The sequence below is a fragment of the Lycium ferocissimum genome, chromosome 10 (assembly GCF_029784015.1).
Source record: "Lycium ferocissimum isolate CSIRO_LF1 chromosome 10, AGI_CSIRO_Lferr_CH_V1, whole genome shotgun sequence".
In the NCBI taxonomy this organism is placed as follows: Eukaryota; Viridiplantae; Streptophyta; class Magnoliopsida; order Solanales; family Solanaceae; genus Lycium; species Lycium ferocissimum.
The window spans coordinates 45,369,756-45,441,844 of record NC_081351.1 but is presented as its reverse complement, the minus strand read 5'-3'; the positions used below and the strand labels follow the sequence as shown (position 1 = coordinate 45,441,844).

Sequence of the window (72,089 nt, the reverse complement as noted above, 5' to 3'; positions counted from 1 at the left end):
AATATATAACCGAAACCGAACATTAACCACATAACTATTGAATTTGACGAGAAGTTGTGTATTACCAGAACCCATGGCTGAATTCTGATGACATGGAATATGCCTTTAATACTCATTGAGCGCAAAAGTTTCCCCTCAGATGCATTCGGAAGAGCAAATCTTTTTGGGAAGAAGTGATGGGCTTTCTGGTTGTTACCAAATCTTTGCATCATAGATACTTAAAAGAGAGGGATATTTAATGGTAGCCATGGATATGCGGGTGTGAAGGAGTAATGAGGCAAGATAGAGCAAAATAAACCGTGGGAGAAAGAAGAGGGAGAGACCGACTGCGTTTGAGAAAAGTAAAAGAGGCGTGTTTTTTCTTAGGAAGGGAGGTGTCTTTTTAGGTTTTTAGAATCATTAAAGAGAGAAATTAGGAGGAAAATCCAAAAAAACCAAGAAAAAGATAAATATCAATCTTTGTTTTTTAAGAAGCGCCACATGAGTAATTCTTTATTTTCTTTATATAGATATAGATATAAGCTATAAGATATGACTATACACTGGTTTTAGTTGGGATGGTGATGATAAAATCAATTGTAAAAAGTTCCTTTTTTTTTTCTTCTTCACACCATATAAAATAACCAATACGTAAGGAACATTTTTTTTTTTTTTTTTTTTTTTTTTTTAACCTCTCCTCGAGGGCTCTTCCATTTATTCATATCTCCAAAATACATCACAGAGGAGAAAATCTCCCTGTACCTATCTTTGTATGGACAGTCCCCATACTACGTTTGATAGGTTTTCCTTTAAGCTTACAAAAAATTGGTGTCATAGAAGAGTGACTACTCTTCTTCTATATTGTGTATCTATATAAAGCCAATAATGGCACGGTGCTAAATACCATTGTGCAAAAGAGTTTGGATTACACTTCACTTAGGAAAGGCAAAGATGCACAAAAAAGGAATGTGTCGAAGGGAAGCGTTATCAAAAGGAAGATCTTACTAGCCACAATGCCCATTTTAGGACCACAAAAGTACTTTTCAATAGCTGATTATACCATTTAGCTTTTCATTTTTTAAAAGAGTCTGGCTAGACAATTTTTATCCCTACTGTCAGCCAGAATTGAATGAATGATATCCCATTCGCCGACAAAAATGATAGTAAGAAAAAAATTAATGAGATATACAAGATTTCGATTAACTTTTAAATTCAAAAAATATTGGTCCAAATCAAGAATTACTATTTAGTCAATATATAAAACTAATTAAGAGTCAAATTTTGTTTGGATTAAAACATCTAACTGTATACTTTATTAGTTCAACGTTCGTTGGAAGCTATTTCATCCAATATCCAAGCTCATGCCTTTCTACCCATTAGATGTCATGACGTGTCAAAACATGACTAATAAGATCATGTCATGTTTTCAAAATGTGGTATGTCAAGTAAAAATAATAACCTATCAAAGCCTTCAAAATGTTTAAGTGACACATTTGGATCAATTAGATACCATTTTGTTACCACTTCATTTTGATCGGTTAGATGATTCAAGGAAGCTAATCAAATCAGTGTGAAAGAGTTTGTTTGCAACATCGCCTCCTCTTATGTGCGACAGCGAGTGTGTGTGTGTATACTATTTGTTTGCGATTATAATAGAAATTTGTATCATGGCGATTCTAGAATAAATTACGAATAGTAATAAAAATTCGACATTGAATTATCAAGCTCTTGGATCAAAGTTCAAGATGATAATTGAAACCAAACTAGTGAGCCATTGGACAAGACTAACTGCATTGGATTCAAGATTACACTCTCAAGCCTTCTATTTAATTCAAGAGCAAGCTATCAAACAACTTATGTAAAACGAGAACTAGATATATTTTTGGATATGCAAATGAATACGTCGGAAATTTAGCACGCACGTCCATAACATTTTAGCCTGGATGGTGCTTATTCCAGATTATATGTTTCGTTTTAAGAAACGATAGCGTATGACTAACCACCAAGTGAGACGCACATATACAAGTTCAGGAAAGTATAGTCCCAGAAAAATTAAGAACATCTAACTAAAATTTTTAGATAATGGTTGGAATAACAAAAATTAATTCCAAGCTCTTAAGAAAACCATTATAAATGTAATATTAGTTAGATATTGCATATTTCAAATACATAGTTATTGAGACTAGTAAATGTATTTCATCACCTAAGAAGGGAAAATGGAACAACACAAGAAGGAAAGGATAAAAATGAGTGCAACATTAGCATATCATGTGATCAGGACATTAAAGAGTGAAAAAATGGGAAAACCTCCCGGAAATTCAAACATAATAATGAATTAAAAGGAAATTTAATTTTCACCTTAAATGAAAATAAACCATGACACGTGGTAGCTAGTGAAGATTTTAGCACATGTCAACAGATAACATTAGTAGTTGCTAGCTATCACCATTCACCTGCAAGGCTGCACCCACAAACTGCTTTAATCTCTCTGAGATTTTTGCAGCTCCGTATCCTGATGACATTGCACATTCTCCCACCTAACCATTACCAACCAAACATATCTACATCATATATTAGAAATTTAGAATCCACAAACTAATTATCCTAAGTAGATTAGTATTTAGATTCTATGAATTTTGAATTAAAAGAGTGAGTTTTGAATGGTATATCTTATTATCTTTAGGATTAATTTCATTAATGATCACTCAACTTTCAGTTTATTGCACTAAATTAATTACAACTATTTCAATTGTGATTCTTAGGTAGAGAAATAATTTTTAATTACAAATAACAGTTCATAACTTTATGTGATACTTGAGCAAAACTTAGTGATTTTTCTGCAATAAAATAAACACTAAACTATGACCCTCATAAAATAGACAGGCGGGTAAAGTATAGGTGTGTTATAACAAATTCGGACATAGTTTAGGGTCAGCCATTTTCCCTATATAAAACCAATCCTTGTTTTTATATGTACTCTCTGTTCAAATTTAAGTATCTTAATTAGTTTGACTAAACACAAAGTTTAAAGAATAAAATGAAACTTTTGAATTTTGTGTTCCTAAATTAAAGATGTGTGTAGTGTATTAAAATATCATTTGAATCTTATGATTTTAAACTTATCATATAAGATGTTTGAGAAAGAGACACTTTTCAAAACTCACCCAAAAAGAAAGTAAGATACTTATCCATCGGTGAAGCTACATAAAATATGAATCTCGGCGGGGAACAAAAACGAAAATAAGGTACTTATCGATTCGGTATATATTTAGAGCAACGTGTTTATGTACATATAAATATTGAACTCCTAAATAAATACAAAAGACTAGCTCAAGTGACTGAAAATCCTCTGCTGAATACACTAACCCATTGTTGAATCAAAGAAAAAAAAACAAGGAAAGAGGGATGCAAAGAGAGCCAATAGATGCTAGTACCTTTGAGTGTATGGAATGGAAGATGGTGTCACCAACGACAGTATAACTAGCATTTATAACTTGTACGCCTTCTTCATGAAGCATACGGATAATATCATTGAACATAAACTGATTATCCAAACCAGTAATTAGAGCAACCTCTAGAGCTGAATTCACATGATTGATTTCAACATGTGGCAGTGATACCCCTTCCATTCTTTCACTGCAAAAATTTGAGCTAGGAATTTCACCTCTTTTTAAGCTCTCTTTCCTCTCTCTCATTCTTTCCAAATCGATCTGCAGTTTCTTGATGTAGTTTGCTGCTTCTTGATTGATCTGGCAGTGACAAGAATCCCTGGAGAGCCCACATAATCATCATAAATGTGTAACTAATGAAACAAGAATATGCATATGTAAAATAACTCTCTCTCTCATTGAACTTGAAAATGTGTAAATAATGAATCCCCTCCCCTTCAAGAATCCCCTTTCCCCTACCCGCTATGTAATAAAAAAAAGATTTAAAAAAAAAAAAAAGTTTGAAAATAATGCATACTAGTAATAACTACTGTTATAGTGCAGTTTCACATTTTTGTTTGTGATGACTCACGCCCCCTCTAAAAGAGAGAAATTCTTCTAGATCTCAGTATATATATTATGTCTGAACATACGCCAAGTCAGAGGGATCGGATTATGGGAAGATGAGGTAGATGAAGAGGATAAGATCTGAAAATGTGCATATATAAAATAGAGTTAACAAACATGTGGAGAAAAATAAAATCAAATTAGAAGGGGAAAAGATCAACCGTAGAATTCTTCTGATCATGATGCACAAGAGAATTGAGCTTCAAGTAGAGATCTTTCATTTGATTTCTTCTGTTTTTCTCAATTGTCTTTCTGTCAGCTCTACTTGAAAATGAGGAGCTAAGGTTGTGACCCAGCTGCTCCATCTATATACCTCTCCAACTAACTTGGAAAATACTACAAGATCTCTTAGTCCTACTATACTAAGACTATCAATTTGTGGAGCTCTGAAACATTGAGGAGTCAAAAGTTGAGGATGAATTAAATGAAAGCAAAGGACTAGGCTACAAACATGATTATATGTGTTTGTTATGAAGGTCTAAGAAACGTTTTTTTCATGTTTGGTTGAATAAAATATGTTTTCTAGGAAAATAATTTTATTAAAATGAGGAAGATGGTTTTAGGGTTGAAAATAGGAAAACAAGTCTCACAGTGATATTCCATGTTGATTGTCTCCCTCCTACCCCCAATTCCATCCCCACTTCTCTCCCACCCCTGCAATTTCACCCAGAGGCGTATCTAGCCTACAAGATAGGGGTTCAACTGAACCCCAAACTCTCGACGCGGAGCCTAAATTTATGTGTAAAAAATTATTAAAATTTCAATAAACAGTAGATATGAACCCCTAACTTTAAAAATATAATGGGTTCAATGCTAAAAATCTTAAGATAGAACGCATAAAATTTAAATCCTGGATCCGCCTCTAATTTCATCCCCACCCGACTCACTCTTCGCAAGCCTAGCTCAAGGCCAAAGCCACTAAGGCAATGGCTTTGGGCCCCCAAATTTTTTTATTAAGTTTTATGGCTAATTTGTTTAAAAATTTCTTGTTACTTATAGTATTTTTATGTAATTTCTAAATATGTAAATTATTTTTCAAAAAACTTAAAGATTGTATGTCCGAATTCACGATAAAAATAAGGAAGTTTGACTCTCAAAATTCAAATTGTGTCACATAAATTGAGACAGATGGAGTGGAGTACACAATTTTGATATAAAAAAAAAAGAATTTTTTTGTCACGTGATTTATTAGCTATATTGTCAGTTGAATTTTTTTAGAATAGATTGATTTGAAAAAAATTAAACAACTTTGCATTGTTCTTGACGATTATAAAAGAGTAATTAATGATTTCGCATCTAAAAAAGCTAGTAAAATAGACTTTAAGTAAAAATATATATCACAATGGCCTCTTTCTGAAGTTTGACTTTATGTCCCCTATCTTGTTGAGATGGCCCTGACTCCTCTGATCCCACTCCCCTCCAAAGGCGGAGCTTATGGATTTTAAATTTTAGAATGATGACTTTAAGTGATAATAATTGAGTTTTAAATTTAAATATTTATAAATATTTTTTTTTTTAAATCCGCCGTAGGTGGCGTCTCCCTTATATTGATATAATCATATAGTACAGCAAAGAGGCAAGGGGAGCTTAGCTACCACCCTTCCTGGGGTTAAACGGGGTTACAAAAAATCCCCCAGAACCCGAAAATCAGCAGCAAAAGAATCATATGCCCCCTTCCTATGAGAACAAAGAAAATAGAGATGAAGGAGGCATATGTAGCAAAAAAATTAGCACTATACAAAAGAAACATAGCAGCTTCTAAATTGTATCTTCACATGCTTGCGTCTGAACGATGGCATTTGGATTAAATCAAGTCTGAAGGGGCCCAAAGCCTTCTTTGGGAGGTTATTACAGTTGTAGACAATCATATCCTGTCCCCTTGTGCTCACTTTAGCCATGGCATTCGCAACTTGATTCCCTTCCCTAAAACAGTGTTGTGTCACCATATTTATCTGAGAAATAATTTTTCTAGTCTCCTTAATAATATGGTATAGTTGCCAAGGGACAGAACAGGCATAATTCAGCATATCTACGACAACCTTAGAATCACACTGTAAAATGACATTTTGCAACCCATTCTCCTTGCACCATTGAAGCCCAAAGAGGGCAGTCTTTGCCTCTGCATGGTTGTGGCTGCCCATATCTAAACACTTTGCAAAAGCCATATACATGTGGCCAGCGGAGTCCCTGATAACACCACCTGCCCCTAGTGTGACCATCACTCTGTTTGCTCCCATCCGTATTTAATTTTACCCAATTCAGTTCAGGCCTCTCCCATTTAATAATGGTACATTTGATCTCATCTTGAGAGTTCATAAGAGTATTGCAAATCTCTGGCCAGCTAGAGTTCCAGTTGATATTCAAATCATATTTAGACTGGATGCATTTGAGATGATAGAGAATTTGATAAACAATTCTGGAAATATACATCTTTTTCTCACCGAATTTAGCGGCACACCTAGATTTCCACAACTCCCAAATAATGATCATTGGTAAGACTGTTAGAATTTCCTTGTGAACAGAGCTAACATGCTTGGCACTCCACCATTTCAACAACATAGCAATAATAGAAACATCCTCCCAAATGATCCCGAGTGGAGCCCCAAAAAATTTCCAAATTCTTAATACGAATACATGACTATCTTGAGCAAAAGTTGGATTCGCGGAACGCGTACTCAGGCTTCTAGTTCCGTCCCTGCTCCCAACTCACTCCCTCTACCCCCACTGGCCCCACCTCCACCCTCATTATGTTTGTTCAAACTATATAAAAATGCTTTTGAGATAATACTTCTTATTAGCTTATCAAATTTTAAAAAACAAGAAAATTACTTATTTTCGAGAAAAAATATTTTTGTACCTACCAAAGATTATTATGATATGAAAAAGATGATAGAATGGTTGGTAGAGCTGCCCTATTCTCTGTGGTCCCAGATAGGACTAATTCTTTACCATTCTGCATAATAAATGGGAATCCAGGCCTCCGAAAAACTCATGTGCGAATATTGGCCTGATTAATATTGGTTCATATATGATTTTTCATGCGTTTTAAAAAAAATTAAGTTTTACTTCAGATTCACGGAAAAATCCCTTTTATTGTGTGTAAAAGCTACTATGTTATATATTGCACGAGTAATTAAAGACTTATAAGTCAACTGAGAAAAAATAACAGGCCAATTAAATCCCTTTGCTAAGCACGAAATTTGGTTTAAATAATTTTGATTAGCAAGCATTATTTCTTTTTATGAACTTTGATTACACTTTTTCCTTTTAAATTTTTTAAAAATAGGATTTGTTTGTTTTCTATTTAAATATGTTATATATATAATGTCATTTCCGCCCCTTTTCTTGAAAGGGTAAGACACAGGTACTTGGTTCGCTCTATTTATTTATCTCCCATGAATCGTATGTTTGTAACAATAGGGACAATTTTTTTTCAATTCTAATCGATTAGGCGTAATGTGCCGATTCTTTTGAGTAATATATCTGGAAATACCTCTTGATATAGTTAAATATTGAACGACGAACTTTTCACCTTTACTTTAATGGTGGTTACAAGTTGCCCCCACAACAACTTTTAATTGACCTGTAAAAATCTAAAATATTGTGCTCGTTTCGCATTCTGGGTGACTTTTGCCCCACAATCGTCTTACGAGCACCTTGTGAGATCCCTTGCGTAATTATTGGTGAAATAAGCAACATGCAACAAAGTTGGAATTTTGGGACACATAAATTAAAAGGAGTTTTTGGTATTAAGCTAAGATCTCAAGGCATATCAGAGATTTGAAGTTTATGGATTTTGGGGACATCTTGCTTGCAACCGGAGCTACAACTCATTAATGCCGGTTCGCAGTTTATTAAATGTACATTTTTAGTAGATTTTTCAGTACATATATAAAGTTTGAGCCAAAGTTATTGGAGTTCGCGGAACTAGAATTTTTATTAAGAGATGTCATAATATAAAAAAATAAATATACGACGAAATTAAGGGAGTTCAACACATAGTATATATACATAAAAAAATTCTTTTTACATATTTATACAGTGTAATTTTTGAGCGAAAGGGTGTCGGTTGACATCCCTTGGATGCATGTGGCTCCGCCACTTCTGCTCAACCCGTACCATATAATATACATCCGCCTCTGGTGGCCCTGGAGTTATTAAAAATTGTATCCTTGCCAAAACGATGAAAGAACAACGAGGACATACTGGACGCCAAACATTATTTCTTCTATTCATGTGTTTGATCTTACATACTTCAATCTGTGTCAAAATTTATTTTCTTATACAGAAAGCAAATCCCAATCATAAATCAAGCCCTAAAAAAAACTGCAGGAAAAAATTAAAACAGTTGGTACGTCCATACGTATTCATCAAACGGAAGAAGAAAGAATACAACAAGTACTACCAAAAATATCATCACTGAGTCAAGTGATGACTTCAAATATCTATATATTTTTTCACGTGATGTATATTGCTCTACACATTGCAGGTCAGAGACGTACTACTTGTTTGTTTTCCTCATTCCTTAAAAAGTATCATTAAAAGCGATATTTTAACGCAGGTCCACTATGGGTGCTTGACTTGAAAAGAGTATGGACAACTTTGTGGTCACCATGTGTATATTGTGGAAGCTTTAATTTTCTTTACGCGACTGACACCCTCATTGATGTCCAAACTTTAATTTGTACAGCGTCCTTGTGTGAAAGCAATGAAAAAGGAAATACTAGTCTGAGTAAACTTGAGTAAACTTGCGCACATCTTGATAAATTTTATAGATTCTGCTATCTTTGTACTAGCAGAAGTATCGGGTGATTGTGTCCACCAACTTGGATTAATGGAAATAATTCACCTAATGTTTTTGCCTCTACTTAATTATATCAGAACCTAAGATCCTCATGGTTGTTATTGTCATACCCTTGAGCGCCAGCATATAATAAATATACACTAAATGTATAACTAGCGTATAATATTCACATACTGATTATGCAAAATTATACAATAACTAGTAAAATTACCCGCGCTTCGCGCGGTAATTAAAATATTAGATTTTTTTTAAAAAGGCCAATAGGCTAATAATGGATTTAGATACTGCCTTCCATTGATATGAGAAAAAGTAAACGTTGAAAAGATAACATGAGTTTGGATTAAATCGTAAACCAGATTAACCTTAAAAAACAACAATTGAACCAAAATCCGAATTTGGTATATTTAGAGCATATACTTCTAAATCACAGATGGTTAATGATTTAAGTATTACTAATGAAGCTTATTTAGAATTTTATCTAATTAAAAAATATTTAGGGAGTGTCAAAATAAATAATTAATAAGATAAAGGAAAGTTTAGTAGAAACCCAATTTTTTAATATCCTTTACGACAACAAGACAAGCTAAATATTTCTTGAATACATGATTTTCTCCTCCCTTGAAATTTTAAAAACAAAAATGAAAAAGGTAATCAAAGTATAGAAAAAAATAAAAGAAGAAAGAAATTGCCTTCTTCAACCGTTGAACCGGTTGGTAAACTGAAAGTTTTCTATTATAGTTTTAGTTTTCATTTTCATTTTTCTTCTATTTCTTTTTTCATCCCTTCCCTAATATTTTAGTTTCCTATATTCAGTCTTCCCTCCTTTCATCCTCTTCTTTCCTTCTATTACTGTAACTTTGAAAAAATAGAAAAAGTTATCCTTTTTAACTAACCAAGTTGATTGAAAATAAAACCACGTTAATAGGCAAACACCAATATAAATCCTCTTTTTTCTTCAATTAGATTATCTTGCCACTTTACTCTTCTCATTACCGCCCTATAAATTCAACACATAACTAACTTCTCAAAAAGAAAAGAAAAAAAGAGTTAACGAAATACACAATGAAAGAGAGCCTAAAAGAAATACTGAAGAATCAAGTGAAAAATAGTACTCGTCTACGAAAGGGATCGCTCTGTTGCTCTAATCATCATCTGGCATCGGCTATACTCCATCAAATTCTTTTCTCTTAATCAAACACACCTTGTAGCTTGTTCAGAACTTTTTTCATTGCTTAGCGGTAATTATCAACAACATATGCAAAGCAATAATGAAGAAGAAAATGGGATAGCAGTGAATTGGAAGATTGCATGTTGCCATTTTATCTATTGTTGCAACTGTTTCGATGCCTATAGAATATAATTCTTTGTTACAACAATTATTGCCCCATTATGCTCATTATGAAAGTAGCTACGTACATCATTTCTTTTGGAAGGGATGATTATTTATTTAACATGAGAAATTAGAAGAAAAGGCAAACAATTGAGAAAAGCAAAATGCAACATGTTGGTCATAAAGAGGTGCATCATCATATATAGTATTAATTTGTTTCTTGTTATTATAAATTGATCTTTCTAATGTTTTGTTTCAGATTGGCACGTCCTTAGTTAACATAGGTAATTAACGGCGTTTTGACGATACTCTAAAATTTGATTATTAATTTAACAGATAGATGAATCGAAAACCGACCGATAACCACTAAATAATAACAAACGATATATCGGTTTGATAGTGATTTAATACATCTAAAACCGATGACCGATATCGATATGAAGTGTTCCACTGCTATTATGAGCGTAAGTTTCACCTTTTGTAAACAAACACAACAAAACATTAAAAATTTGAATGATTACAACATTTTGTTTCTCGTGTTAAAAAATGGAAGGCATAGATGAAAATGAAAGAAATAGAAAGCCTCGTACTAACCCCAGTCCTCCATTGCAAAAGGAGTGGATATTTCACGTTGTTCCCACTGCTTAAGGTGGTGGAACTCTTGGCAAAAGGCCCAGCGACAGTTATTGTAGGGTAATAAATAATAGTAGTAATGATGAATTGAACAATGAGGTGTAATTATGTAAGATTAGGAAAAGACGCGACTGTTGAATTTTTTTTTGAAGAAGTGGCTTTTGGTTCTTACCAAAAAGATGTGACTTTTTTTGTAATACATATAATAAATAGGAAATATGAGAGAAAAGCCAAAAATCCGAGGAAAAAGACACTACTAAAAAAACAGCATTTCCCGACCTCAAAAAACCGACCTCATTTGAGGTCGGAAAAAAACCGACCTCATGAGGTCGGTAAAGTTGTAATATTTATTTTTTAATTTTTTTTAAAAATAAACCGACCTCATGAGGTCGGTAATATTATACCAAAATTTTAAAAAATAACTTACCAACCTCACTAGGTCGGAAATTAATTTAATGCTAAATATTATAATTTGATTTTTAATTTAAAAGAATACCGACCTCGTGAGGTCGGTATTCTTTTAAATTAAAAATAAAATTATTAAATATACCGACCTCATGAGGTCGGTATAATTAAGCATAAAAGTAAAACAGATCACCCTAAATAAACATTTCTCTCTCTTTCCTCTCATCTTTTCTCTCCCCTTTTCTCTCTAACCCTAACCTAATGACGTCTCATTCTTGCCGATCACGTCGTCGCCGCCGCCCCTACCCGGGCCCGCGGTTGCCGCTCACTTTCACCGTCGACGGCGAACCATTGGAGGTATGCTTTTTTTTTTCTTGGCTAAGAAATGACATTGAAAAAAGAGTTTGCCTAATATTGTTTCGATTTACAAAGTGAATTCTCGTACTTAGAATTAGAGTTATAAGGAATTCCTCAGTATTACTGTTGGATACTATTAATTAACTATGCGATTGCGTATTTGGTTTGAATGTGATAAGTTTTCCGTATGACTTAAGACTTTTATCAATAGTGTGTTTCAACAGTTTGAATGCCTTGTGAATGTTCCTTGCGATGACCGATTTGACAATATAGTTCTTGCTTATCTTTTTGTATAAAATAAGGAATAAATGCCTAAAGCTATGAAGAATATATTCCCCACTATGTGACAAGGTGGGAATAGGTGAAGAGTTGCTTGTAGAGATAGTTGGAGAAACATTCCTTCCGTAATTCATTACTTTTTCTTCTCCTCCTCCTCCGCGGCTTCCATAGTTGCTTGACACATTTGAACTTGTAGAAGGTAAAGAGGTTTAAATTTGGGGTGATTGAGTTTTTTTCCTTCTTCTTCTCCATAGTTGCTTGACAAGCTGTATTGAGTTTTGAATTTATAGAAGCTATAAAATCAAAGAGCCAAGCTGTGCAGTAGGGGAGATTGATAAATCGGATTAGTGAAAAATAGTTGTAATACCGCTTTTCACGTTTACTCCAGAGTTGCTTTTTGGGCAGATCTTTTGCAATTTTTGTGTGGTTCAATAAAAGGTGCAGCTCTTTATTTGAGCCGGTCTGTTGACACCCAATTTCGTCCCTCCATTATTCCAATTTCACGCCGAACATGCTCTATTTTTCTCGTAATAGCCAAACAAGCACTTTCTACTTTTTGGTCAATTTGTTCTTTTCTTAGACTAAAATTTGTCTTTGTAGGTACTTGTTCACCGTATTATCCGAGCATCTGTCGGACCTTGTTGACAAGGTAAAACATTGAGCTATTAATCATGTCAAAATCCTTGTTTTTCAGCCCAAGAAAGGAAGGCTTCAGTATTTTTTGTTGTTGTTGTTGTTGTATCATGTATGCACTATTTTAATACACATGCACATTTTCTCATTGATTCCAAATGACTCTCTTTTCAGTGTCCTTATAATAAGAAGTAGAGGGTATTGTAATGGACTCTAAAATATATGGCTATAAATACCTCAATACCATACTGAAGTTTACTAAATTACCCTAAGGTATAATGGAGTATGGATTACCAAGAAATGTAGAGGAACTAAATGTTCTTAACCTTGTACATTATCATACGCAAAATATTGATTCTTTATCATGCCCTAGTATTCTCGTTTATCTCTTCATAATCGCTTTCCGATCTCTTTCGAAATTGCCGCTCAAGTGAAGTTTTTGTGTACTCCTACTTTTAATGGCTAGAACAAGTCAATATTATGAGTAACTTTATTTATTTATCTCGTAAAAAAACCAAGATGTAAAGGTTGACTTGACAATTTTGATAAAGATAAAGCTTGACTTGACAATCGTTCTTGTTCGGACAAAACTGGGTCCGAGAGGTTCGGATGGAAGATTTCCACTCTCTTCTTGTCCCTGCCATAACCGATCTTTGTATTGTTTAGAACATAAAGGCGATACCAATGTCATTTATTTTTAATTGTGCAATGTGTGTATTGGATATAGGTATCCATACAACAAATTTTTGCATCATCATGTTGAGACTATCATAGTTTCGTGCTTGGAGAGTAAGAATAGTCAATTTGTTGAACATCTTCTTGGTATCGTAATCTTCTTGTGAAAATTGTCGAGGAGAGAAAAATTCAACGCTTGTTGCCGATCGATCCAAGGTAATAATCAAAATTTAGGTGCTTTACTCAACATTCTTAATTTTCCTTGCTTGTCCTTCCCATGTTTTTTTTAAATTCTTTTCTAAATCTTGGGTTGTGGTGTTGAAGCCTTCTTCAAAACAAACCAAAGAACAACACCAGATTTCTGGACCAACTTGATATCTCGAATTTAACCTCATACGCACCGTTTCCAATAGTTTACCGATGCAAATCTTGGTTTCAAGTTGGTGCATATTATTCCCATATCATTTATTGTGGTTTTTGGGTCAATGAGATAGTAAATATCATCAAATTTGAACAGGTGATTGCCTCTTTTTTCCAAGGGTAAACACACTAGCATTATTATTCAATGTTTCCTCAACACATTTAGCCACAACTACTATCTGTTAACTAGCTACTGGTGCTACCACTACTTCTTTACTTGCATCAATATCTCCTGCAATTTTCTTAAACATATCTGCATTAATAAGAGGTGCTAGAGCTTGTTGAGTCACTTGTACTACAACCAACTGCTTGTCTTTAGAAACAATGGGACTCACGTGTCAAACACACAAAGGCATGTTTGAATGTTAATGTTGTGGTGTATTTGTGGATTGTGCAAGTGTTTTGTGGATGTTTGCGAGGGGTGAAGTAGTCTAATGTTATAGACTAACTTAGTGTAGACTAGTTTAATATTTGTGGATGTTTGCAAAGGTTGAAGTAGTTTAATGTTGTGTTGATGTTTACGAAGGTTGAAGTAGCTTAATGTCTCTCTTGTGAATGTTTGAATGACGTTTTGATTCAACTTTGAAGTGTTTTTGGAAAGAATCGGCCGAGTGTTATTAACATTTGATTAGTTATCGCCATCAAGCTTCTACTATTGGTCTTCTTGGATTACTGATTCATTTCTTGAGTTTTTCTAACTACTTGCTTTTAATCCCCACAGAAGTTAGAATTTTGACTATTAGTTTTAGATATTGGACTTTCTTATGAGAAAAGGCTGGTTTTAGATATTTGATTGTGTTTATCATATCAAAAAAGAAAAAGAAGATACAGTATTAATTATGTTTAGCTTAAACTAGGTATACAAAGTCAAAAGTTCAAAAATGTTGCTGAGATTCTCCCTGTATGTTCTCCTTTTAGTATATAGTTAATGATTTTTCTTTCTTTAGCTCGTATAAATAAAAAGGGAACTTCTTTTACTGCAAATAAGAAAGAAACAAAAAACGTGGTCCCTTTTCTAACTTGTAACTGGTCTATTTTCAAATAATTTGTACTATGTAGTTCGTTGATTTTAGTTAAATAGGTGAATTATTTAAACAAATTTTGAAGCTGTCCCTTTTCTATTAATTTATATTTGCGATACTTACATATATTATTGTATAGATGGCAGGTGAAAAGAGGGGTAAGAAAACAAAGAAGGCTAACGAGATAGCGGTTCCCCGGAGATCACCAGAGAACCTTGCGATTAGAATGTTTGAATGTTAATGTTTGGTGGATTTGTGGATTTGCGAGGGTGAAGTAGTCTAATGTTGTAGACTAACTTAGTGTAGACTAGTTTAATGTTTTGTGGATGTTTACAAATGTTGAAGTAGTTTAATGTTGTTTTGATGTTTGCGAAGGTTGAAATACCTTAATTAATGTCTCTTGTGAATGTTTGATTGACGTTTTTATTCAACTTTGAAGTAGTTTCGAATTGAATTTGATGTTTTGGTGGTTGTAATATATGTGTTGTAATAGTAGCTTATTGTTTTATGTATTTATAGTAGTTTGGTGTATTGTTGGTAGCTATTTGGGCTCGTTTTAGTTGAAAATAAATTATTTTCATCTTGACAAGGAGGCAGCTGGAGTAACAGCTAGGTGCTATAATTTTTTTTTTTCACCACTCGACCTAATTACCATGAGGTCGGTAATTTGCAAGGTCGGTTTTCTGCAAAATTATCCAACATATGGCAAATTACCGACCTCACGAGGTCGGTTTCTCTCGCAAAATATTTTCGTAAATTGCAAATTACCGACCTCATACGAGGTCGGTTTTATGCATAATATTCCCGTAAAATTGCAAATTACCGACCTCAAGAGGTCGAGATTTATGCAAAATATATCATATGTTCATATAAATTACCGACCTCGGAGGTCGGTAAACCCATACAATTATATTATTAATATAATTTACCGACCTAATGAGGTCGGTATTTTATTTAATTAATACCCGGCTAAAAAAACTTTACCGACCTCATGAGGTCGGTTTTTTGCGACCTCATGAGGTCGGTAATAATTCCGACCCACTGTTTTCCGACCTGATTTTGAGGTCGGTTTTTGGCCAAAACCGACCTCATGAGGTCGGAAATAGCCATTTTTTGAGGTCGGTAAAACCTGTTTTTTTGAGATCTGGCGTTGATTCGACTATATGGTAAGGTCATATTACTTGATTTTTAAAAAATACAAGTACATAAATGTTATACCTATTATATAATAGACTAAATTGTATTGACCTTTTACACATGCTATTGCTCATACTTGATATAGAGACCTCAAATTTTGAGTTAAGTTGTAAAAAATTAAAAAATTACCTAAATTGCATATCTTGCTGGCAAAACGAGATTGCAGTAACTCTCATATTCCATCACCAAAGTTATATAAGTAAACAAAGAAAAGATATAAATACATAAACTATATACCTATTTAAATTTTCAAGACGATCTTACTAATTATAAAGAGATCTCGAATTTAATTCAAATTATAAGGAAAGGATATTGTTAATTGAAACTTCTTACCTAAATTGCATATCTTTTTTTTTTTTTTTTTTTTTTTAACATAGGAGGTAGGGGAAGGGGAAATGAGGAAGCTTAATTATAATGTAGATTCGAACCTCATCAAGTTGAAGGTAATTGCGGAATTTCCAACCTAAATTGCATATCTATTTGGTGAAAGGAGATTTAAATAAGGGAAAAGGGTCAAATATACCCCTCTACTTTAGTTTATTGGCTAATTTTACCCTCCGTTAGCCAAAGTGATCGAATATACCTCTCCGTTAGCCAAACTTAACACTTATACCCCTATTTGGATGGAAAACCCCAAATCCTCTAAAATTACCCGATTTGAAAAAAAAATTACCAATTCCCTGACCCGCCCCGACCTGGCCTATTAAACAGATTTATTTAGTTTAGTATATGGGTTCCAGGAACCCCCATGTATTTGTTGTATCCCGTATTTGTATTGAAAAATTCAAGCAAATATATATTAAATACGTACTTTAACCCACAAAGATAACCATTCTCTTTATATTTTTTAATTTGATGTGGGTTGGAACACACAAGCATCAAATCCCCGAATGGTACCGCTATTAAACACAAGACCTCCCCCCCCACCCCCCACCCAAAACAATCGCCGGTCATCATTCTGGTAAACTGGTAATTTTTATATTTGGACAGTTGCCGTGGTTGGTGGCAGTGGCTCAGGAAAAAGCACGGTTGTCTCACGATTTTATGATCCTAATGATGTTAAACTAAGATTTCTGCCACACTAATTTAAAGTTTGGTTACCAATTATTCCACTTAAAATATGGTTTTTGATTATGCAAGTCAAGTTTTGCTGGACAATGTTGACATAAGGAAGCGTTCCCTTCTTTCATTCCCTCGTCATGCTATAACACTTGAAGTAGTATTCTCTATTAGCTTTCCTACATGATATTGAGGACGCGTTTTGAGTTAGACACTACCGGCTTGTGATGATGTCGCGGATGAGGTGCGAGATATTTTTTCCGTGATATGGGAGTAGGCCAGTCTAGAGGACAGGTGCCTAGGTACATATCGCAACTTAATTAGACTCGAGGACTTAGTTGAGTGAACTTGTAATTTAAGAAACTTTAATCTAATGTTCCTAGGAGTGTTTTAAAAGGCGTAAGCACAAGGTGATTGTTTACGTATGCTTCGGTGAGCGTAGCGGGTAGGCATTTGCGCAGTTCAAATGGGTATTCAATTTTTAGTATTTCATAAATTAATAAAACGGAAAAGGGCCAAAATTACCTAACTTCAAAAATAGTTCGTCATCCATCGTTATCTTTCGTTATATCTGCAATAATTATATTTTGGGCCAAATATGCCGCGGGTATACGTATGCCCGCACGATCTTCTACAACTGGCCTCTCTTATTTTTCATCCGGATCAAACAAATACGGATCCGACCCAATTAAATTAATACCCAACCCGTCTGAAACATATCCAATCCAAATAAACATAAACCTAACCCATAACAGATCTAACGCTTCTCTCTCTCTCTAAAAAAACGCAGACCACTCTGATTCTCTTTATGTAACCCACGATGTCCCCCCCCCCCCCTCCCCCTCCCCCTCCTCTTCTCCTTCTCTTAATTCAACAGAGTTTGAGATTTGGCTTCCTGGTTTGTTGGCAAATGTATCAACTTGAAGATCACATTTAAGAATATATCCATCGAGTTTCTTTCTCCACTTGCTTTCATTCAAGACAGATTGTTTGGTTCAAATGTGTTTCCGCGGGTATACGCATCATGAGTGAAGGATAAAACAAAGCGAGAAAGAAATGGATGATGTAGTTATCTGGAAAGAAAATTTTGGGACATTATCCAATGGAGATATGTTTCAAGCAAAATTTATTAAGCAGAGATGAAGTGAGTTTAGAATTTAGGGTAAAAATTATTTAGTGACTGGTACAACAAGGGCCACCATTGGCAGGCTCGATGGCATCATCAATGGCAAGTCCACGGTCCGGCATCTCCCGATCTCTATGTCTTTTTAGAGAGAGAGAGTAGCGTTAGATCTGTTATTGATGGGTTAGGTTTATGTTTATTTAGGTTGGATATGTTTCAGACAGGTTCAAGTGCAATTTAATTGGGTCGGATCAGTGTTGTTTGATGGGATAAAAATAAGAGGAAATGTTGGCCACCGAGAGATCGACACGCGCACGCCGTTATACCTTCCAAGCGGCATTTTGCTCCAAAGATAATAGAAGTGATAATTCCACGGTATAAGTATAAGCACTGTTTTTTACGTGGACAGAACTATTTTTCAAAGCTCAGCAGTAATTTTTACTTCCTTTTCCGTTAATAAAATAACATATAAATAAAAAATACATTAAAATTATAAATAAAAAAAGGGAAAAGGGGCAAAAATACCCCTCTACTTTGAAAAAAGAGCTAAAAATATCCTCCGAACTTATTTTGGGTCAAAAATACCCCTCCCATCCCAAAGTTTTTCGGAAATATCTATGTAGGCTTATCCCTCAAAATAACCATCGATTTTAAACCCGCTTCCATCATTTTAAACCCTACCAACTAAATAATAACCCATAAGATTCCCCTTATTCCCAATGTAGTTTGAAGTTTGAAGGGAATCGGGGGAATAAAGAGATCTTATGGGTATTATTTAGTTAGGTAATTTAAATGATGAAGCGTAAAAATAATTTTGGGTTATTTTGGGGGATAATTTCCGTCAAGACAAGGGGTACATTTAAAACTTTAAGGATAAGAGGGATTTTTTCAAAATAAGTTGAGATGATATTTTTAAATTTCCTTTTCCAAAGTAGAAATTATTTTTGACTACTTCTTCCCTAAAAATAGTAGGAAGGCTGTGGATATCTATTATTAATAATAACTGGCACACAGGCACAAAACATTGCAAAAAAAATCTTGAAAAAGTGAATGACGTAAAGATGTATTACACCAATAACATGAATATGATGATACATAATTAGAGTTGTAAAAATGATACTCTATTCTAATAATTCAAAGATAAAAATGACAATAATATAAAGATATTGTATTAAAACCTAAAACTAGACAACAAGTTAATACTCATTATAATACAAATTAAATAGCTAGAATAGAGTCTTCAAAATATTTTTTAAACTAGAGCGATACCAAAAGAAATTCTAAAACTAAAAACTATATTGAAAAAGACTAATTGAAGAATGCTAAAAGAATATTGAAAAAAATAAAGCATAGAGAAGGAAAATGCAAGCATGAAAGCATAGCAAGAATTGGAGGACAAAACTCTTTATTTTGTAGTTTGCACTTTGCATTCAAAGGTCTAAAGTGTATTTGTTACTCCGTAAACAACAAAGAGAAAAAATTATGAAATTAGGATAAACAATTAGAAAAACTATTGACTTTTTGAGATTTTTAGTTTGAGAATTTAATATGAATTAACTTTTGAATGTTTACCTTTTTAAAAAAGACTTATTAAGCAATTTTGACTCAATTTGAAAAAGTTCATGGGGCTTATGCCTCAAATGAGCGCCTAAAATGTTGGGGCTTACGCCCTGAAGGATGGGTCTTATGCCCGCCGGTACGCCTCAGGGCGTTTTTAGTACGCCTCGCCCTGGAGCTCGATCAGAAAACGCCTTTTGAAACAGTGGTCCCTAGCGAAGGGTGAGTGATGGTACAATAAGTTACGTGTCACGCCTCGAACCATAGCCTAGGCGTAACACGTATGACACTCGGTGTCTAACTGCATGTGACCAGCGAACCACATGGCTGGCTCAATTAACATGGTACATACTGAATGCGAAAATATAACTTGACACATGCTGATCTATTAAAAGGTCTGACTGAAATAATCATAAATGCGGAACTCTGAGATAAGTCTGTAAGTAGAAAGACATAGCCAACATGGCTAACATAATAATCTGCAAAACTCTTACTGACTACTACTCTAGTCTATGAAGCCTCTAATGAATAATGAAGTACCGACTGATTACCGAGACAAGACCCCCAGACATACCTCACTGTCTATAATAAGTAAATGACTGAAAGATAGATAACACCCCAAATGAGCGAGCTCACCAAGTACTGATACGAGAACTGGTGCAAGCGAATTCGTCGTCTCCGCAATTCGATGCATCGTGAAATGCAGGCGCAAAAGGAACGTCACTACATTTGAATTGTACTGATATGTAAAACCAACTGAAATAATAAATAGTTGTGGGATGCTCGAGGAATGGGCAACCCAAATCAATAAGATGGTACATGATGGTACGAAGTATAAACTAAAATCAGAATTTAATCAGACCGCAAATTAAGTCAAGAGAGTGTAAATGTGGGGTGAATCGGGGCGGTAGAGGGGCCGAAATGTAAATGTAAATATATCGATATTAACCGAACAAGAGAAGAATAGAAATAAGTATACGTTTCCGAATACGAAATCACCCGTTTTAAACTGAGTTTATATTTTATGGCCTCGGCCAAGAATAAATGCACAAATCGGTGACCTTGGCCCAAGTAAGTGCACAAATCGATGGCCTAAGTAAGTGCTTCCAGCTATGGCCTCAGCTAAGTATATGTATACATAAAGTTGCGGCCCTCGGGCCCAAATACAGGTGTTCAACATTCAACAATTTATATTAAGGAACTGAGAATCATACCGTAATGCATAACACTGGAATACTGAACATTACTATGCTGAGACATGTAGTCATAAACTAATTATAGAGTTTAAAGCATTAACTGTTCATAAGCATACTAAGTATTCATCACTGAGACTCATGGGATATCAAACACAAGTCTATACTGATTACGTACTGAGTTCACGACATTCGTATTGAAAATCATGAACGAATTATGAAACTATATCATTTAGAGAATAAAAGTTCAGAAGCTTTCCATGAAACTAAGGCTTAACTCTGTTTCTGAGGCAATTCATAAGAGTCGTAAAAGAATGTGGCGTGGGAAGAATCATTAACATTCCCACACGTAGAAAGTTAGCCTTACATAGCTCAATTCCGGCCTTTAAGTGTACTACAATGTTCATTGCCCCTTTCGACTTTAATCTAGAGCAATATACATCAAAGGGAATCAATATTAGTAAGAATCCTCATGTTTTGGTCATCTAAGCATATTATCAAACACTTGGTGGACATGAAGCTCCATAACTCTCATCAATGATGTTTCTACACCCAACAATCCATTCTCTTGATCCTAGATGATTCTACAGTCTCATTTTGCTATAATCATTATCATTCTTCATCACCCCATAAGATAAACAACATCCTTAATCAATAATCAACAATCAACAACCCAAACCTATAACCGTTAATACTTTTCTATCATCAACAACCCAAAACTATAACCGTTCATACTTTTCTATCAAACGCATCAACTCATATCTCATGAACTTATAGTATATAGTCATCAATACAAAGCTATAGTCAATTAAAGGATGAAGGTATTACCTTTTTGACGTTCATTTCCCTTGACTTAGGATTCTAGGGTTCTTTCGTCCGAAACCAAGTATCAATCGATTATCCATGGATTTGAACAGTTTAATCATGTTAATAAGATATTGGGGAATTGAAATCAACTTAGAATCATCATTAATACTTACCTTGGATGATGGAGGGACCTTGGAGGAAGTTCGGTTCTTGAGAGCTTCCCTTTCTAGAGCAAACTTTCGTGTTTGAAGTGTAGGGAACGATGTAGGGCTTTTAAAATGACCTTAACCGGTGCGCGGCCGTGCGGCTGACTGAGCAACAAGGGCAGTAACACTGCCTCTGGCCGCGCAGACTGCGCGATGTCTAGTAAAACACGCATAACATTTTGCACAGAGATCCGTTTGGGCTCCACCATAAATGGATGGAAAGTTATTTCAAAGGCCTAGAACTTTCATGTTTTAAGTGGTCTCAAATTCCCAATGGGTGTTCATGTAAACTTGATGGAAGGCAGACCTACCGTAAACTTAGTCGATTCGAAGCAACTATTTCACCCAAACTCATCCCAATAGGACTTCATATGGCTAAAATATCACGTTAATACTCATTTAACACATTCACACCTAATCCAAATTTATGGAGTGTTACATTACATGATAGCTAGGTTTTCACAATTAATTGCTTGGAGATTAAGCAGGTACCTCCACAACCTTAAAGGATAATGGAGAATAGTGTTGCCAGGATAAATTGGAACGAGGTAATATATGTTAGGCAGGGGCGGAGCCAAGTGGGAGAAGGGGGTTTGTCCGAACCTCTTTAGTGAAAAATTACACTATATATTCAAGTTAATATTATTTTTTATATATATATAGTAGATGTTGAATCCCCTTATCTTATTCATGTGTTTACTTTTTCATATTTTAAACCGCCTTAGTGAAAATCCTTGCTCTGCCCCTGAATTGTTAGGTGTCCAAGGAGTGCACTTGGAAAGTTTGTACAAAACGAGAAGAACTTGCTTGAGACTCAAAGGGAGAAGGAAAAACTTGTTAATTTATGGTTTCAAGCCAAGTTGTGGAGCCTATGACTGACGACTAGATCTTAGGACATGTGTTATTAAAGTTCTAGACTAAGGAACACTTGAAGATTTATTATGGCTTGAGAAGGGTGACATCGAGGTCTAGACGTATTACCTGAGGAGGTTACTACAGAACACGTGCGAATTTCATGACGTGTTACTTGAGGAGACACCGAATGTTTCACTTGTTTGAGAGTTTTGAGTTTGACATTGTATCGTTGCCAGTTACTTAGTGTACTTTAGTATCAATGTTGATATGACTCTGCGGAGTTGAAGAATTGAAAGGAACAGTTTAGAGGTGTTCCAATCGAGTATGATTAGATAATAGATATTTTTTTACAAGCAAGCATGCTTATAAACCTTTTGAGTAAGGTGATAATCAGTGACAAACCTTCATTGCTTTGCATTGAGAATAGACGTGATCAGTTCGGAATATAAGGTTCATTAATTAGGAGATTGATATCATCAATTGAAGATAAGAGAAGTGGATTCTTTGTATGTCACTTAAGTTGACAAATGTACTTGTATGGTCTTAAGGAATCGAGAGTTAGGACCGTGTTGATCCTATACTATTGGTGAGATTTTAGCAACAAATCCTTGTGGATCACCAATTCTTTTAGCATGTGTGGCTGAAATTTTGGCGATTCGTCAGGATTTGTGGTCAAAATTCTGATGATCACCATAACTTGTTGTGTAAAAATTTCAGCAATATGTTTTTACTTTCAAAATTAATCCAAATTATTTCAAATGACTTCAAATTTGATATTTGGTATTCTAATGTCAGTCCCAGAAATTTTCAATTGTCAGATCCAACTTTAAACTTTCAAAAATCAATTGACCTACTTTGTCTTCTTCAACAACTAAACTTATTAAATTTCAACCATAGTGTTTTCAACCAAAATCAATTAATAATTACTAATAAGCAATGAGTCTTCAATTTTCTACAATATGAAGAAAATGGAGAAGATGGAGGAGGAGATGGAGGAAGGGAGGAGAAATTCCTAGCTAAGGTATATATTTTCACAATTGTTCTTAACGATTGAAAAATTAATTTCAAAAGGCCACCCCATGAATAAAAGGCAAAGTATCCAGATACCCTCTCTTGACGTTGCCATTTAACTTGTGCACACTTTTTAAAAATGGCCAAACCCATCTACGTACATTAATCCGTGGTCATCCACTTCTTTCACTTGAAGACCTAAACCGACCCTTTATTCCATTTAAACACTTTAGGCCATTCCTATTCCACTTAGACACTTTTTGCACCGTTATCGGAGCAAACCAACACCAAAGGGGGCGCCACCTCATTGCACATCCAATCAGTCCAAAAGCCCCAATTTTTAATGATCAAAATTCCACGAATTTACAAATTAGTGAATTTACAATTAAAATGAGTTGGCACAATTTAATTGAGTTGACACAATTTAAATGAAATGTCACAATTTAATTGGCCACTTAATCCATGTGAGACGACTAGTGTTGGTTTTGCTCCGATAACGGTGCAAAAAGTGTCTAAGTGGAATAGTGAATGACCCACCTCGGTGTCTAAATGGAACAAGGGCCACTTTATGTGCTCAAGTGAAAGATTTTGACGTACAGGTGCGTTTGTCGTACGGTTCGGCCTTTAAAAATTTTTGCATGTGTAACCACTTCAAGAAAACTTTAGATTCACGATGTTCGAAGGAGTCTTGACAATATCTAATTTTAGACACATTGTTTGAAATTTTATATGGTTAAAGTCCACACACATATATATATATATATATATATATGAAGTTCGGTCATTTTTGTCCGTCCCGCGAATTTTTTACGAAAAAGAAGGGCATTGGAGGTTCAAGCCGAGTAACCGTAAGGCCTACTATTTAATTTAAGGCCAAAGTCATAGATGGACCCCTGAACTTGTCCTGATTTTCCATCTAGACCCCCCAACTGAAACGTTGACCATCTGAACTCCCGAACATAAGATAAACTGTGCCATTTGAACCCCCTCGTGCCATTTAAGACACTCGTGAAGCTCACCGGGCTTTAAATGTAGCGCGTGAGAGACCAATTTTTTTCTTTTTTTGAATTTTTAATCATTAAAAATTAATTTTAACAAAAACTCTATCTTAAAATCTATTTAAATAATTTAAAAAAATTGAAAAACCCAACCCATCCTCTCCGATAGCCCACTTCACCGCCGCCGCTGCCGCCGCTACCTCCTCGCCGCCTCCTCCTCCCGCCGCCATCGCCGCTTTTTTTTAAATTTTTAATCATTAAAAATTAATTTTAACAAAAACGCTATTTAAATAGATTTTAAAGCGGCGGCGGCGGTGAAGTGGGCTATCGGAGAGGATGGGTTGGGTTTTTCAATTTTTTTAATTATTTAAATAGATTTTAAAATAGAGTTTTTGTTAAAATTAATTTTTAATGATTAAAAATTTAAAAAGAAAGCGACGGCGGGCCGGGAGGAGGAGGCGACATGCGGTGCGGTGGCGAGGTGGGCTATGGGAGGATGGGTTGGATTTTTTAATTTTTTTAATTATTTAAATAGATTTTAAAATAGAATTTTTGTTAAAATTAATTTTTAATGATTAAAAATTAAAAAAAAAAAAAAGCGGCGGCAGTGGAGGCGGCGAGGTTGGCTATCGGAGAGGATGGATTGGGTTTTTCAATTTTTTTAATTATTTAAGTAGATTTTAAAATAGAGTTTTTGTTAAAATTAATTATTTTTGTTGACATGGCTTATTTATTAAAAAAAAAAAAACAGGTAACATGACATGGCTCCATGTCACTGGTCTATTTTTTCATGTCACAGCAAGTGAGCTTCACGCATGTGACCAGCTGGCACGAGGGGTTCAAATGGCACATTTTATCTTATGTTCGGGTTCAGATAGTCAACATTTCGATTCAAAAGATGAAAATCGGACAAAGTTCATGAGTCCATCTGGGCGACTTTCTCTTAATTTAATGAGTTAATGACTCCAGAAAAAAAAAAAAAATGTTTTCCAAATTCGGAACCAAAACTTGCTGTGATCAACTTGTAAGTCGTTATCTCTATCTGTCTCCATTCACCACTATTTCATGAAAATCATGGGCCTAAAGTCATTGAACAGCTATCGAAAGCACTAGTTTTTTTTCTTCATTTTTTGTCATGGAAGATTTTGAAATTAATTGATTTAAAAAATCCCCTTATATGCATTTTACTTAGTATGGGGTGATGTAACTGCGAATCAGTGGCAGAGCCACAAGTGTTTGAGGGGTGTCAATTGTCAAGAAATTACAACGTGTAGTTAAGTAAAAAATTCTTTTTTTTATCTACTCCCTTTGTTTCAATTTATATGATACACTTTTCGTTTAAAAAAATAATACATTTTCTTATTTGACAATAATTTTACTTTAAACTTAATTTTTTACGCATAACGAGATGATTTATAACCATATAAATATCTTTGGCTTATTTTAAACCACAAGATTTAAAATCTAACTTTATTTCTTAAATTTCGTGCCTAGTCAAACTATATCACATAAATTGAGACGGACCATCACAATTTATGTGGCACTATTTGATTACACATTTAGTTTAAGAAAGAAAGGGAATTTTTGAAATTTGAGGTTCAAATCAGACCTTAGATATTTGTGTGGCTATAAAACGTCATAAAGTTAAATTGTTTCTAAAAATATAAATGTGACATTCTTTTGGGACAGAATAAAAAGGAAAGTAATACATACATAAATTGAGATAAAAAGCAAGCATTTATATATTGGTCCCCATTCACTTCTTTGTAGGTTTACCTGATTTATATTTTGACATTCCTTAAGAAAATTCTAGCATCCGCCATCAGCCGCTAATAGATGAAAAAACTAGTTGAATTAGACATAGGCTACTAGTAGAGGAAAAAACTTATTTGATAAGTTCGCAGTCCTTTCTGCTTATGGATTCACATTGTCCTCATCAGTGGTCATGCTTTTCTGATCTACATCACTGTACTTTACCGTTGTTTTTATTTTAGAACATAGTGAGATAAGAACCACATTATTACTTAATGAGATGAAATTTTCAGTTCTGGTTTGATTAACAGGTCAAACTTGGGTATAAATTATGCCTATTTCAGGGTGACCGGTGATTAATCCATTTCATATCACTTGTCCAATTGTAATTTCTTGCCTAGAAGTCTAGAACGGTTGAAACACTTTGCAAAACTCAGAATAAATGATAATAGAGAACCTAATTAAGTTATAAGTTAGTTTTAGTTAGTAGATATTCAGACTTTTATTTAGTTTCTTTCATAATGGAAAGATGCGGTGAATTGGAAACAATTACTTAATGATTCATAACTCTTTTCATGGAAAAGATATGAAAAGAATATACACCAGATGTGGGTTTTTCCAAGTCTTTTTTGCGGTGACGAAGTTTAGAAAGAAGCAAACGCGTATAACTGAAACATACAATAGCATGATCCTGGTTTTCTTGGTCGTTTTGCTGAATTTTAACCACCTCTTTATATCTGTTTAGTTTAGAATTTGATTTCGGCATGCTTAGACACTGAAATATGAAGGTGTTATACTTTGTTTTTGTTCATTTGTCTCTCGGCTTAGAAGATCCAGATTTTTGCTCAAAAGCTGATTTAATAATCTGAATCATCGAGGTGAAAAATATAAAGTGAACAGAGAAAAGGACAAGGTATGCACAATTATCAGCCATAAAATAATGTTACACCTGAGAATAATCCTTTTAGCCTCTGTAGTAGTCTCTGGACTTAATTAAACTGGAATAAGAGCTGCATCTTTTCTGTTAATATGTATAATATCATTGAGCAGTCTGCTGAAATTTTGGGATTCAACTCTGAAAAGTTTCCTACTACTTATTTGGGATTGCCATAGGGTGCAAAAGACATGACATTGATGTTTGGCAAGGTGTTATAGACAAGAGTGGGAAAAATTACTTTGTGGAAGAAGCTCTCTCTTTTGGTGGAAGACTGATATTGATTAATAATCTTTTGAATGGGATACCAACTCAGCAAAGATGGAGAAGCATATTAATAAGCTAAGGAGGGATTTTATTTGGGATGGTAATTCTAATAGCAGGAAATTTCATTTGGTGAAATGACAAAAAATAACGAGTAAAAAAGGAGGAGGGCTTGGAGTGAGGGACCTCAAAATGCATAATAAGAGTCTCCTGTATAAGTGGTTATGGAGGTGGAATGATGATAGAGATGCTATTTGAATTCTGTTATTGGCTTCCAAGTATGACAGAGAGGGTTTTTGGGATCCTAAGCCTGTAAACTCTCCATATGGGTGGCTACGTGGAAGCAGATAGTAAATCTATGGGTTGAATTTAAGAATAATATTAAATTAAAGGCCGGGAACTGAAAAAAAAAACAGACTGTGGTCTGACAGATAGTGTGATGAGGGCTGTTGAAGAATCAATTTCCTACTATTTATAGTTTGGTTTTAGATCAAGAGTGTCTGCTGGCTGATTGTTTTATTGAAGGAGGCTGTAACTTTCATTTCAAGAGGAATTTTAATGATTGGGAGTTGGATGAAGTAGTTCTATTTTTGGAGAGAATGCAGATTATAAAGATTGAAGGAGAGAAGGAGAATACACATATATAGCTTGCAAATAACTCATGGAACTTTAGTGTGAAATCAAACTATGAATGGCTGCAAGAACAGAATCATAGCTGAGCTCCTCTGGCCTCGGAAAATGCTTCGGGAAACTAAGGTCCCAACCAAAGTAGCGTGCTTTGGGTGGATTGTTACCTATGGAGCTTGTTCGACTCAAGATAATTTACAGAACAGCGGACTTAGCTTATGTACTATGAGTTTTCTATGTCAATCTAAAGAAACTGTTAGTCACTTGTTGTACAGTGACCAAACATGGCTGATCTGGTCCTTATTTTTAAAGATCTTTGGTGCTTATTCGGTGATGCCACAGAGCTTTAAAGAGTTACTAAATTGTTGGCAAGGTCAGAGTATGGAAAGAAAGCAGATGAAGGTTGGGAGATAATTCTTCTATGCATCATCTGGACAGTATGGCAGGAAAGAACAAAAGATGCTTTGAAGGAAAAAGGAGTTGATTGCCTGCGTTAAATTTAGATCCTTGCACTTTTAGATGTGGCTTTTAGATTGTTAAATTGTTGGGACTCAGTAAATGCTTGTATTGTTCTTATCATGCAATTGAGAATGATACAAATCAATGCATGGAAATAGAATATCAACTCGATTTAAAACACTAAATAAATACTAAAGAGTTGTTTGGGAGGTATTATTTTAGCTACTTTTTCTTCCGTTGGGTGTTATGCCATGGTTTTATTTTCTTGGAGTGTTAAAACCTCACAGCATAGTGCTTTACACAGATAATTATTCAGGCATCTCTGCCTTGCTCTTGAATTGCAAATTCTTTCTTCCGGCAAGAAAAACAATTTATGGCCTGGTAATGAGGGTACAAGAAATAGCTATATGCGTCTAACTGTTAAATTACATTACTTACCGTCTTTGTTGAAGTTCAGAAGCTGGTCCTTGCTACTTGCTAGTTATTCTACGGTCATTTTTTTTTTCCCTGCATCTTCTCACATCCACTTCTTTCTCGCCTCATTTTTGTAATCCATCATCGCTTGAACATTCTTGAAAGATGGCGATCTATCCCTTACGGAGGGGAATATTTGTTTGTGAATGTTCAAGTTTCTATCCTCATATAGCACTCGAGCAAAGCATAATCAGCTTTCCAAACAGCCCAACCCACTTGAATGCGGCATAGCATTTGTTTGCTTTTAGTTTTCAATTGATACAATTATTTTTCTTTTGTACTCTATTTTTTGCTGGTTTGTCTTTTAAGTTGTTTGGTTTGTGATTGCAGAGGATGGAGGAGTCATTTGGGAGTTTGACAAATGAATACTAGATTATTTTGCAGCTCCTCCATCTGCTCCATAGTTTTCCAATTTCACTTTTCACGCCAAGTAGTTCACGCTGGCCTGGACTGTTCAAAAGTTTGTATACAGGATAATACAACATTCTATTTTGTAGCTATACATTTGAAAAGCACAGTGCAATACTAAATGTTGGATTTTGCAAATCCTACTGAAATGGAGTAGTACTATTTAGTCCTTGATGGAATATGAGTAAATTAAAAAATGTGTGTCTGAAATGTAAGTACAAATACCACACTAAAACACAAGGTAAAAGATAAAAATTGTGTGCTACATATTTGGCCAGTTCTACTTATTAGTCATCTTCTTATTGTATTTAATTAAATGGTCCTTCCTCTTCGTGGAATTGTTTATCAATATAATATTATTTCACATATATTTTGTATTGCACTTTATTTTTATTAGGAATCGTATCGAAATAGGTCCATAGCCTGACTGTTTTCTTGTGATTAGGGAGTTGATTAGTTGGGGTGGATCTTGTTTTTCTTCTATATGATCTTCTTCCAACATAAGTAAACACTGTCATTCTTCAGCTTTTCTTTGTTTTTATTATGTAAGCACCGAGGTCAAGTACATGGCATTATTCTAATGCCATGTTCTTACAAAGAATAATACAATCAAAAATAAATAAATGTAACGATTAGGACTAAGGTATCATTTTTTAATGAAAAAAGCGTGTACCAGAGTTGATATGAAAATATCAAATAGACTATTATAATTGACACTTCCAGATCTATTCGTTTCTTTATTATTAAAGTAATGCCTGCAGTGAGGTTTTTTTGACCATGACCTACCTACTTTCCATAGTCCACATCAAAAAGCCCATTCAAACTAAAAACTAAAAACTAAAACGTGCAAATTGACCAAAGCCAGCCATTTTTTGAGGTGTGCTTCTCAACTTCCTCTACTATATAACCAAAACTAAAACTGGAAAAACAAACTCTTTGGGCAAATCAATCTAAACAAACAGCTAGAAGCCATGAAACTTATCTTCTTCATCTGTTTTTGCCATTTTCTTTTTCCTCTGTCCTATGCTTTGAATTCTTCATGTCCAATAAACTTTGATTACGTAAAAACCTGCAAATGGGACACTTCTTTATGCACAGAAGAGCCTTTGGAGAAGAGTTGCTGCCAAACACTCCGTAGTCTCTTTGGTATAGGACTAGCAAAACACCTCAAAGAAACATCCATGTTTTATCTCCCAAACGAAGATGCTGCTCTTTCATGTACTTCAGCCTTCAAAGCCAAGCTCTCTTCCATGTCAATTTCCCAATCTTTTATCTCCAAATGCATGAATGAGACTAATGATTTTGTCGTTAAGCCTTCGAGTTGTGGAGGGATAGTCTCAATGAAAGATTGGATGGAAAAAGTAGGTCCCAATAGCCTACTTGACTCATCTTGTACTGGTGACCTTGGAGGGCTTACTAGGTGCAGCTTGTGTGTTGATGCTGGTATGAAGGTAAATACTTATTTGGTATCTTTGAATCCGAATTCGACGAATAGTAGATGTTTTTATTTCACCGTCCTTTATGCTGCTGCTATAGTTAGTGAATTTGGACCTGAGGATCCAGGAACGGCTGGTTGTGTTCTTGCCTTGCCCTTGGCTAACAAGGCTAGAAGATCGCACCATCTTAGCACAGAAACTCTGTTAAAATTGGTTTTCGGGTTTTTGGGTGCTTTCTTTGGGATTTTGGGTGCTATAGGTTTTATAATTCTTTACAAGAAATGGGATAAAAAGAGAAAGCAAGATGCATTGCATCAAGGGTATGTGACTAGTGTTAAGTCCCAAATTTTGCCTAACACTGGTGCTAAGTGGTTTCAAATAGGTGAGCTTGAACAAGCCACTAAAGGATTCTCCCAAAGGAATATGATAGGTCAAGGAGGAAGTGGAAGTGTGTATAAAGGGACCCTTTCTGATGGTACTTTAATTGCTGTGAAGAAAATTCTTGATATGGATAGTAAGGGTGATGAGGAATTTATTAATGAGGCTGAAATTATAAGCAAGATTAGGCATAGGAATCTTATTCCTCTAAGAGGGTTTTGTGTTACAAGTGATAATTTGAATGGAAAAGGTAGGTATTTGGTGTATGATTTCATGCCAAATGGTAGCTTAGATGATCATCTCTTCAACGTTGCAACGAAACGATTATCTTGGCCTCAAAGAAAGAACATAATTCTTGATGTGGCTAAAGGGCTAGCTTATTTGCATTATGGAATCAAACCTTCAATTTACCACCGCGACATAAAGGCCACGAATATACTTTTGGACACGGAAATGAAGGCAAGAGTGGCAGATTTCGGATTAGCTAAGCAAAGCAAAGAAGGACAAACTCATCTTACAACAAGAGTAGCTGGCACATACGGATATCTAGCACCCGAATATGGTCTTTACGGGCAGTTAACAGAGAAGAGCGATGTTTATAGCTTTGGCATCGTGATCCTCGAGATCATGAGTGGAAGGAGAGTTCTTGATGCATCGAATTCTTCTGCACTTCTGATCACTGACTGGGCATGGACAATGGTGAAATCAAGAAATGTGGAAGGCGTTTTCGATGTGTTGATAAGGGAGGAAGGGCCAAAGAGAGTAATGGAGAGATTTGTTCATGTTGGGATACTTTGTGCTCATGTTATGGTAGCTTTAAGACCTACAACTGAAGATGCTTTGAGAATGCTTGAAGGTGATATTGATATTCCAAGATTACCAGATAGGCCACTTCCCCTTGGCTTTGAGTCAGTTGAATCATACTCATTACATAGTGATAGATTCAGAGATATTTCAATTAGCAGTAGCAGTAACAGCTTGTCAAGGTATATACCAAAATAGAGAAGTTAAACCTTTTTCTTCTTTTATGGAAGATTGTTTTTGGCCATATTGACGAAAGCAAAGCTCAATTCAAATATGATTTTGTTCCGCTCATTCCTCTTGTTTTTTCCTTGTAAAGATTTTGTTCATAAAAGGTAGTTAATACTCTTGTTTAAGCATGCATTTGTTTGAGCTAAATAATGGTATTTCATAGGCGTTTGTGAAATTGAGAACAAAATTTCCACTTACAAGATATTGTCAAATTCAAAATACTTGTCTGAAAGAGTACTACATGTAGTTTTCAACCACTTAAAATTCTTCAAATTTCCACAAAATTCTTTTTCAAAAAAATACAGCGAACAATAACAATTTACTTTCACAGGCTTATTAATTTCCTTTGCAATTATAGTCAAGTCTTTCTTGCATTGGGGTATCACATTCTGGATAACGTAATAAAACGTCTTTCTTGCCAGCCGGAGAAACAGACCGAACCACAATAAATGATCCTATCTCATGCTTAATCGAAGGTGAAATTGATTGTTGGATCTATATGGCAATGAGCCTATATAGATCCAACAATCAAGTTTAAGAATGTTTTAGCACCAAGTCCAAGCATTTGGGAATAGAGTTGTGGTTAGAAACCTTTAATTAGCAATACTAACGAGGGTAAGCTCATGGATGATAAGCCATTGAAAAATGATTGAAACCAAGAATTGAGGCCTATAAGAGTATTATAAAAAGAATAAAAAATGAACATGTAATAGCATTTTAAAAAGGCAGGAGAGTTTAAAATTCTGACTAATTGTTGGTTTTGAGTAAGTGCTGAGGGTAGTGAATTGGTGAAATTGTTACGAGAAGGTTTTTGACAACTATTCAAAATATGTTTGAGCAAGATTAGGACTTGAATGAGTTGGTTGTTTTTAGGAAGTTTGATATACCAATTTTATACAGCGGCTTTAATTTTAGTCTAAATGTTTAACTCTTGAGTTGTACTAATGCCATTTGATACGTTTAATGTTTTTTCATGGTTTCACTGGCATTATCAACTGCTAGTTCGATTCTTGAAACTAAACCAACAATTCTCTTTGAGAGTTTTGGTCCTGGTAGATTTGATTCTTTCTTAATTTAGAAGAAACACTTCAAGCACTAATAAGGAGCTTGCTTTTTGTCTAGCGCACCCTTGATACGTGAGACTCCAAATTGGACACTGCAGGAATACTTTAGGGAATTTCGACCACAAATCTAACATGTAACTTTAAGTTGCTCAATAAATCTATCAAAATACTCGAGTCAAGTAAACCTACAAATGGCCAAGAATGCAGTCATATAAATCGCTCATGATTTCGTTTAAAATATCATTCTGCAAGTTCTCGTAAAATTTGCTTCACCTCTCCATAACATTACTATGAAAAGTACAAAGGTAAGCAAATGGTTCTAATCATCCTGGTCTAGGAGGCCAAAACGTACATTAGTACCTTTTGCCTCTAGATTCACTTCTAGAAACCATCACTCCTGAGAGCTTGTTGACCTCATAGAGCAATGCGGCTGAGAACAAGAAGCTGCATTTCCAAGAATGCCCATCAGATTTATAAACATTATACCACCACACCATCTATATTGTAGACATGTTCTTGCATGACCATGTACATATGAGCTACCAAATTTTACAGGAAGAATCAAGGTCAAAATTCTCCAACCTTCCCACCTTATTTTATATGAGCTTCTCTGGCTTGCTAGAAAAAGGGCACCAGTATTAATGCAAGATATTAGATTGCATCTGCAATTAGAGATGGCAAGATGGGTAATCGGCTAAATAAATACTTGTGCATGTGGGTTTGGATGAGGATGGCAAGCTTCACAACCCACTAATCACCCATATATTATGGTGGAGTGCCACTTGCTATGTTGAACATTTGTTCAAAAAGGACGTCAAGCTTGACTCGCTCATTAACCATAATATTAGCCTGATGTTTTTGGATAAGCTGTTGGTGAGAACAGTAATCCAACACATAAAAAAGAGGAGAGTAAAGAGAAAGATGGGTGGAGATGATAGATGAGAAGCAAAACACAATGCTGTCAAATCAGCAGCTGTTGGTGAGGAATAGTGATTATTGGCAAGACTTCCTTCGATAAGGCATGGGGTTATAAAAAAATATGAAAGAAGCTATCTAATTAATAGTGTTTTGGATTCCTTGCCTACATAGATGATATGAGTTTTCTTTATTCCTTCCAAAGCAATCAACACGATAGACAGATTACGAAGAAAACTTCCCTTGGGAAGATAATACGGAAAAGAAATCCTACCATTTGGTCAACTGGGAAACAGTCATGTTGAGTAAAAAGCCTGGTGGTTTCGGATTAGGAAATCTGAAGTCACATGATAACACTAGTCAAAAGATTATAGAGATTCCCAAAGGAACCAGAGGCAACGTGGAGAAGGGGTCCATTATAAATATGGGGAACAAAGTTTTTGCTTTTTGGTCAGGTACTTAATGTCAAGCGCTGAGTTTAGGTGTGTCTAGTAGGCACAGTTTAAGCAGAGTCGGGTGTTTAATAGGTCATGAGCTGAGTTTTTGGTGTCTAAATGAAATATCCTGTCATGTTTAGATGTCTGTCCATGTATTCAGCCAAGAAAGAATGAAAGCATAAACATTTCCACTTCTACAAACTTTTGGTTTAAACTAAAAATTAAATGTGACCAAGTAATTTTGTGTATTATTTTTTTTGGGAGAAAGCTAAAATCCTAAGCAATTTTGTTTTTCTTTTTAGCTCATTTAACTCATCCAAGAGATTTCCCACAAGAAAAAACATATGCAATAAACATAGTATAGTTCTTTATCCACAATAATAGTAACTAGATAGTATAGTTCATTACCATGTCGTGATGCTAACTCGATGAACAGTGCCAGCAGCAATAAGAGCAACTACCTCAGCAAGTATAACTGCAGCGTAACACACCAATAGAACAGATTAAAAATTAATTGACCCGTACAGCTGCTGTATCTCTTTACTAATGCAAGATATGTGGTACACAACTTAGCATTAATCATATCTAGATTTGAACCTAACCTAAAGCAATTTGAACCCCCTTTGTCACTAAAGTAGAATCTTCCCCTATGTCAAGGAGATTCAACAGTTCATATATAATCAAAAAGACATTACCTTATTTATGCATTATAATTTTTCGGCGAAGGGGGTTCAATTGAACCCCCTTCCCACAAGCTAGCTCCGCCAATGCATATATACGGGAGAGCATATTAAGATAAAGATGTTTAAGGAAAACATACAATAACTCCAATGCTACATCTAAAAGACTAAAATACTTTGTTTATTTGTACTTTAGATATATATATATGAAATTTATTTAGATCATCAAAAGAATTGATTGAATTATGACAATGGAAAAGTCACAACATAATGCACTCACCAGAACCCCATCCAGTCCTTACACCACATGTTTCTTGATAGTTTCCGATGAACTGCAACAGCAACACCAAATCAAGCTCAATACAATAATAGCTTGGTATGTACTGTCTAACAATGCAACATTCTTTTTATCAAGTATGCTAGCAAAGCAACATGTGATACTCCACTTTATGCAGCCATAAAATGCATGACAGTTATGAAACTGTGTAAAGAATGCTGAAGACAGCAGTGGATCTGACAACAAAATGATAAAATAGGAAAATGAATTAATCTAGAAGGAAAAAAGATTTCTGCTACAAGATGTCAGGAAGAAAAAGGTCACTTCTCAATTTCCCTCCTTCAAGTTTGGTCCTCCAATAACACAAAACAGAGAACACATTGAAAACATACAGAATCGAGCTCACAATTTTATATAAAAGGTCGTATTTATTTAAATTCATAGTCTGTATCTGGTAACTTGCTGGTGGAGAGAAAAGGTAAGCTCCACATATATTTGCAGATGATAGAACAATTTCTACAGCATACGTCTCAATTAGTACAGCTTTATTGTACAGGAATACAGGCATTATAATTTTAACTGCATTTAATAGACTGATAAAAACTTAGCAGTGCCTGCACTTTTGAGACCTTAGAGCACAGCACTTAATACCACAAAAGGTAATTTTTCTCACCGTTAACAAAAACATGAATATGAGAGAACTAGTGAATCCTCCGAGGATGGTATACAATTCTGAAGATGCTAACTTTCCTCTATACACTTCCTGCAGAGAGAGTGTCGCGATGAATAGAAGAAATGAGTATAGCATCGAATTCCCAGTTCCAGCCATGACTTCAGGTGCCCACACAAAAAAAAGAAAGATAATCAGACTGAGGAATTTTTTAAATGAAACACGTCAAAAGAAAAGAAAAGAGGTAAGGTAGCAGCCTAGCAGAAATTCATAAATAAGCTCCAATTCTTTTAAACTATCAAGGTATAATCAGGAAAGACTGACATCATGCAAGCTAGAAGGAAACCTTAAAGAAAAGCGTTGAATAGCATGATTTTTAACTGACAACAATATATGACAATCATTATTTAGATTCTAACTTTTATGGACTTAGTTTACAAAGGAAACTCAACACAGGAGATGAACTGGGACTGGGTTATATTCACCACCCACAAGCAATGTAGGTTGAAGTGCATATAAACACCAAAGAAATTGAATCTAAGTGATATACTTGATATCAGTAATCAAAAAGCTGCAAATGCAAAAATACTCAGGAGAAAACCACTGAGATGAATAAGCTCTTTCACTTTTTAGTCAATAAAGTTCCACTTAATTCTAATTAGCAAAGTAGAAAAATTTACTAACATTGTAAAGATGATAACTGAAAAGTGCTATTATTTGTTGCACTTGCAGATTTAGCCACCTAGGTGTAAGGCAAAGTACCCAGCCTAAGATGCACATAGCTTCAGGGCTTAAGGTTAACCCTAGCAAGCATAACAACACTAATTTGTTCATATTATCATATGCGCCGTCAACTATTCTGTAACAACACCATGTTAAAACCAGTTTAATGATACTAATTTTCAATCTATCCTTGATCTGGATACTTACTCTCTAACTCTCCACAAATTTAACAGTAAAAAAGCACAATAAGACATTTTAAACGCACAAATAATTCTCCATTAGAGATACCCATTTTGTTTCCACCAATCACAGCACCAACTTCCGAGATCAAGAACACTATATATATAAAAAAATTAACCCTGTATATATATTAACTTCTTGATCGTTTTGTGGGTGTTTAAAAAGCAAATCAAATTAGTTGTCAATTTTTTTACCTTTTCTTTGTTACCTGCGTGGAACACAATAGATTCTACAACCATATACTAAAACTGTAAAATGAAATTATAAGGATTTGAGAACTCACCAGAATGTAATTGGAGACTAAGATAGTTGGAAGATAGATAATAGGAAAAGAGTGTTGGATCCTTTAAATGTCAATAAATCCCAACATAAATTAATTACTTTTGTTAAACTACAATTTCTAAATAAGTATTTCTACTTCTTTTCCAACTAAACTTCAAATGGATTTTTGTTAATGAAAATAAATGAACCAAAAGCCTACTAATTGGCTCTCAATTTTGTAATTTTGTAACAAAATAAACGCAATTTCTACAAAAAAATAGTTATTTTGACTAAACTATTCGTCGTTACGATTGCCTTTAATGTCTTGATTAATAAATCCTTATTTTAAATCAACATAAATTAATTACTTTTGTTAAACTAATGTATAATTTATATATATATATATATATATATATATATATATATATATATATATATATATATATATATATATATATATATATAATAAGTATTTCTACTTTATTATATTCTTTTCCAACAAAATCGGCAAATTTATTAATATTTTTTAAACTTCAAATGGATATTTTTTTTCATTAATTTAAAAGTGTAAATTATTTGTTATCAAATTTTGAATTCTAATTTAAATTATTAAATTAATTTTACATGTTTAAAACAAAACAAAGTAGAAATTGATTTTCTATTTGAAATCTATTTTTTAATTTTTGGTAAATATTCTCAAGCTCATTTTACTTGTCATGTTGTCTTTTGCATGATTTTTTAAGAAAACGTCGATTAGAATTATAATTACTAATTTACCTTATTCATTATTTGATTTCCATTTGATATATATTTTTTTACGACATTAATCTCTTTTCACATTTATTGGAGTAAGAATAAAAATAAAAAAGTAATTAAATTCTATCTTATTTTAAAATATAAATATTTTAAGTATATTTATTTTAGTAAACATAACAAATAAATGACATGGCGGAATAGCAAATCCTGACAGTTTAATAATTTAGCGTGCTAATATAAAAAAAAAGAAAATTGCATGGTTTGACTACCTAACTATAACATTGTAGTTTGTATAAGTATCTAAAACTTTATTATATTATTATGTTTTACGAATACATTTTTTTTTTGACATTATATTTTTTTTAAAAAATATTTTGTTAATATGAAATAACTTTTTTTTATTGAGTTTGGAGATGGTGGGTTCCATTATTATTATTATTTTTTTTTTTATATATTGCTTGATGTTGTTTAGTAAAACTATTTTTTTTTTTTTTTGGACATTATTAGTTTGCACTATTTTTATGCGTATAATATATATACATATATTATTTGAAAACACGATTAATATAACATTATAATAAGTACTTATTCGCACTTCTTTTTTTTAATAATTGGGGTTCAATTTTTTTTTTTTTTAATATTGCTTGATTTTATTAATATGGGGTCTAACTTTAAAAATAATTAATTTTTTTCTTTGCTCGGTGTTATTTAGATTATGTAGGTCTAAAACGCTTTATATAGTTTCTTCTTTTTATTTTTATTTTTTATATTGCTTGGTGTTATTTTGAACTATTTTTATGCATATATATATATATATAACAGTTCAAAATACGATTAATATAACATTTGTAGTTTGTCTTCGATCTAAATCTTTATTATATTAGTGTTTGCTACGAATACGCCGGATGGTTTGTTTTTTAAATATGGGATTCACTTTTTTTTTTCCATTTTGTCAAAGGTTCCACTTTTTTTTAATAGTTGTTTAATATACATATTTTTTTTTTTTTAAGTTTAATATGGGGCCCACAATTTTTTTTTACAATTTTTTTTTTTTTTTTTTTTTAGGGGTTACCACATGTTAAACATGTGAAATAACAACTAGTTGTATGTTACCACATATTAAACATGTGAAATCTTTTTTTTTTTTTGTTGGGATGAAAAACATGTGAAGTTTGTTTGCCCAATTTTTGAAAAGTCAAAGTGTTTTTCATTTAAAAAAAAAATATTATTTAATTAAAGCCAAGTTTTTGATGAAGACCGAACTGCTTTTAAGTAAGCCATTGTTTTCAAAATATAGTTTTTCCAAAAAATAAGTGCTTTTTAGAACAAGATTACCCATAGCACAAACTCACATTTACCAAACTATAATTAATAGAGAAAATAATTGATTGTAATTAATTCATATTTACTTTTATCTTCTCTTTGAACTAAAATTGGAAACTTCTTACTTTAGTTCCAAATTATCTACATTTTTATCTTATAAGTTCACTCTACATATTGGTGAATTTGACAAACAATACAGCAGCAACAAAACCCAACTTAAGATGGGAGTTTTCCATTTTTTATATGCAATTGAGCAGTATTTTAATTGCAAATGCATCGCTTATATCTAAAACAATAGATTAATTGCCATATGAGTACAATTTACAATCATGCGCATAGAGTACTTGGCGCAATATACAAAAAAATGCTTCCGCATATACATTATTCCAATAAGTATTTGCAGGGAGCTCGACACATATACATTATTTCCAATGTTACAAACATTTTTTTAATGACGGTGGTGTCAGGACCAACTCGAGCACACCTCAGACTATACAACCGGCTACATGCTGCATTTCACCAACACAGATACTAGGTAGCTTTGTCCATCAAAGCTTGATCTCCAAGGTTGCTCGCACCAATGGTGCATATGGCAAATTTGAAGACTTGTCTCCCAATTATTTTGTACATAACTTAACAGAGAGGTTGAACTCAAGGATCAAGATCCTGCATTTCTACACTTTACATAAGAAGCTCGAGCAATTGAAGTCCTAGGATATATGGTTGTGAATGATAGATAATGATGCATGCTATGATAGATATTCAGCTTAATGCCATTCAGATTTCTGCAAGCCCTGCCAACAATTTGGCGGACACCATCTGCAATGGCTCATCCCTAGTGCCTTTGACCAAATTGAAAGGCCTCTCTTCAACGCCTTCTGAGCTAGACCAAGCGATACTGAACACCTATCCACATCTCGGATTTTTTTTTTCTTTGAAACTACAAAAACTACATGTCAATACAGTTTTAACTAGCCAACACAGTTCAAAAAAAGGAATCTTCCTACTTTTGTCTTCCTGAATCTCCTTGGTCTTTTTCTGACAGTCCTTGTATGTGCAAGATGCTCTATACTGTTCAGAGGTAATTTATCCCTGCTTCAAAGGACAGCCACCTGAGCTCCAGTGCTCCTACCTAAGGATATCAAACAGAACTAAATTAAAGAGGGGGAAAAGTACGACATTCGGGTACTACAGAAATGCTACTTTAGTTACTTGCAGAAGTTGCTAATGAAGTCAGGCTATGCATCCAGATCATGCCATCTGTACATCTTCAGTAAGCTGGAATAAGACGGGGAAATTCATCCCTCGGAATGGGAGGTGGTAGTGAGAATCCAAGATCCTGCACGCATACCATTTAGCAACCAACAATAAGCAATTCAGAAAACCCATTCTTCTCGTCCCCATTTCCCCCACCATCATCCCAGAAAAAATAATAGTACTAAAAATAATATGAGGAGTGTCCAGCCAAGCCGAGAAGCAAAGATAGAGCAAGCATGTTAACCTACAACGAATATATATACCTGAACACAAGCAGCAACAGAACATGTGAAAAGACAGCAACTAATTAAATATATAACTCTTGAGATTCCATCCGAGATGACCAATAGCGAAGGAGACACTCCACAGTCAGCCTCCTAGTTGCACTGAGCATTGAGATGAAAAATTTGCAACCATCGATCTTGTACTCCTCGAGTGGATTTCTATGCCCAAAACTCCTTACATTCACCTGTTCCAAGAACCCAGAGGGAGAATCAATAAACAAATTCCAATCAAGGAAAGCATAGATTGTCTAACCAATGTGCAAATACCATACCGCTGAACTTAGTCGGTTCATGTTTATAAGATGATCCCTCCAGAAGCAATCTAATGTCTTCAGAAGTACTGCCCTCTAAATCCACAGAACATAAGAAATCAATTTAGAGAATAAGGTTCTTGAACTGATGCATATGCACAAACTACACATCCAAACCCTCTATGACAATAATATAATCCCTATATGGGAGGCAATTATTATGCAATCAAAGAGAAATAAAATAAGATCATAACCAAACAGGAAGCAAAAGGATTTCTGGTCAGTGGCATGGTCTTATTTATATTTTAAACATTGAAAAGATTTAAAATTACACCAGCACCAGAATTTACATTCCTTTTTTCTTTTTCTTTTTTTTTCTTTTTTTTTTTCATTCTTCATGGTTATGACCAAGAAAAAGTATAATGGGCTCACCCCTCTACTTTTCCCACTTAAATACCAGGCAAAGCTTGCAGTAGGGTTCAAACTAGTGGGGTAAACCACACATCACGCTTTGCGCTCTTACCACTAGATCAAAACCCTGAGAGTATTCTTTTTCCTCTTTCTTTTAATAAAAGAGTACATACAGTCGGATAATGACACATCTGGCCAGCAAACTTGATATGATAGCATACCAATGAGTTTATCATGGGGAATGAGCATATTAGCATCAGCAAGCTGAAGAGAAAATGTTACCTCTATTTCTTTCACGTATACAGCATCATATCCAGATTCTTGTATGACATCTAAATAGCTGGCAATGAGGAAATCCCCCAGGTACTTTCGGAGGAAATTAACCATCTCTCTGTACTTCCCATGCCTGGTACAGAAATCAGACTTATGTTATCAGAAGATTGCAATAAAGAAGTTTAAATCATTGAACTCACTGATGTAGATTGGTCATACTTGGTTGAATCATCAGAGCATATAGCTAGCCAGCGTCTGAAAGAAGAGGTCTTTCCACGTATACCTCTAAAAGAATTTGGAGTTGGAGGCAAATTTGGAAGGGAAAAGTTGTCAATAGATACAGATAGCAACTTCCGAAGTTGTATAAGTGAATTAAGTAATGCTTCCTCGGTAATCCCGGCAAATGAATCTACACATAATTTCCTGGTCAAACTTTATGATGCAAACTTGCAAAATTCATAACTGGTTATTGCAGAATCCACTCTTACCATCCAATAGCTCGCCCGCAAGATCTTTGAACTCCTTTAAGATTTTGTCCAAGCACCAATTACTTGGGTGCTATGACATTTAGCAAAATAACATCAGAGAGAAAAGAAAATAGAAGATCAGAACAATGCAATGCATCATAAAAAACTTGTCTAGTTCAGAGAAGAAGTTTAGCTACCTTTTGCGGATTAACACTCTTAAAGATAACATCATCCACCACTGCTTGCATGTATCTTCATAGAATTGTAATGGTGGTGAGAAAATCTTAATCCAATACAATGTGCACATACAAAGAAATGAGTTTGCACAATGAACAATGATCTCACATTAAAAGTCAAGTACCCTGATCACAGTGGTCTAACAGAGGGAAATAGGCTAGAATATATAATGTCTTCCAACTGTTTCACCATGTACAGATCCCAGAAAACACCGTTCAAGAAATATAAGACTCTAACCCCACAGTACACCTAGAGTAAATAAAGACAAACTGCCAGAAAATCTAAGCCTGATTTTACTGGGGCCTTTCGACCTCCAGATGCACTGGTTGTCTGGTCTATAGGTGTGAAACCATGGTGAGTGAAGGTGTCAAAAGGGATCGAGGTATATCTAAAATCACATAGATGGAAGTTATCTCAAAAGACCAACAGTCTCTTGGTTTCGATGTAGAAAGATACGATACGATGGAAGAAAAAAAATATATGACAATATCAATTAGTTGGGAATTTATTCTATTAATGTTAATACATCTCCTTTAGGTCCTATGCTTTCTAGGAGTCTTTTAGCCGTATTAGAGATTCAGCCGTATTAGAGATTCTTATGCCAGTAGGAAATATAGAGAACCTCTAGTACTTTTCATTTTTCTATCTTGTACTTTTCATTTAAATGGAGAACATGGTCAGTGCGGTTTCATGTAACTGACCCAGCTTGTTTGGGACTCAGGCATAATGGTAGTTGTTGTTGTTTCAAACCAATGAAAGTAGATGCATCAATTTTCACATAAATAGTGTTTCAAGATACTGGGCAATTTCACCTCAAAATAGCATAGCACATTTGGATAGTATACTGCATGCACCAAGTTAAACGTGGCATTAAGGGTAAAGAATTATTAAGAGAACTTGATCATTTTGTTTTATGGTGTGGCTTTTCACTTCGTAAAAGAATTATAAGTAAATTAGTCTTGGATAGCCAACTGTGAAAGCACCACTGATTAAAATCCCTGAGCAATGTCACAAAGTATTATAAGATGACACAAAAGTTGGCTATTTCCTCAAACTTCATGCAAAGTCTGGCTCAACTCTTCATTTTTCCTTGAGATAGAATTTTTAACAACATTTTGTGCTGAATAGAATTGCGTCCACTAATCTAATATCCCATACTAAGCTTTAGGATCATCAATCCACCAAGCCCGCAAGAGATATGGCTGAGAAAGGGGGGTACAAATATATAAAAGAAAAAGAGGTTGCTACAGGATTAACAGTACCAGTTTAAAAAAAAAAAAATGAGGTTGCTATAGGATCATCAAATCACCAAGCCCGCAAGAGATATGGCTGAGAAAGTCGGGCGACAAATATATAAAAGAAAAAGAGGTCACTACTTGTACCCCGTTTCATACCTTCATTAAGGGGTATAGGTCATTGTGCAACGCAAGTCTCTTATCAGCATCCAAACAGGTCATTATTTTATTTCACTTCAAAATCTAGCATAAAGTATTGATCCTTGATTTCCTGGAAATACTATCTAACTTATAAGACAAGGGATATCTTCACAATATCAGCTATACTTATGCTGGTTGTCATTGATAAAAAAGATCTCATCATGTTATAAGATCTCATCGTGTTATTTGCTTATCAGCATTTTGTAGAAGTATACTCCCTATGTCACATAGTTTGTTGACTTGGTCAAAGTTATCTCGTAACAAAATGACAAAGTAATAAAATACATAAAAGTATTACTCCCTCCCTTCGAATTTGATAGACCTAGGATCCAAGAAGAAAATCAAAGCAAGAGTTTAAAATCTCAACAATGAAAAAACATGTGCGGCCATATGTTGACTTTCGTAGTTTAGGAGGATGAAATAGAAGAAAGTTGTAGTGTAGAGTGGAAAAGTACTCCTGTGTAACATGAAAATTTGTTAAATAATTTCTTTTGGAAAGAGGATACCATTTTAGAGCGGAGAAAAAAGATAACAAAAACCTCTTTTGGATGAAGGGAATATATTATCCGAGTCTTATTATATCCAATACAGCATAATGTGGAGTAAAAGAATCAACACAATTTAAAAAGAAACTGACAAATAATAGGGTGGTATTCTTCATATGAAAACTCAGATACTATTCACGAGTGCAGATAGATCAGTTTAGAGATGCTGGTTCCAGCATTCAAATGACTAATAACTGTTCGGCCATGCTTTTGGGATAGCAGAAGCTGTTTTTTCAGAAGCTAAAAAAATGTAGCCTTTCTGCAAAAGTAAGCACCTTTAAGGAAATAGACTTAGAAGCACTTTTTAAAAGTTTGGCCAAACACTAATTGCTGCTCAAAAGTGTTTTTCAAATTGATTAGCCAAACACAAACTGCTTCTCACCAAAAGTACTTTTTTGAAAAGCACTTCTCAAAATAAGCTGATTTTAGAAGCTTAGCCGATCATGCTATAAGTATCAAGAGGCTCACTTGAAAATGTGCTCTGAACAACTTTCAAAATCTCCAGTTAAAATTAATTGCCGAAGATCGTAAACATGCTTTCTTTGAACCTGCGAAGTAGAAAAAGTAAAGCATATAATATGGAAAGAATATGTTCATGCAGAATCATCTATATAAAAATCAACCAGTAGATTAAATACTAAAATGCACACATTCATGAGTCAAAAATAGGGGATAATATCCTGAAATGAGAAACAAAGACATCAAAACAGCAGAAACTATATCAGTACATGAAGTAGATACCTCAAGAACTTCATCGAATTCTACTAGGCTCTTTCGTATTCCAAAAAAATATTTCTCAGCATTGATTTGTAAACCCAAAAGCTGACAGGTAACCAAAGTTTCAACATCATCGTTAGAAGCATGTCAGAGAAAGAAAAAAACAAGGGTAAAGAAAAAAAACAAGGGTATCTTTGAAAAGCAGAAATAACACTGAAACCAAACGTAGCCAAGCCATAGTTATCCATAAAAACAGAATGGGAAAAACCACAGCATACTAAATAACAGAGATAGAAACAGAGCGAACAGAGATTATTTAGCACCTGTTTAACGATTCCATGACCTTCTATTGGAATATCTTCATTATTTGTAATCCTGGATATAAGGTTCACTGCCCACTCAGTGTCAAAGTTAAATTTTTGAAACATCTCATCCTGCAAGCTGTAATAAATAGAAGTAGCTAGAATCAGTATAGCACTTAAGGGTAACGGGTCAGTCACAAAATGCACAGTTCTTTTCATGAAAAGCAGAGCTACATTAAGTGAATTTATACAAGAATTTTGATATTTCAGCTAAACCAAGAATATTTTCATCAGACTGCAGGCAAGTAGAAGCCAAAGAGTACAATTTTGAGCTTAAATAACTGCAGAAAATCTGATGCAGATACACCTTGTGGAATATGCAGAAACTTTAACCTGAACTAGGAATCAAGAACAAGTGTGAAGGAGCTTTGTCTTTTAATACAAGAATACAGAACTATGTTGTCTTGTTTGTTCTTTTATATGCATAGTGCTTACAACTCGTGTAGTTGAACCACCAACTACTGTTTACTTCAGAAACATACATATAGACAAGGAGTGGCGAACAACCGGACCCAGGATAAATAAATCATGGGTGCTAAACTACTTTTAATCGTACAGTTGCTAATTGTAACACCTCATGCACTCGGGCCAAGGTTTGACTAGTAAGATGGGGGTATAATGAACCCAATATGAGTAGTGTAGAAAGGTGTTTGAAACCTAATCAAGTCATAAGAACAATCCTCGGGCAAAGTAAAGTCGGAAGCTATCTACGGAGAATGTTTTCAAGTGAGTTTGCAGCAGGTCTCACTTAAAGTGAGCTGTGAGTACACGGAAAAATCTATATGGAATTTGGGAAAACTTCCTTCATGAAAGTTGTAGATCTTTGAAATACCTTTCCAACGGTATATTATGGAGGTCAAACGGACTTCTGTACAAAAAGTTATGTCCGTTTTACTAAAACAGTGTTCTGCCAACTTACGGCAGAATTTACGGGCCGTAAATCTGGCCGTAAATTTTTGCCCAAAAATCAGACACTTACTGATTTACGATAGACTTTACGGGACGTAAATCTGATTTACGGGCCGTAAATGGGCCTAAAATGGGCGTAAAACAGGTCCGACAACAACTTCAAAACTTCGTTTTAAGGCTTTTTCATTTCATTCTTCACATCCCCAAGCCCTAGAACGACCATTCTCTCTTCTCCTCATCCTCATACATCTAAGTCCCTCCCATGTATTCCCAAGTGAATTTTAATGATTATACATAAATTCTAAGCGAAATCCTATGTTAACAACCTAGGGTTTTCAAGAAAAGCCATTTCAACATTCAGGCTTTTGGAATTCTTCTACAAAGATTCAGACTTTTCACAAGTTTTGGAGCGATTAAGGTATGTAGGGTTTCTATCCACGTGTGGGAACATCATTGTTCTTCCCCACGCCACGTTCATCCATGAAAACACGAAGTTCCATAACCTAGGGTTTCTATTATAATTCATGATAACCCTAAGTTACAAGTATCATGTTATACCATGTTTCTATTACTAATTCGTTATTGTATTCTTGACATTCCATTTTTGTTGTTGAGAATCCGTATGTAATCCACAAATACCCATGTCTTGAATTCTATGGGTTCTTAAATGCAAGATATGAATCATTATGTCTATTTTCATGAAATTCTACATGCTTCCATGTTTTCATAAAAGTTATACTATATACCTAGATTCGTGTTATATTACACTCACGAATCATGTTTACAACCATGTTTATGTAATTCATGGGCTTCTAAGCCAATTATATCCACGTTCATGTGTTGGGAGTTGCATAGATTACTGAGAAGACTCAGACAGCCTTAAACTACGTATGCCAGCGTAGGATAAGGATCGCTCCACCCAGCTAGGACAATTCCTTCATGTTTACCCATGCGGGTTATTGGATCCATTCATGTCATGTTTATGTCTCGTACCCCGGTAAGGTATGAGATGGCTTAGCTGATCAGGCAGAGATCAGACGCCGCGTGCTCACGTGGTGGTTACATGTCGGTTATACTAAGGCTCTCCCACTTAAAATGCTTTACTCATGTTATATGTGTGTATATATATATATATATATATATTCATGTCAGATGATACTCATGTTCATGTTCAGCTTACAGTTTCAGTTCCATTATTTCATGTGCCATGTTTATTTCATTCAGTTGCTCTACATATCAGTGCAATTCAAATGTAACGACGTCCCCTTTTTATTGTGCACGGGGGCTGCGATTTCTGATGCGTAGGATTGATTTATAGGACGACGGATCTACTCATTAGGACTATTGCTCGTATCAGCTAGTGGTGAGCCCCATCTCATTCAGGGTTTTATATTTATTTACTTCTTATCAGTTATGCAGTTAAGATATGCCGGGGGCCTTGTCCCGGTAAACAGTTTAGCAGTCAGACTCGTGTAAGAGGTTTCATAAACTAGTTCAGTTATGTCGTATCAGATGTTTAGAGTCGTATAGCCAGTATTGACTCAGTAATTATTATATTTTAAGACTATTTACGCATCTTGTTTAAACAGTATTTTCATTAGTATTATGATGACTCGTTTTATTCAGACTATTCATGTTTTAAAGTGTATTCCACCAGTTCATGTCCTATGTTGTCTCAGCAAGCCATGTGGTTCGCTCGGTCAGATGCAGCAAGGCACGGAGTGTCGTGCTACGCCTAGGCAATGGTTCGGGGCGTGACACTAATAATCACGTAAAGAAAAGGAGTAATATTTTGTTTCGTCCACTTCTTTGACTCGTGCACCCATTGCTATTTCTGCGGATTGGGTGCTTAGTAACTCTATTTGCAATATTTTACTAGCTTCCAGTATAGATTGTAAGTGTTTAGGTAAGAGAATGGGTGCTTAAGCACGCGCGCACACACATGTATTTATATATATATACTAGTTTCTCGGCACGTGCGTTGCACGTGTATGCCAAGTTATGTAATATATGTTTGATTAAAATAATATTCCCTTTGTCCCAATTTATGTGACACACTTTCCTTTTAATCTATCAAGAATGTCACATTTCCATATCGCGTTCGGAAGATGAAAGTGGCGGAAATGAGAATCTTTGCGATGGATGTGTGGGAACACGAAGCGATAGGGATTAGGAATGAAGTTATCCGAGATTTCGGTGGAGGACAAGAACGAGGTCGAGATGGTTTGGGCATGTTTGCGGAGAAAATTCCCCTTTTACTATGGACTTAATGAGATGATTTACAATGGTTAGACATGACACGAATATCTAAAATTTGTTGGACCACAAATTTCAAAAGTCTTTATCTTTCTTAAACTTTGTGCCCCTTGATTTGTGCGAGTGTCTGTTTGCAGAATGGTTTATCATGGCTTATTCACTTTCGTTGTTTTCATTTTCATAATTGCTTTGAATTGTTTACCTTATCTAACCTTTCCTATGCTTGCCACGTAAACGTTGTTGTTGTTGTCCCAATTTAGGCACACTCTTCCTTTTAATCTATAGGAGAGTTTCCATATCTAGTGTGTGTGTGATATACGAATATCTATTTGTTTGGACCCACAAATTTCAAAAGTCTCCACTCTTTCTTAAACGGACGTGTGTGTGTATATATACATATAGTTTCTCGGGACGTGTGTTGCACATGTATGCCGAGTTACGTAATATACACTTGATTAAAATAATATTAATAATGTCGCCTCTTGTCATTTTCTCCTTCGCCTCCAAGTAAAGCCAACTCGTAAATTTTTTTTTTTAAACCCCTCCCCCAGGAGCTTGAGCTCCCTTGGTGACTCGAACCCACAACCATCGGGTTAGAGGTGGAGGGTGCTTACCATCTCAGCAACCCCCTCTTGTCTAAGCCAACTCGTGTATGTATGTGTGTGTGTGTAATTATCTTCTTAAAACAAAGATACAGTTAAGTACTTCTAATGTACCTCATGATCAAAGTATTGAAGAGGAAGGATTATAGTTAATATGGCTTCTTACCTCACCATAAACCGTGTTGATCCAGGATCACCCTGCCTGCCTGATCTACCACGAAGCTACAAGCACAACTTATAGATCAATATACATGGTTAACAACTTAACACGTCAAAGGTAAAGCAATACCAAAAAGTTACATCATAAAAAAGAATTTGAAGAACATGCCATTATGAGTTGCATCACCCATTTAAACTGACATTACACGAGCTCAACAGGTATGATCGAACAAGGCAGAACTAAGTTCCTGGCATTCTACAGTAAAAATTAGCTATTATGAAAGTTCAAGCTTGTAACAGAAGTCACCATGATAGAAGACTAACAAAAAGAAGGGAGATGAAACAACCACACACACAAGGAAAAAATATTCAACCGCTAAATAAATTGCAATGGAGTCCTTGCCAGACAAGATACAAATTATTTGACAGAGCATCCATGTACATTAAGCCAACTTTAAACTAGGAAGCACTAGTACAAATTTCTAAGGTGCATATCATAGTGTAGTGGTAGCACATAATTATCAATTTAGGCCAAACAGAAGACTATATACTTAGAACAAAGTATATGTCCAATTTGTAATCATGCATTATCCTTCTATTTTCAACAGTTTTGTGTCTTCATTTCACATTTCTATCAGGTACAAAGTTGTATCCACACCCGTCCTGTAGAGACTCCACATCAACACTATGGTAAGCATCTATTTGTTGACCCTAAACTCCTAGTCAAAAAAAATTGACGGTCATCTTGTGTCTGTATTTTGCCTGTTGCTTATATGAAGAAAACCACGTTTTGGATATGGGCAAGCTGATGATTTGGCTCGCACAGAGAAAAGGCTTAAGGTTAATAAGCAATCACCATTTTTCTCTGAGACTCATCAATGAATCCATATACTACTATTGATTAAAATCACAGCTCCTGTAGTTATTGTCTCAAAACAACTTTAGTAAAGCCAAAAAAAAAAAGGTATCTGATGGGTCAAAGGTGAAAAAATCTTACAGCTTAAAAGATCAAGTCAAACTACAAAATGAAACTTCAACTAATTGACAAATAAGTAGCAAAGCTAGACCACAAAGAAAAGTGATCTGCAAATGAAAAACTTTGTAAGCCAAATAAAAATCCTTGTCATTAAGATGAACTTCCAGTAAACTAATGATCTGTTCTAGTTTCTTTTTGGCAACTATCAAATGAGCATTTCACCTCCATAAACACAATTTGTCATGATTAACAACTGCTAAATTAACATTCCTTATTGTTGCTTTTTAGGAATCTTATTCTGCTCTCAAAATATCACAGAACAGCAAGGTGGATCATTTATAAAGTTACCCTCATCTATCCATGCTCCAAACCCACCAAAACAAATTGCAAACAGTAAATGAGGCAAAGAAGACTCAATGAAGCAAGGAACAAAATAGGGAGCTTTCATTCTATAGGCTGACTACAGACGTAGCATCAAATATTAAGCACCACTGGCCTTGGTAAATGACAGGCTTATCCAAAACAATTTATTGTACAAGCGCTTAACCTATTTTAGAAGAGAATTTGTATTTCCTAGGAATTGTTTGACCGTTGAGCATGTTATGCAGTAAAAAGATTTTCAAGTAAACTAAAAGGATAGAGGTATACAGTAATAAGAGAACTTCCACAAATGCAAGGCTGGTGAGGAGATAAATCCCAAGCAACAAAGGTAACAAAACCTACATCGTGTCTCGCATATATTTAGAAGGAAAAGAAGAGTCGAGAAACCATCCCAGCATGCATTTGGTGGACTTTATGGAAAGAAAGGAAAGCAAGATGTTATGATGGAACTAGCAACAACATTCAGAAGATCAAGATAAAGTGTCTCAGCCTACTTTACTTTTGGTGCAAACAGGATATGGTGGGGGAAGTAGAAACTTTAGTTGATTTCATAGGACAACTGTAAGTTTTATTTTTTTGGAGATAACATCTGCCCACTGTGGGTTGTAAGATCCTACCTCATCACTTTTGAATGATGAGTTTTTTGTGTAAATACAAAGTTACCTTTACCTCAAAAAAAGAAGAAGAGTCGAGAAACATTTTCAGCCATCTGTAGATGCATATATATCTCTCTTTCTCTCTCACATACACACTTTTTATTTTTTTGGATAACCATGGTGTCGGGGAAAGCTTGCACGCACTTCGACTAATTCCACAGGGTACCTGCTACCTCTCACCAGCACAGATACTGGGCAACTCTCACTCTCTTTCTCTCTTCTTGCTCAATCGAGAGGAAAATATGTAACTTCATCCAAAATGTATTAAAATTGCCCACACATAAACTAGTTAATAAAAACGATAAGCCTAGGCGAGTCAAGAAAAACAACTGCTATACTCATTAGAATACAAAGTTTTCAAAGCATTCTTTCATTTTTCTCCAACATGAACAAGCATATTTCAAAAGGACAAAGGTTTACATTATTTTATTTTCTTGACAAAAAGCATTAAGTTAGTTTTCCTCCTTGAAAGTCCTACACCAAACTAAAACTCACCTGGTTATCAATTCTCCTGGACTCATGCAGAGAAGTTCCAATGACATGAAGCCCCCCCAGCCTTTTCACTTCTAGCCCTTCATTCAAACAGTGAGACACGCAATCCTCAAGAACTGATACATAAGTTAGAGCAATGGATGGACCAAGAGGGTAAAATTCTGACTGCTCATCAGCCTGCTTCTGTAACTCTTTTATCTCCACTGACTGACTCAGCTCAATGGATTCAGATATCATAGACTTCGCCTCTTGATATGACCATTTCTTGCTCTCATTTTTGCTAACGTGCTTAGCTAGATAATGAATATAACAAACAGAAACCACAAAGAGAGAGTTATCAGATAAAAAAAAGTCAGTACATCAATATCAAGATGCTAAACTATTACTCATCAGAAGCTATCAGTTAAATTTTCTATTGATCAAGCGAAGATATCAGTTAAAACTGATTTAGACTTTGAGATACTAGTTGATCAAAACTACTAACCCATCAGAGCCGCCTTAGCAAGCAAAGCCAATGATGACGGTCCAACTTTTATCTTTGACAGAACCTACATACAAAAATACTATCAGCGGAGGAGTACTTGCTTCTTTATTTGATGAGGAAAGAAATGCCAAAAGAACCTTTTGAGAATTTGGTTCTCCATCAACATCAACTTCAGGAACATCTTGTGTCAGAAATGGAAGTATACTTTCCTCCAAAATTTCCTTCGCAAGCATCTTTATCATGGAAAAGTTATGAATGTCATTCCAGGTGCTAGGGCCTAAATATGAAATAGTAAAATGTCAAAGCACATAGATGTCAACTTGCCTTTGGATTTCCTCCCAGGATTATGTCAGTGCCCCTTCCTGCCATGTTCGTAGATATGGTGATTGCATATTTTCTCCCTGCTTGTGCAACAGTGTCAGCCTCCCTAGCAGCATACTGCAAGAATCAAGATAAAATCACTCAAAAGGCAGCAAAATAGTATCACATGTATAGATGTGCAAGTAGGAAAATACCAAACCAAACTGAAATTATGAGTTAAAGTAGAGTTCAAGATTTCTGCAAAACCTTGGGACGAGCATTGAGGACATTGTGTGGAATTTTTCTTTCCTTCAGCAAGTCAGACAAGTATTCAGAATTTTCAACACTGCATTCGAATTAGCATTAGTCAAAATATACATATAGTAACATTAATTGCCAGCAAATGTGCAAATGTGATGACCAAAAAGGAAAATTCAAATATTAGATGACTAACTGAGACCTAACAAAAACAAAACTTCTAGCAGCCCAACAGCATTGCAGTTCAGAGAAACTTTATAGGCTACTAGACAGAGACCCGCACGGAATAAATGGCAACAAATACTCTTATCAAACGGTCGTCTAATGAAGTCAAATTTAAGCAGATATTATTTTCTCTGTAGTGGAAAGGATGACCTCATATGTGTCAAAAGTAACTAACAGAGTGAAGTTAATAACCCCATTATTGCTTAAATCAGAACTTGTCGAGTAAAATCAGTATTACCTGGTAGAAAAACAAGCAGACCTAAGAAAGTATGCTTCTTTGTAGAAAAATTTAACAGAAGAATTTTCACTAATATAAACCTATATGTCCCCCTCCTGAAAAAAAAATCATAAAATAGAGAAAAGGGAAAAAAGACAGGACAAACGAAAACAGAGAAATTGAAATTCAGTTTCTACAGTTGCTATCTGCATTTTCTTTGTCGGTCTTTCCCCTTTTTTTCTTTTTGGCCACTCGACTACATATTATATCCTCTCTGTTGGCTTTTGCTCTTGCTGATAGTCTAATTATTCTCACTGATTATTTTCCCTCTGTTATGCTTGTGCACAGGAATAAGACAAACTAATCAATCTCTCAAGTAGCATCTAGCAAGTACTTTTTTGATTCCAGTTTTCACATTGACATCTGACTGTCTTTTTCATCTAATAACAATGAAAGGGGAATTTAGGGAAAGAGAGACGAGTAAGATAGGATAAAACGATCGAGGTTTGGTCACCTAGGCGAGCCAAAGGCTCATATATGAGTATTTACGCTATCCATCATATAGGGAAAATTTTACCATGATGGTGTGTTTACCAAATTATGATGTCAAAGATATAAGACCTGCAGACCTTTTTTTGAGTCAAAGGTAACCATTTGTATTAACCATAACTTAACACCTAAAAAATGTTAAGTTAAGCACTTTACAGAATCATACTTACAGCAAAAGTCAGTGCCCCTATTCAAAAGCTAAAACTTATACATTGTCAATTAAATCTACCAATTCTTCTATAAGACCTGCAGACCTACAAATGCTTCACAGAGTAACTCCTCAAAATAATATATATGTACATAGAGATATATGTGTGTACGTCTGTCTGCTCGCATATATTCAAAAGCAATGTTATAATCAATGATAGTTGCATATGCAAGAGCCAATATTTAAACAGTTTCTTAACTTTAAAGCAGTAAATCAAACCAAAAACATCCGTCACAGAAGTACCTTGTTGTCCCCACTAAAACTGGACGACCCAATCGAAACATGAACTCTACTTCTTCACGAACATACTCCCATTTTCCTCGTGCAGTCTGAAGGCATAACAATATAGAAAGCATGCAAATTGAAATCAGAGACTTGTTACATATTCCTTTTCCCAAAACCTCATTAAACTTATTGAATATGATAAACATCTTACCGCAAAAGCTTGAATTGGTAAATCATTACGAATGTTAGGCAAATTTGTCGGCACCTCAATTACTGGAATTTGAAACATCTTCAAGAACTCTTTTTCCTGCAGTGCACAGGTATATAGATGACAAGTATCATAAACATTGAAATTCATTACTAAAGCATAAACTATATTTGAGACTCTTAGAGTGGCCCCACCTCAGTTTTTGCAGTCCCAGTCATCCCTGAGAGCTTTGGATAAAGCTTAAATAGAGATTGATATGTAATTTGTGCCACGACAACAGAATCAGCCTAGAAATGAAAACAGAATCAGCCTACGAAATGAATAGATCGTTGACTTTTAATAAAGGAAGAATTAGCATATACTTAAGAAACCATTTTTAGAAAGGAGCAGTCAACAGCAGGAGATAGTGTACCTGGATTTTAAGGCCTTCTTTAGCCTCCACGGCCTGATGGATTCCCTCGGACCATCGCCTTTTCTCCTCCACTCTTCCAGTCAACTGTAAATTAATACCAAGAAAGGAAATCAATATCTGTCATGCAACAAATATGACCAGAGCTCTTTAGATAACCATTCTCAACGATTAGAATTTAGTCAGACTATTAGAGTAGTTTTCGAGATCTAAAATCGCATGGACGGAAGTTGTCTAGAAAGACCTACGATCTCTTGGAATCCATGCACACCTACCAAAAAGTAAGACATAATGGAAGAAATAAGTTTTAGTCATGTTTGTACATTCACTTTAGGTCCAATATTTGCTAGGAGTCTTTATATATATATATATATATATATATATATATATTTACACACATGCCAGTAGAAAATATATGGAGAACTTCTAGGCAGGGTCAGGAATATAAATCATCACTATCCCTTTTTCTCCATTTGGACTCATTTCATTCCAATACTCAATAATGTCTGCATAAAGTCATTAGATATATGAGAAAATGAAACCCTAAAAACCGCAGTTGTTGAAGGTTTCTTAACCCTAACTTGCTTGGAATTGAGACGTAGTTGTTGTAATAAAATTATTAACAACAGGTCGAATGACAATCGTTAAAAGAAAAAACAGAGATAATCATGACATTATCTTAATACTGACCATACCATTATCCCTTCATGGTTGAAAAACACCTAACAATTCTACCTTAAGGGTTAAAATGAATAGAGTAAGGAAGGGAAGTCAATAAACAAAATGAAATTAAAATCATCAGTGACAATAAAAGAGACCAAGAACACAATCATATTTAATGAGGGGACTTCTTCTGCAAGTACCTCATTGATTATAAGAGCCTTCCCATTTCTAACAATGTATTGGACATCGCGCTTGTAGAACTCCTTGGCTTTTAAAGCATTCATGACGAATCTGCAGTGTTCGATGTAATAGTTAAAACAAAAGTACCTGCAATCTAACTAAAGAAATAAAATGGAAAACAAAGGAAGCAAACAGAACAACAAGGTAGATATTTACCTAGCCCATGGATCATTCTCATCCCACAAGTCACTTGTTTCTAGGGCCATCTCGGCAAGTGCAATTCCCTCCTCAGTTAACTCCACCGAATTATCCTTAAGCTCTATGCTATAATGCTGATATTACAAGTAAACATCATTTAATGTGTAATGTTGCCACAGAGCTCAAGTTTTAAAGGGATAACTCAGAAACTTGAAACTCACAAGACCCTTAATAAGCAACTCAGCTAATCTAGAAGCAACAGGGTAACGAGCAGCGTCCTCATTAGCCTGAGATAGAAGGCAAAAAGAAATTTTAAAAAATAATTAAGTAAAAGACAAAGAAAAATAAAGAAAGCAAACATAAACAAGGTACACTGAAAATTATGATATCCAACTAGCCAAAAACTCGTGCAGTCAATACTTTCCGATGAAACAAAGAAAAAACTACTCCCTCCGTCCATTTTTACTTGTCATGTATTGACTTGACACACCCCTTAAGGAGTCATAAATAGAATGACAATCTTACTATACCACCCCTAATTATTGCTAAGTCATCTAATGATTGAAATCAAGCAAACATGCTTAAAAGTTGTGGAGCCACTAACAATTCATTGAAGTTTCCAACTCAATAATTAAAATTAAGGTAAAATAGGTATGAAATGGTAAATTATCTCTTGGTTTTCCAAAGTGGACATCTATTTTCAGTATACGGGACAAGCAAAAATGGACGGAGGGACTAATATATTTTGGATAATCCTATCAACAGTACTTTGACAATATAAGAAGACAATGAGACATACCTCACCACTTATCAACAAGGGATTTCTTCCTTCATCGATGAGGACTGAATCAACTTCATCAACTATAGCAAAATGGAAGGGCTTTGGCCTGTTTGTACAAGGTAAATATGAACCATCACACAGATTATCAAGAGAGAGAGAGAGGGGTCTATCAATTTACCATCTCATCACAAGTTGCTCATGGTTAGTGGCAAGATTATCTCGAAGATAGTCAAAACCGAGTTCCTGCACCATTGGAAAAAAAGGGGGGAAAAAGGTGGAGCAAGGGAGGCAGGAAAGATGTAGTCGTTAGGAAACTAAATCGACCATCAAAGGATGTCAGAAAGCTTCACTTGCTAAGCAACTAAGAGAAATGAAGAAGTATAAACCAGAAAAGATATCAGTTTCAAAAAATTAAACGAGAAAAGATATATGAACTAATATGCATGAAACTCACTACAACTTACTGAATTATTTGTGTACGTAATATCACAACTGTAATTAGATCTCCTCTCCTTGCTCTTCATCCCTCTCTGTGCATAGAAAGAATTACTATGTTAATTTTTAAGAGTTGGTCTCTAAAATAAAAAATAAAAAGACCAAACCCTTGAATTACCACAATTCTCGCAAAAACTACTTGCAAATTAAAATTAGAGAAAACATATATGCTAGATCAAAATATATAACATCAAAATTACAGACAGTTGATTATAGAAAATTACTTGGATAAGACCAACAGAAAGACCTAGAAAACGGTGGACACGTCCCATCCACTCAGCATCACGTTGAGCTAAGTAATCATTCACCGTTACCACTGTCAAAGGAGATGCCAAAAGAAAAATTAGTAAACACCAACAATTATTATCTATATTCACAGCCATGCTAATATTTGCAAATTCTAATTAATTAATCTATGTTTGCGGTAAAACCCCGCAGAAACGACTCATGTCCTGAATGGCTGATATTGAAGATTACTCAACAAGCATCCACGAATACCATTCACAGTCCTGAAGCTACAGCAGACAAATGTGCTTTCTAAGGGAGTAGAAATGGATGGAGAAATATTTACATGTATATGTGTGTGTAATATAGATATATAGATTGATTGATTCGTAGATATATACATACACATAAACACACTCAACAAAACATACCATGAACACCCTCTCCGGTTAAGGCATTAAGATATGCTGCCAACGTGGACACCAAGGTCTTCCCTTCTCCAGTCTTCATCTCTGCAATAGCCCCATCATGGAGCACTGCGCCTCCAATAATCTACGAATTCCAATTACAGAAGAATTGATCAATTTGCACAAATAAGAACGTCACATATGTAATATTGAATTATTCGCGAAGTAGTTTATTCTTATATCTACTTCATTATACCAAAATCCATGTATGATTTGATTACACATGACCACTCTCTAATAAGAAAACTGCAATATGTATTAACTGTGGAATTGGACAAATCAACATCCTTAAGAATATGCTATGCTATATAATCAACATGGTCAAGAATTACACAGGAGATACCTGAACATCGAAATGGCGCATTCCCAGCTTCCTTTTTGCAGCTTCACGGACAACCGCAAACGCCTCTAGAGATAGAAATTACAACAAACATGATAAAAAACAAGAATTTTAATTCCTTTCAACTAAAAGATTCAATCTTCATTAGCCAAAAAAATAAAGCATTGCATATTGTCAGACCAGCTTGAATATGAGCTAGTGTATCTCCTTCTCTCAAACGGCGCCGAAACTCCTCAGTTTTTGCGCTCAACTATTACAACAAAATACCAATAAGATTAAACAAAAGAAAAGAAGACAAAATAACACAAGATAAACAAAAAAGAAACTTTCTTTGTTTAGAGAAACCAACCTGCTCATCAGAAAGATCGTGAATTTGCGGCTCGAAGGAATTGACAGAATTAACAAGCCTGTAATAATCTTTTACAACCCAATTGTTCAAGCTGCTAATACCACTCCAGGATTTTCTTACTTCATTAGCTCTTTCCTTTTAAAACAAACAAGACAGAGAAAAAAAAAATGAAGCGAACCGAATTCGAATTGAATGAAACATGAATAAAAGCGTTGCATAAACAATAACACGAATCATCAACAACAACATACTCATTGTAATCCCACACAGTGGGGTCTGGAGAGAATAGAGTGTACGCAGACCTTACCCCTACCTCAGGAGGTAGAGAGGCTGTTTCCAATAGACCCTCAGCTCAAGCAAAAAAAAAACATATCAAAGTAGTTCAAGAAAAGAAATAACAAAAGTGAAGTAGCCATGGCAAAATACTAAAGCAACACTAACTACAACAAGATAATAAATACTATAAAAAGTACAAGAAATAACAGATAGTCAAACAAAAAAAAAGGTAAGTTGCAAAGAATTAAAAGATAAAAGAGTATAATAAGCAGCAGGTAAGAGTGTTTGTAGTGTACCAAGAGAGAAGCAGAGAGAGTGACGTGGCGGCGAGTGTTGGAAGGAGAAGAAAAAACAAGTAAAGGGTAGGTAGCAGCTGACTTGTTGTTGAACAAGAAAGGACTGAATAAAGGGCGGCGTTGTTGCTGCCCAAATTGCGGTGGCAATAGTGCGGTGTTGGTGGTTGCTGTAGCCATTCTTGTTGCACTGCTGTCTTTGCCTCGGCTTAGCAGCTAACGTTTTTCTCTTAAATGCACAATCGGATACTACACAAGTTGTGGTAGTAGTAATTATTTTTGGACAAAATTTCAGAAATATACAAGTTAGTCTCTTATATTGCGAAAAAAATTACCCAAAATTTATATTATAAAAAAAAATAGCTCAAAATATACAAATATATGCAAATATATACAGATATATACAAACATATACAGATACTTATATCAACATATATAAACATATAAGAAGGCACAAAAAGAGAAAAGTTTGGGTATTTTTTATAAGAATTAAAAAAAGGGTCAATTTTGATAGTATTATTGTCTCAATTAACATACAGTGTAATTTTCTCTTATTTTGGTTGTTTTATCAGTATATTTTAATTTTATTTTAGATTTGATCCTGAATTTGACGTCGAACATAAAGTAATCGACTAAATATATTAGCCAAATCTATAAAGTAGGAAGACTCGATTTTGAAGGTAGGCTTTTTTTTTTTTTTTTTTTTTTGCATAATACCTCATTATTCCAAATTTGATAGGTTTTATTCCTTGCACACCTAAATTATTTTTAACTTATTTATCCACTAGATTTGGCTGATTGATAGTCTTAGCCCCTTGAGCGTCGACGTGATAAAGAATATGAATTGACTCTCTTTTGAAAAAAAAATGGCTTTTAAGTGCAGTATTTTCCTATCGTTAATTACAATGTAATCATATATAATGAAATATTGTTCCCATTTTGTAAAAAAAAATTCTTGCTTCTTCTTAATATATATTGCATATCTTATCCTAAATTTTATTTTTATTTTTCCTTAGATGCAATGACGTTTTATTTCAGCTATGTATTTCTTTTTTTCTTTTTTTTGGGGTTAAATATGTAAAATAATTTGGTTGAAGCTCCATTATTTTTAGTCAAACAAAAAAGGTTTTAGCCAAATTATGAGGTTCCAACTGTATTTTTTTTTTTATTATTATTATTATTATACTTTAGATGCAATGACTATTTGTCCTTGTATATTTCTTTTTTTCAGGCAAAATTTAAAAGAATTGATTGGAACTCAATATTTTTAGCCAAAATAATTGCATACAGGAATTAAGAAGTTTGAAAAAGAAAAAAAAAATTCAAATTCAAGGAGTTTCCCATTCTTCCAGCCTACAAAAGTTTTAGATGTCAGAAGATAGTTCAATCTCAACATGAATCTCACTCATTCAGAGACAAGTATCACCTATACATATTGATCATCTGTTGAAAACTATACATTTCATGCTAATCTCTATACTCTTTACCATATACATCTTTCTTCAGTCAGAGTGCTTTTTACAGTACTGCTGCATCAATCACTATGTAGACTATCATGTTTTTACAACAGAAATGACTAAGTCTTATTCTTGATAATGTAAATAGCCCAGGAGCCAATAGTTGTCCGATTCCTTCTTTACTTCCTTAGTTACTCGAAACCATTGCTCGCTGAGACGAGATGCTTCTCAAAAGAAATAATTGATCAAACGATGAAAAAAAAGTGCCTTCGGGATTTATCTAACTGCAGAATAGTACACCTGAAAACATTTGATAAGCTACATCAGGACTTCATGCTTGTCAAAGAGGCATCCAATGGTGTTAACAAATAGCTTGTCCAATAAGGAGCTTAGTGTGACAATACCTTGATGACTCCGTCAGCTTGTCCAACAAAAAGCTTTCCTTGCCAGTAGATTAGAGCTGTTACTACAGAATCACATGTAATAGATCCGAGTGGAACGGCATCTATCTGATCACCATCTCTTGATAGTTCCTATAAAGAAAAATCAACTGTTTTAAGCCAGTACACCCAAGCACCATGAATTACAGTATAAAGCTCAAATTAAATCATCAACCAACTCCAATCTGAGAGCCTTTAGATGAGACATGATTACAGCACAAAAACTGCTATCATGATTACAGCACAAAAACTGCCATTATCATATGTTGTGCACATACCTTTACTTTTATTGTCTTGTCCCAGCCACCTGTAAAAATCCATTTCTCCTTCTTGTATGCAGAGAATATGGCACCATCATGTTCTTTCACAGATTTCACCAGAATATCGTCAAACCACATCTAATGGAATCAATAAAGGATGAGTGTATCTAATAAAACAACTGAATTTTTTTAATAACAAAACTACTACAAGCTTGAACACTATACTTTCTAGATACCCATATATTGAGGTTGTTGTTCAATATCCTAATCTAATCAAAACAAACTTTTATCTGCTTTGGATTCAAAACAGTACCTTTGTCAAACCGTTCTCATGAGCTGCAATGAGTGTATTCTCATCAGCAGCAAGACAAAAAACTGAGCAAACACTTCCTGGTGCTTCTTCCCCCAAAACTGCCAATGGAGTATGATCACTAAGGCACCATAACCTTACAGTTCCATCCCAACTACCACTGTAAAGAACCTCATCACATATTGCTAATGAAGATACAACTGATTTATGGCCATTCATAGTGCATGATAGACTGTAATCCTGGAGAGTGAGGAAGGGAGCAGTATTTCAGTTTCTGCCTCAGATAAACTAAATCACAACTAGAAAGCAACAGAAAATTGCCTGCAATGACCATGCTTTTATTGACTTGTCACCACTGCCAGTATATAGATATTGGCTTCCAGAGACAGCAAGGGCATGTATACCACTATAGCGCCAGTCCTGTTGCTCCTGTAGTTTCTGCAGTGGTTCTGGACTTAATGGAGTGCTAGCTCGCCAAATGCAAATTGCACCACCATTATCACCACTAATGCACAGTGGTCCTCCATAATCTACAAAAGCTACAGCCATAACTCTTTGCTCATGACCTTTGAATGAATGTACATGAGAATAGTCCTGTAACAGTTGGATAACTCAAGGAAGCTCATAAAGAGATAGCAAAAGGGGAAAAAGTTTATCTAGTAAAAGTATATGCCATATGAATGATATCTCTGTATTCTAGTGAAAGCCGTGCTGTAATAGGATTTAAGTTCAGATAAAAGAAAAAGAGAAACCATGATAAATCTTTTCTTTTCTTTGATAAACGAGAAATTCCCAAGGCCATGACACACGGTTTGGAAATCTGTAGATAATGGTCCCACCCCTCTACTCTTCTCCATTTAAATACTAGACTTTGGTTTGTGGCAGTGTTCGAACCCATGACGTGAACCTTAATCACACATAATGTGATGTGCTCTTACCACTAGACAGAAACGTTGGGGACATGTAAATCATATTTTAAGTTTTACCAAAATACTAGTGTGTCAATAATGTGAGCCAAAAATTGCATGGACTATCTACAGCTCCATACTTGGCAAACTACAAACTGCAAAGTATGAAAGAATAAAAAAAAATCAAAAGGCAAAATGATGCTACTTTTTGAAGAAAGGAGATAGCGAGCACCTAAAGAGATAATTTTAGTCTTCCTGTCATTTTCCATGTTTTTGCAGTTTATCTTAATTTATGCATTCCTGGAATACGTAAAACGGGCCTGTTGACCCAGAATCATAAGCAGCTAGAAAGTAAAACTAACCGCCATCCAAGTTAGCAGCGTTGTGGAATCAAGAAAGTAAAAGTAATAGGAAAATTCTCAGATTAGCACTTATATGTCAACTAGCCTAACACAGTTCCTCGAAAATAGCTCCAAAACTTTTCTTATTCATTTGTGTTAATCTAAGTGTGCCATTTTTAAAAGAACTTTTTCAATCTCTTCAATTCCAATTCCTAAGGTCATAGGCTAATTCCACAAAGAGGATCCAGGAATGATATAGTCCAAATTCCTATTAGCCAAAATGATGGAACAATTCATACAAATACTAGCTTTAACAGGTTTACCTGCAAAGACCATACATTGACCATTTTGTCAAATGACGAGCTGAACAGAAAGCCACCTGAAACGAGCAGCAGAGCAAAAGCCAAAATCAAGATTTATAAAAGCATTGATATTGTCTATATTTTCTCTAAGCTTTATGCAGAGAAAATGCACATAAAATAAGCATTAAAATCGTCAAGTTGCGAATAATTGCAATATGCAAAAACATAGAAAATAAGCTTCAATACACACATCAAATACCAAATATGAATAAACTGCAAGTATCTGGTAATTCAAGTAACTTAAGAAAGATCATGTAGTACTAAGGTATCAAAGAGAAACAAGCAGTGCTTGTACCTCCAATTGCTAACCCTGTGATACAATTAAGATGTCCTTTTAGATCAGTGCATTTCATTTGACCACACGAGAGGCCCTCAACAACATCCTTATTAGCCCCGAAATTTCCAACCCCATCAGCCTCCTCTCCGTTTACATTATCCACAGCAGAAGCATCATCAGTGCACCTTGGTGACTGTTTACTAACCTTATTAATTGACTGACAAAAGTATCCAAGAATTACGCAATTACATATGTTTTCCATTCTTGTTTCCTGCTTTAAGTCTTTTACCTCATCAAGTTCAGATTCGATCACAAGGACCCTTAATATTTTCCACAGTTCAGATATGAGTGGCCGATTTGCTGGATTATATTCCAAGCATTTGAGGAGAATCTCCTTTATATCAATAAACTCTGACCCCAATCTGCATTCAATTAGAGTTACAATCTGTTGCCTCCACTCCACGTACCATCTAACAAAGTCAGGACCTTTTTCATCTCTTACTGCATTAACCAAATAACTCAAATAATTCTGCATCTCTTCAGTAAATGGTTTACCAACTAGAAGTGAAATGATTGCACAAGCTAATGACCAAATATCAGAACCATATCCAACATCATGCATTGAGCTGCCTTCTATCACAATACCATCCAGTTTTGACAACTCAAAGAATACCTCTGGACTAACAAAAACACAATCTTCCACTATGTTATTTCTTAATCTCACCAACAAATCTTCACTAGCAGTTCCGCTCTTCCCAAAAACAACCTCTGTGAGCGTCTTACGAGCTCTCCTTCCTGTTGCCAAAACCTCACAAATATCAACATAAACGCGGCCAAACTTGTCAAAACCAAAACAAGAAAGTCCCAAACAACCCGGAAGCAATCCTCTCAAATGCAAATCACTCACCGTTTGACATATATCCAAACTAACTATCACGATCTCAGCTGCATTACTTACCTTTTCCACAGCATTTTTCTCAAAAACCGCATTCCCTAACACACCCATCTTCCCCAACAAACTCCCACTAAATGTCTCAGAGACCATGTACACACAATGATTATCTATATTGTACCAAAACCCATAAACCTTAGACATTACATGAAGTGCTAAACTTGCTTTGATGATTGACTCCAACTCGTTCCTCTCCCCTTCACTCAATCCATACAATACACTAACAACTTTCACTTCATAACTATATTCAAACTTAGAACACGAACCCTTATTCAAGTCAGCAAAATATCCAATTTCAAGAAGACTAACCTTTTCATTCTCTTTCAAAACACACCCCATAGAAGAAACACTGTTGGAAACCTTCAAAACCTTCCCATAGCACACAGAACCATTTGATTCAATGACTAAACTATCCTCTGGTAGGACCCATGTTTTCCAAATTGAGTAAAACTCATGAGACCACAAAAGGGGTTTGATAAAAACATGATCTTTATCATATTTTTGGGTTGAAACATGGTTCTTGGAACTCTTTGAGGTGTTGGAGAAGCGTAATAGATCAATGTTCTTGGGGAGAGATGAAATGGGGTTGGGAAGTTTAACAAGCTGAGTACAAGCTGGACAGCGGATTGTACAGGGAAAGGGGTTTTGTAACTGTGTCAAGCAGTCTTCACAGGTGGAGTGGCCACAGGCAAGGACTCGTGGGATGGTTGAAACGTCAACGTATTGTTGTAGACAAACTGGACACTCTGGTAGTTCTAGAGTTGACTCTGCTTCATCTTGCGCCATTTTAATGGAGAACTGGTTGTTATTGGCCCTTCAGAGGAAGGTGCTAGTAATATATTTGAACACTAATTCTATGAATATTTTTGGTGGGGGTGGTGAATTGAGAGGGAGACAGAGACAAGAATCAGAATATACGACATAAAACTAAAAATAAGAAAGATTGTCAAACAAATTGATTAAAACGATGAAGTAGCCAAAAACCAATTCAAGCGGGGACAAAAAATCGTTACAAGAGTTTCTGGCGTCTTTTCCTTGCTAAAAGCTCCAAGTGCCAAACTGCAAATTTCTTGTACTTGCATGTAAATGGGAGTATTGAATTATAGCGACACCTTTTTTACTTTAGTCATTTTATAAAAAATAAAAAAAATTATTATATTTAATACCTACTAATTTTATTTTAATTTTCTTATTTTATTTTTAATGAAATGATTTATAACCATGAAAAATTCTCAAAATTGTTTTAGACCATAAGTAATAAAGTCTTTTATTTTCTTCTAATTTTTTGTTCTTATATGTAAATATTAAATTAGACTGGAGTAGTTGATTAATTCTTGAATCAATTTTCCTTTACTAGTAAGTTGTAACTACCATTCACGATGTTAAAGAAATTGGTCTCTAATTCAACTTTGCATAAAGGTGAAATAGAAAAATTTTAAAAAAGGAAATTTCTATCATAAAAAAAATTATATTATGTTTCACAGAACTTAAACCTTAAAATTTGACAAGTACAAGGTGGGTCGCATACTATCATTCTCTCTTCAACTTGACAGAAAAGAGCTCGTGCCGTATGTGATCCACCTTTCACTAGGTCAAAAATTGGACCCGATTTAAGAATGATTTGAAAAAAATAAGTTGGGGTAGCCATACTTATTTTTTTGTTTATATGCTAACTTTAGATAATTTAAGTTAAATGGTCCAATTATTTTTTTGAAGCTTTATTTTAATGAAATGATTTTAAATTTAGTACACCAAACACTCACAAAAAAAAGCCGAAAATAACATTAACTTATAAGCCAATCCAAACGTGCTCTAAGTCAAATTCTCAAGAACCTCACACAACTTACAAGTGGCGCTATTGGTGTCCAAAATACAAGTTTCAAGTCACCGGCAGAAAATTCGACCCGATCTACGAATGAAGCAATATCTTTTTTTTTTTTTTTTTTTTTTTTTTTTTGTTGGTGTAGGGCCGAATAATCTTGATCTACTTGGCAATTAGTTCGGATCAGACTGAAACTTGCAGTCAAGGTCTAGGGACGAGCAACATCTTCCCAAGCGTGGATTGGTGGGCGTCCTTTGACTTCAAGCCAAAAAAGAAGGGTTGGTCTATCTGAACCGATTATTTGAGTCTTGTGCAGTCATGGATCGAAGTCTGAGGAAAGATATGGATTAACCAGAGTTTGAGGATTGAAGAATTACCAATGGTCAAGTGAGGATTGAAACGTAAATGGATGAAGATGAAAGAATTGCTAGTTTCGCATTTCGAGACTGACATAGTATTGGATCGAAGCAACCCCAAGCCCGACATTGTGATTGAAAGAAAATGTCATTCAACTAACGACCTATGTTGAAAAAATAAACTTTCCGATCTTTTCAAAAACACGTTAGGAATCGGATTTTGCAGGGACACGCATTATCAAAAAGTATAAAAAGTGATTTAGCAGGAAGATATTATTCTTGGTAGCATTTGGCAGTAACAAGATAAATGAACCTAACATCAAGAGTCAGCAGTAAAGACATATTGCAGCTTGAGATTGTTATAATTAATGGTGTCCACTTTTTATAAGGTATTAAAGTAGTAGCAACAGCAGATGGTTACTCAACCACCCAACTTGTAAAGTGATTACACGACTGATAGTAAAATGAATGACCCACCGAAGGGTCTTTCTAACACCTAATAAGTGTGTGGTTATGATACTGTTAAATATCGAACGCCAAAAACCTTTATTAGGGCCAAACATTCTGGAAGCTAAAAAAAAACTCAGGTAAATTTTACATTTAAAAGGAGGAAGGAGCCAGCTAACTATTAACGCAAGATAAGCAGTCCCCGCAAACAAATATGGTTGTTAGTTCATAGACAGCTTCCAAATTTATCCCAACATGAGGGATTTTATGCAACATGTATTAATCGTTGACAGTCTAGAAAATGAAGTAAACAGAAAAAGGAAAAGGCCGCCTCTGATAAAGTAGCCTCCATTTAGCAAGAAGTCTGAGCATATACAGACTCAACTGCAAGAAAGAAGAAATCACAAGTTAGATTTTTAGACTTAACATGCAAAGATGAGTAGACTAAAGAGTTCAATAATAAAACGAATGTGTAGAGTGACCGACTCGCCTGCCAACTATAGTTATCTTATACAGAACTCAAATGAGACATATCTCGTACATAACTTAATATCATTAACAAATTAGGAAGAGAACAAAAAAATAGTTGGTGATGCTATAAATCCACGAGGAATTATCCACCAATCTACAGTTAACTAGTGGCAGATGTAGCCTTACTGTTATGGGTTCAATCGATATATATGTGCAAAACATCTCTCTCTCTCTCTCTCTCTCCATAACCTTATAACTATAGTGATTTCAGTGCCAGCTTGAACCCATCAAGTTATGAAATCCTGATCCGCCATTACAGTTAGCAGAAGAACATTTTCACATCCAAATATAAAATAAGAAAAGAAAAAGAAGAATATTCTTTAAGGTATTCATATGGTTCAGACCTTAAGAAGAGCAATTGTATCCATTCCTTAGGTCAGTAAGCAACATAAAATCATATTTTCCAATTACTGTAAGATGTCTGTAAGTATCAATTTATTTGCGCTCTCTTTCTGAGCAAGACAATTTGGATCAAAGACAAGCAACATCTACAACATTGATAGAGCCTTTGGATCCTTTTTTTTGGTGGAGCATTTGGATCAGCTGTACTGAGTTCATCCACTACCTATTTTATCCCCTGGCTAATGATGGAGCATAATATTGAGATTCCTAAACTGATATTGCTAAGAGCTTATTGTTCAAAAAACGTTAGTGTAACAGTTTGCATGACATGCAAAAGAAAAAAAACTAAAGAAAAGAAAGGCAGGATGAAAATACACAAGCCACCCCACCTCTCAGAGTGGTTTAAGCCCTTATATGATTGATATTAACAGCTAAATATATTCATATATTGAGTTAGTCATTCATCCTTAACTTTTCATCTCATTGCACTAAAGGTCTATTGCTGCAAATTACTGGACCCAGCAATACTTTCAGTCATATTGTTGAATACATCGTTCCTCCTCTTTTAACCAAAAAAAAATCTGTTACTCAGCTCAGTATCCTCATTGAATTCTCAATATCAGTTCTTTAATCTCCTCATTATTATCCGAAGATACCCCCAATCTTATACAACTTTCTTCATATTTTCATTTATAAATCTCAGAATGTCATCCTTTTTCATCCTACTTATTCTTTTCTACTATCCTGAAAGGAAGGAAATCTTTATTGACCGTTAAGTCTGAATTCACTCCAGAATCCTATACCTAAAAGGCTAAAACTCAAATCACTTTCTAGTATTCTCTCTGTTTCTTTGTCATATCGACTGTCAGAAGGTCGCAAAACCTAACAAGCCACGTGTCTTTTCATATAAATAACCTATAGAAGCACAGTTTCTTAAACATTTTATCCATATCCATGTACAAATAACCTATTGAAATACTCCTCTACTCTAGCTCCATAAACATTTCATCCGTGTCTCTTCTCCACTGTACATAAATCCCCATGTACTAGAAGGACATGAACAAAGTATAATCTCAAAGATACTAAACCAAAGTACGGTAACCATTCATTAACGAAGATACTAAACATTTCATCCTTTTTTCCTATTTTTGATAATGAAACATTTCATCCTTTCTTCTCCCACCAATCCCACATAAATCCTCAGTATACTATAATGTTCCCTAACAAAGGATCGATCTCAAAACTACCGTCTTGCATATTAGGGCCATTACAATACCTAACGAAGCCCATAGAACAAAGTACGTTGACCATTCATTAAAAAAGTCAGTCCAGCAAACAAGTCAATCATAATATACAATTCATCGATTCCCAATCTAGGAGTCAATCAAGACGTAATAAAAACTAGATCTACAAAATCAAATTTCAACCTATGAGAGTAAACTTACTTACTTCTTGTGCCTCTGCGCAAATTTGGAGTTCTTCGCATCCTCCTCTACAATAATCAGATCCAAATCAATCAAAATAGTAAACATTAAACATAATGTGGAAATGAATATTATATTACAACTACGTGCTCACCAGTGAAACCGAGGGACATCTTGGTGATGATAGCGCCGGTGACGGCGAAACCAACGAGAAACGGCCAGTTACGGCTCCATTCACGGCGGAAGAACACTGGCCATGGATCGAATTGCCTCATTTTTCCGATTTAGGTTTTCCGATTTGAGAGTGTTGTTGTGGTCTTTGGTTAATGCAAAATGTGACAGGCTGTATAGGTGAGAAGGTAGAAAAGTGTATTTATAGTATGGGCCAAACCCAAGTAAATCTCAGGCCCAATTACGGATGGGCTAGTGGAGCTGACAAAATGTCACCATTAGTCACTTTTAGGACCGTTATTTAAACTTTATCCAAAACTTGCAAATAATGTACTGTAATGTTGAGCCATAACTTAAAGAGCGGTTAGGAGTTGCTTCTGGTTCTCTCCGCTTCTTCAAACTCTAGGAAGACATTCCTCAAGTTTAGTTTTTCAATTCAAAAGTTGAGGACAATATGTCTCCAAGTTTAGTTAACTTTTTAGTTCAAAACTTCAAGATATTTTTTTTTTGTAATCAATGTGAATTATTACCATAGACAAACAAAATCATCTATCTATATATATAATAGGAAAGGCAAAACGTTGTGAGAATGCCAAGTGTAATCACCTTATGATGCCAAGTGTCAAAAAATATTTTAAAATACAAATATGAAAAAAAAATTATTAACTACCAATTTAGAAAAGAAGGATACGATTTCTTTCCTATTTTTTAGGAACATAAGGCTTGATTTAAGGGATGTGTTCATTATCGGTTATAAGTTACATAATCAAAAAATAAATTGTTATTATAAATTATAGAAAATTTTACATAAATTTTTTAAACAAAATCAATATATTAATTGTTCAAATGTTTAGAATTTGTAAATCTTCAATTCTCACCAAATTAATTAAAGAGATGAAATAGTATTTATAATTTCAATATAGATATTGAATATCAATTAGAGACCTTACAGAAGTTACTAAAAAATGAAACAATTTTATGCGGTTCAAAACGAGGCATTGGAGTTGCAAAGTGGTCAGAATTTCACTTTGCATTAAATTTGTATAAACTGTAAATGTTATCAAAGTTATTGTATCTATCTAAATTAATTTAGAAAATAAAATCAATAATACTAAAAAATAATTAGAGAATTTGAATGGTAAAAGAATGCAAACTCCGGATAATGAAAAAAGAATCACGTTTTTTTACTTCTTTTTTGTTGACAAGATCAGTTTTTATCTCCTACAGTAGTTAAAAATTAAAACTGGCAATCCACAATTAATTTTTTAAACTACTCCCACTTCCCTCATTCCCCCCTTCCTCATAATCAGTTTTTTTTAAACTGCTCCTACCTTCATTCTTGCAGCATTGAGAATATTCTCTTTATATATAAAATAACAAATTCGAATGCATCTCTTAGCACAAAAAAATTATTATTCATGGTTTATTTTTCCACAACTTTCTACTTCTTCAAGATTTTTCTTCCAAATCATGTACAGATATAGATTAAATTGAGTTTGAATTGAAAGATATAATTATTTGCTTCTTTTTTAGTTTGATTACATAAATGTTCTATGAAATTAATCTTAATTTCTGATCTTTTTGCAGATCATTTATGGCAGGAGTAAAATTTATTTGGATGGCTTTTATTGTTGTAGTTAGACTTGTGGTATGCCTTGCCCTCAAATAGATTTCTTCAAATTGTGAGTTTTCATAATCTTTTTTAATTTCAGTATTACATGAATTTTTTATGGTACGATAATTATGGATGCGATCTTCGTTCTGCTTTACCATTTCATTTTATTATGGGTTCAATTATGTATAACAATCACCTTTTACTCTGTGTTATTGGAGAAAAAAGAAGCAGTTTGGAGTAGTAAGAGCAAAAGTTGGCTAAAGTTGAAAAAAATGAATTGTTCATAAATCATAATTGTGGTAGTGGACTCAATAGAACAAACTCCAATTAAAAATAATCAGTATT

The 72,089-nt window shown here is 34.7% G+C and overlaps 4 protein-coding genes and 1 pseudogene across 7 annotated transcripts; 1 reads left to right on the top strand and 4 right to left on the bottom strand.

Annotated features, from left to right (window-relative positions):
• Positions 1 to 2,414: 2,414 nt before the first annotated feature.
• On the bottom strand, positions 2,415 to 4,339 carry LOC132034958 (transcription factor bHLH162-like; annotated as a pseudogene).
• A 26,131-nt stretch (positions 4,340 to 30,470) lies between these two features.
• On the top strand, positions 30,471 to 32,351 carry LOC132034059 (probable receptor-like protein kinase At1g11050). Its single transcript, XM_059424280.1, has one exon. The coding sequence runs from the start codon at positions 30,488 to 30,490 to the stop codon at positions 32,330 to 32,332; it is 1,845 nt and encodes a 614-aa protein (XP_059280263.1). The 5' UTR covers positions 30,471 to 30,487; the 3' UTR covers positions 32,333 to 32,351.
• Positions 32,352 to 33,554: 1,203 nt separating this feature from the next.
• LOC132034057 (uncharacterized) lies at positions 33,555 to 36,597 on the bottom strand. Its single transcript, XM_059424279.1, has 4 exons — positions 36,409 to 36,597; positions 35,739 to 35,790; positions 35,187 to 35,253; positions 33,555 to 33,870 (listed from the first exon to the last, which is right to left on the bottom strand). The coding sequence occupies exons 1-4, from the start codon at positions 36,562 to 36,564 to the stop codon at positions 33,780 to 33,782; spliced, it is 366 nt and encodes a 121-aa protein (XP_059280262.1). The 5' UTR covers positions 36,565 to 36,597; the 3' UTR covers positions 33,555 to 33,779.
• Positions 36,598 to 40,339: 3,742 nt separating this feature from the next.
• Positions 40,340 to 66,054, bottom strand: LOC132034056 (protein translocase subunit SECA2, chloroplastic). 4 transcript variants are annotated; one of them, XM_059424278.1, is made up of 37 exons: positions 64,103 to 66,054; positions 63,769 to 63,824; positions 62,518 to 62,790; positions 62,200 to 62,436; positions 61,905 to 62,024; positions 61,591 to 61,719; positions 59,161 to 59,295; positions 58,992 to 59,061; positions 58,815 to 58,879; positions 58,436 to 58,556; positions 58,004 to 58,095; positions 57,749 to 57,814; positions 57,463 to 57,527; positions 57,303 to 57,390; positions 56,725 to 56,790; positions 56,522 to 56,637; positions 56,326 to 56,416; positions 55,466 to 55,549; positions 55,248 to 55,340; positions 55,057 to 55,152; positions 54,864 to 54,949; positions 53,431 to 53,509; positions 53,188 to 53,301; positions 53,001 to 53,096; positions 52,864 to 52,927; positions 52,383 to 52,672; positions 49,882 to 49,937; positions 45,910 to 46,027; positions 45,611 to 45,691; positions 45,338 to 45,417; positions 42,849 to 42,903; positions 42,673 to 42,742; positions 42,404 to 42,593; positions 42,194 to 42,317; positions 41,522 to 41,596; positions 41,229 to 41,434; positions 40,340 to 41,047 (listed from the first exon to the last, which is right to left on the bottom strand). In XM_059424278.1, exons 1-36 carry the CDS (start codon positions 65,820 to 65,822, stop codon positions 41,273 to 41,275), a joined length of 5,523 nt encoding a protein of 1,840 aa, XP_059280261.1. In that variant the 5' UTR covers positions 65,823 to 66,054; the 3' UTR covers positions 40,340 to 41,047; positions 41,229 to 41,272. The 4 variants fall into 4 exon arrangements, 2 of the variants coding, with proteins under 2 accessions (XP_059280261.1, XP_059280260.1); XR_009408932.1 differs by lacking the exons at positions 61,591 to 61,719; positions 61,905 to 62,024; positions 62,200 to 62,436; ... (1 more) ...; positions 63,769 to 63,824; positions 64,103 to 66,054 and adding an exon at positions 59,733 to 59,997 and having other exon boundaries at positions 40,340 to 40,648; positions 40,716 to 41,047; XR_009408933.1 differs by lacking the exons at positions 61,591 to 61,719; positions 61,905 to 62,024; positions 62,200 to 62,436; ... (1 more) ...; positions 63,769 to 63,824; positions 64,103 to 66,054 and adding an exon at positions 59,733 to 59,997 and having other exon boundaries at positions 40,340 to 40,840; positions 40,921 to 41,047.
• Positions 66,055 to 67,886: 1,832 nt separating this feature from the next.
• LOC132035516 (ATP synthase small subunit 6, mitochondrial) lies at positions 67,887 to 70,319 on the bottom strand. Its single transcript, XM_059425809.1, has 3 exons — positions 70,113 to 70,319; positions 69,980 to 70,026; positions 67,887 to 68,045 (listed from the first exon to the last, which is right to left on the bottom strand). Exons 1-2 carry the CDS (start codon positions 70,231 to 70,233, stop codon positions 69,980 to 69,982), a joined length of 168 nt encoding a protein of 55 aa, XP_059281792.1. The 5' UTR covers positions 70,234 to 70,319; the 3' UTR covers positions 67,887 to 68,045.
• Positions 70,320 to 72,089: the final 1,770 nt, after the last annotated feature.

Coding starts and splice junctions, on each gene's coding strand:
- LOC132034059 (XM_059424280.1), top strand. CDS start 30,488: ATGAAACTTATCTTCTTCATCTGTTTTTGCCATTTTCTTTTTCCTCTG.
- LOC132034057 (XM_059424279.1), bottom strand. CDS start 36,564: ATGGCTGGAACTGGGAATTCGATGCTATACTCATTTCTTCTATTCATC. Junction 35,791..36,408: donor TATTCATGTTTTTGTTAACG/GTGAGAAAAATT, acceptor TTGCTGTTGCAG/TTCATCGGAAACTATCAAGA. Junction 35,254..35,738: donor AAGGACTGGATGGGGTTCTG/GTGAGTGCATTA, acceptor GTTACGCTGCAG/TTATACTTGCTGAGGTAGTT.
- LOC132034056 (XM_059424278.1), bottom strand. CDS start 65,822: ATGGCGCAAGATGAAGCAGAGTCAACTCTAGAACTACCAGAGTGTCCA. Junction 62,791..63,768: donor TCAATGTATGGTCTTTGCAG/GTAAACCTGTTA, acceptor CAACTGTTACAG/GACTATTCTCATGTACATTC. Junction 42,594..42,672: donor TGCGGGCGAGCTATTGGATG/GTAAGAGTGGAT, acceptor AATTATGTGTAG/ATTCATTTGCCGGGATTACC.
- LOC132035516 (XM_059425809.1), bottom strand. CDS start 70,233: ATGAGGCAATTCGATCCATGGCCAGTGTTCTTCCGCCGTGAATGGAGC. Junction 70,027..70,112: donor GATGTCCCTCGGTTTCACTG/GTGAGCACGTAG, acceptor TGATTATTGTAG/AGGAGGATGCGAAGAACTCC.